This window comes from Capsicum annuum, chromosome 12 (assembly GCF_002878395.1).
Source record: "Capsicum annuum cultivar UCD-10X-F1 chromosome 12, UCD10Xv1.1, whole genome shotgun sequence".
In the NCBI taxonomy this organism is placed as follows: Eukaryota; Viridiplantae; Streptophyta; class Magnoliopsida; order Solanales; family Solanaceae; genus Capsicum; species Capsicum annuum.
In genome coordinates, this window is record NC_061122.1 from 26,229,182 (window position 1) to 26,301,270 (window position 72,089).

At 35.8% G+C, this 72,089-nt stretch overlaps 2 protein-coding genes and 1 pseudogene across 3 annotated transcripts; 2 read left to right on the forward strand and 1 right to left on the reverse strand.

Moving 5' to 3' along the window:
* The first annotated feature begins 12,453 nt into the window (after window positions 1-12,453).
* On the forward strand, window positions 12,454-14,458 carry LOC107849814 (UDP-glycosyltransferase 86A1). Its single transcript, XM_016694371.2, has 2 exons — window positions 12,454-13,254; window positions 13,344-14,458. The coding sequence occupies exons 1-2, from the start codon at window positions 12,726-12,728 to the stop codon at window positions 14,237-14,239; spliced, it is 1,425 nt and encodes a 474-aa protein (XP_016549857.1). The 5' UTR covers window positions 12,454-12,725; the 3' UTR covers window positions 14,240-14,458.
* A 2,721-nt stretch (window positions 14,459-17,179) lies between these two features.
* Window positions 17,180-21,530, forward strand: LOC107849350 (annotated as a pseudogene).
* Window positions 21,531-21,812: 282 nt separating this feature from the next.
* LOC107850839 (tRNA N(3)-methylcytidine methyltransferase METTL6) lies at window positions 21,813-26,601 on the reverse strand. 2 transcript variants are annotated; one of them, XM_016695623.2, is made up of 7 exons: window positions 26,231-26,601; window positions 23,835-23,944; window positions 22,837-23,048; window positions 22,673-22,752; window positions 22,457-22,559; window positions 22,227-22,369; window positions 21,813-22,139 (listed from the first exon to the last, which is right to left on the reverse strand). In XM_016695623.2, exons 1-7 carry the CDS (start codon window positions 26,474-26,476, stop codon window positions 22,026-22,028), a joined length of 1,008 nt encoding a protein of 335 aa, XP_016551109.1. In that variant the 5' UTR covers window positions 26,477-26,601; the 3' UTR covers window positions 21,813-22,025. The 2 variants fall into 2 exon arrangements, with proteins under 2 accessions (XP_016551109.1, XP_016551110.1); XM_016695624.2 differs by having other exon boundaries at window positions 22,837-23,187; window positions 26,231-26,369.
* Window positions 26,602-72,089: the final 45,488 nt, after the last annotated feature.

Consider the following 72,089-nt stretch of genomic DNA (forward strand, 5'->3'; position numbering starts at 1 on the left):
CAATATTTTTGTCCTCCTATTCATCCACTCTTTCTTTATTAATTGTCTTCTCATTTTTCTATTCTTCTTCTATTTTCTCCTCATTTTCTGCTTCTTCTTCAACTGTCCTCTTCTCATCTTTTCTTCTTCTTTTTCTTTTGCATCTTCTTCATCTGTTGCCTTCTCCTCTTTTGTTTCTTCTCTTTTTTATCCTTTTTATCTACTGCAGCAATGTCAGTCACTACGACTGCAAGTTCTTCAAGGTTTACTTGATGCCGGCTTCGAGAGGGACTGTTGAGGCGCACTGCATTATTTTGAAAGGAATATGCAAGAAAATTAAATTGGAAGAACAAAAAATAAATTAGTTTACCTTCATCTTGATGGTTCTTATTATACTTCTCGATTCTTCTCAACCTCTCATCTCTAACAAAAGAAGCAATATCCAGAGCACTTTTCTCTAGCACAGCAACACGCTCACGTAGGTCATCATCATTAGAAGCATTAGGTGTAGTTTTGAGTCCACTTGAACCAGCATGATCAAAAGTACGTGCTGGACTTGGAACATAATTGTGACTACCCAAATCTTCGTCTTCATCCACGACCTTCACTGATGAAGTTAGGACTGTAACGCTTTTTAGATACACTTTCAAGGCATCGATGGTCGTATTCTTAACTTCGTCCGTGTATGTCTTAAATATTTTTATATATCTCTGCTCCATCTCACGGACAGTAGGGGTAAGGTACGGGTGCACAATCTATAAAAAATAAATATAAATACACGATATTCATTAATATAATAATATTATTATCATATTATAATAAGTATAATTTTACCTTTGTGTTATTTCCTTTGTACTTAAACGAGCCATCTTCCATTATTTTGTCACACTTCGATTTGTTCCATCTAAGAAGACGAGGAATGGGCAAAGGAGAATCCAATGACTTACCGGCATACCTTCCCAGTTGAGGAAAAGCCACATATATCCAAACTTGCAATCAATAGAAGCATAAGTAAATCTATAGGGTCTATCTATTATTACATAAATAGGTAAGAATCTGTAGTAAATTAATAAGATAGTATATTATAAGTACCAGAAACATCCAGGAAAAGCTATATAATGCGTATGATGCGTTATTCCTCTTCATAAATGCTTCTTTCTGCTTGGTCAACTTCTTAAAACTCAGGCATCCTTCAAAGATTTTGGAGGTGAAAAAAGCTACAGAGAAAATGGATAATGGTGAGGCGTGGCTATTGTGGAGGTCGTGGAAGAGGAAGGGTTTATATCAATAAATTCAATAATGAAGATAAAAACAACCAAACATTCAAAGTTCATGGTTATGGACAACGAGGTGAAAGAGGACGTGTAACTTATCAAGGTACCAATAAAATGAGATATGACAAATCTAAAATTGAGTGCTACAACTATCATAAATTTGGACATTACTCTTGAAAATGTCGTAATAATATTGAAGAAAAAGCTAACCTTGTTGACAACAACAAAGAAGAAGATGAGTCAACATTGTTAACGGGACTCAGAAAAGATGATACAGATGATTACAGTTCATGATATCTTGATAATGGAGAAAGAAATCATATGTGTGGACACGAGACAAGTTTGTGGAGATCAAGAAGACAACGAGAGGTAATGTGTCTTTTGTAGATACCTCAAAGATTCAAATTGAAGGAATAGGTACGATTTTAATATCCTATAATGATGGTGGTCACAAATTGATCAATAAAGTTTACTATATGCCAAAACTAAAAAGTACTCCCTCCGTTTCAGAATAAGTGAATTGTTGGGGTATTTATTGGTGTTTCAAAATAAGTGAATCATTGAATTTTTTTCTAAATTTACCCTTAAGATTTAACAACCAATTAACTTTTGAAAAGGTATTACAAGGTCAGTTTATTTTTTAGGGGGTAAAAAATGGAAAGTTGTGTTAAATTTATGTCTTTAATGCTTTTTTCATAATTTGTGTGCCAAAATTCAACAATTAATTTATTATGAAATGGAGGGATTAATATTTTGAGTTTGGTCCAACTTCTTGAAAAAGAATATGATATTCATATAAAGAATATGCTTCTTTGGCTTAGAGATTCAAGTAACAATTTAATCGCCAAAGTGCATATGGAAAAGAATAGATTGTTTCTTTTGAATCTTAAAATCATTATGCAAAGTGATTGAAGGCTAATGTGCAAGATGACTCATGGTGTTGACACATGCGATTTAGGCATTTAAATTTTGAAGCTCTCAAATCAATGAGAGATAAGAACATGGTTGATGGGATTTGGTCAATCAAACATCCCAATCAGTTTTGTAACGCTTGTCTTCTTGAAAACATTCAAGGAAGAGTTTTCTGAAGGAAATCCCGTCAAGAGAAACTAATCCACTTCATCTTGTTCACACCGATGTGTGTGGTCCATTCGATACACCTTCTTTTGATAAAAGTAAATACTTCTTTCTCTTTATTGATGATTTCAGTAGAAAGATTTGGGTATATTTCTCGAAGCAAAAATTAGAAGCTTTTGTTGCTTTTAAAATTTTTAAAGCACTTGTAGAAAAAGAAAACGACTATGAAATAAAATCCTTAAGGTCTGATAGAGGAGGTGAATTTACTTTAAAAGAATTTAATGACTTTTGTCAGTGTCATGAAATTCGTCACCCTCTAACGGTACCTTACTCGCCCCAACAAAATGGAGTTGCAGAAAGAAAGAATAGAACAATTCTTAATATAGCAAGATGTATGTTGAGAGCTAAAAATATGCCTAAAGAATTTTGGGCCGAGGCTGTATCTTGTGTAGTTTATTTAAGCAACAGGTCTCCAATAAAAAATGCGAGAGATCAAACACCTCAAGAAGCATGGAGCAGAAGAAAGTCAAGTGTCAAGCACTTGATAATATTTGGGAGCATAGCCTATGCTCATGTTCTATATAAAGGGAGACCTAAACTTGATGATCGAAGTGTCAAGTATGTGTTTATTGACTCTGATACTAGTTCAAAATGCTATATATTATACAATTCAAGAATAACAAAGTGATGATCAGTTGTGATGTTGAATTTGATGAAGAAGCGTCATAGAATTGGGAGGGCCAGGAGGCTCAGAAAGAAAAAACTTATGATTTTCTCCCATACTTAGGAGGTGAAGAAGAGAAGGATACCATGGCACCTATACAAGATGCAACCCTATCTCCTTTACCAGCAAATGTTGCATCTCCTTCTCAAGATCAGAGTTCAAGTGAAAGACACAGAGGATGAGGAGCATTCAAGAACTTTATGATAACACAGAAGAAGTTACTAATTTTTATTTTTTGTGTTGTCTCTTTGTTGATATTGAATCAATGAATTTTGATGAAACTATTATGGAAAAAAGATGGAGACAAGCCATGGAGGAAGAAATTCAGTCGATAAAGAAGAAAAACACTTGAGAGTTAGCAACTCTTTCGAAAGATCATCAAGAAATTGGATTTAAATAGGTATACAAGGCAAAAAAAAATGCCCATATGGAAGATTGAGAGATATAAGGCAAGACTTATGGCTAAAGGCTACAAGCAATGGCATAACATTCACTATGAGAAAGCTTATGCACCTATTTTCCACATGGAGATGATACGTGTGCTAATCTATTTGGCATCACAAATGAAGTGAAAAATTCATCAAATAGATGTAAAGTCGGCATTTTTTTGGATATCTTGAAAAAGAAGTCTATGTTGAACAACCATTGGGTTTTGTGGTCAAGAATCACGAAGATGAAGTGTTGAGATTGAAAAAAAATTTATATGGACTGAAGCATGCTTACGAGCGTGAAATAGTCGTATTGACATGTATTTTCAAGACAATGGATTTACTCGTTGTCTCTATGAATTTGCTCTTTACATTAAAGTTCATACTAATAGAGATGTTTTGATTGTTTGTCTTTACATTAAAGTTTATGTTAATTATCTTATTCTGACAGGTAATAACCCATGTTTATTTGAAGCTTTCAAGAAAGTTGTGTCCCTTGAATTTAAGATGACGGGTGTAGGTCTCATGTCATATTACTTGGGCCTAGAAGTTAAGCAAATGGAGAAAGGCATCTTCATATCTCAAGAAAGTAATACAAAGGAGATTTTGAAGAAATTCAATCTGTTTGATTGCAATCCTGTGAATACCCCAATAGAAAGTGGAATAAAATTACCAAAGTTTGGTGATAGTGAAAAGTGGACTCCGCTCTTTTTAAAAGTGTCGTGGAAAGTCTAAGGTACTTGACCTGTATGAGATCAGATATACTTTTTGCAGTTGGAGTAGTAAGTCGATTCATGAAAGCTCCTATCTCCACTCACTTGAAGGTGGCTAGAAGAATTCGTCGTTACCTAAAAGGTAGGATAGACCTTGGACTATTTTATTCTTCTAATGTTTTTAATCTTGTGGGATATTGTGATTGTAATTATGCGGGAGATGTGGATGATAGAAAAAGTACATCAGGTTTTGTGTTTTTTCTTGAGCGATTGTGTTGTTTCTTGGATCTCAAAGAAAGAATACATTGTTACTCTCTCAACGTATGAAGCTGAATATATGGCAGAAACGTCATGCTCGTGTTATGCCATTTAGTTGAGAAGATTATTGAAGGAGCTTAATTTACCACAGATTGAAGCCACGATGTTTGTGTTGATAACAAATCAGCATAGGCTCTTGCCAAGAATCCAGTATATCATGATCGAAGTAAGCACATAGATACAAGATACCACTTCATCAGAGAATGCATTGTCAAAAAAAAGGTAGAACTCAAGTACGTGAAATTTCATGATCAAGTTGCAGATATTTTCACAAAGCCTCTAAAGTTTGAAGACTTTTAGAGATTGAGATAAGTTTTGAAATGAAGAAGAAAAATTAGAATTAAGGGAGAGATTTATAGAATCCAAAATAATTAAATAAAAAAAAATAGTGTTGCAACATGCTTAATGTGGTGACATGGATCTGAAAATTGGTGTTGCAACATAATTTGCAAATTGGTGTTGCGACATGGTATTGTAACATATAATTTGATTGTTTAAAGTTTGACAAGTCATCTATAAATAGATGAGTTCTAATTTATTTTGAAACACACCAAATAGAGAGAGCAATAAAGAGTGAAAATAATAATCCACACATATTCTATAGTCTGTGAGAAAATAGTATGAGAGTAATATTGTAGTGAGTTGTGTGAAATAAAAGAGTGTTGTTTCGTTTATAAGAGTAATAGTCTTTTGACACTATAAAGTTGTAATCGGTGTTATTGTATTACTCCATTTGGGTATTATATTACCTCATTATTATAATATTTGGTGTCGTTGTTACTCTTGTTATTGCTATTTTGTAAGAATATTATCCTGAGTGGGATTATTTGTTTTTCCAACTATGCCATTTACACTAATTGGAATTTGAAACTAATATTAAAGGGGCGTTTGGTCATAAAAAATTCACGGGGCATCCCATTTTAATTTGATTGCCTCATTTAAGTAATATCCACCTTTGTAGTACTAGTTCTTAAGTATTTAAGGGAATCTCATGCCTATATGCCTGACTTAAATCTATATTTAGGTGAACCCCTTTACGTCTTTGTCGTTTTTTTTTTTTTTTTTTTTTTTTTGAATTCTTTATTGTTCCTTTGAAATTTTTTGATATAAAAAAGTTAATTCTTTAAGCTTCGTACTCTCGTTGATTGTGTGTTGACTTACCAAGTGACTTGGAACCAACAACCTGACTGCAATAGCAACTGTTTTCTTTGTGGGCGTTCGGCCATGAAAATTAAAAAAATTTGAAGTTCAAGTTAGAGTTGAAGTTGAAATTAAAGTTGTGTTTGTCCATAAATATAATTGGAGTTGTTTTTAAAGTTTTGTGAGAGAAGTAAGATGAAAAAAAATGAAAACAACTTTTTGTTGTTTTTTATTTTTCCAAATAAACGTCAAGTTGTATTTGAAATTCTCATGACCAAACATCAATTTGGAGTTGTATTTAGCATAAAGTGAAAAAAAAATTAGAAAAATAAAAAAATTCCCATTCTTTGGAAAAAAAAAATTCAATTTCTTTTTCAAGATTTTTCGCAACCAAACACCATTTGTTCACATGAGGATCTATACAAGTCGACACTCGCATATTTAGTTTCTAGCTACATATGAGCTAATTAATAATGTATTGAATGTGGTTCTAGATGTATACAACTTTAAAATGATATTATGTTGATTTTTATGAATTTTGAAGACTAGAGTCGATCAAAATTGAAACTATATAGAAATACTCTAAAAAATAGTTATGCATAACATATCAAAATAAAAGTAAATAGTAAAATGAAGCTATAATTATATTTTTATATATAAGAGTGGGTTTCGACATGGTTGTTATTAGACATTTAATTTTTTTTTTAGGGTATTTAGGTAATTAAAGAAAGTTTATAAGAAGGGAAAAAACATTGTTTCCACCCCAAACTATACAAGAAAAATCGAAGTCACACCTAAACTATACTAGTGATTTATTACACACCTAAACTATAAAAAAGTGAAACTATTTACACCTTAGATCTGACGTGGAAATAAAATTAAATTAAAAAGAAAAAAAGGCAAGTCTAAAGTCAAAATTATTCCTTAAAACTCCCACCCCAGCACTCAGCCCCACACAAATTCTCTCTCTTTCAACCCCATTTTAATTTTTTTTCTATTTCTCTCTCAATCTTCTTTCTTCTTCATTTTTTTTTCAATTCACAACAACTGCTCCTTGTGGTTGACGAAAATGATTTTTCCATTGCAGTTTTTGTAGAGAAAAATAGAAGTTGAATTAGCGTGTTGAAGTGAGAAGAAGGTTCACCGGACGCAATTGAAATATTGCTTTCTAAATTCAATTCATCTTGTTGATGTACTTTCAAATTAATTTGTTCACGGGAGAAGGAGTTCAATTCAATTTGGTGATACTTGTACTTTCAAAATTCTTTACTCATCTTGCTGAAAATCATTGAAATTGAAAAAAAAAAGTCTATCAAAATTTTTTTTTATGAGACTTGTAAAATTAATCAACATTGTCCATTGTTGTTGTTGTTTGAGGATTGAGGTTGTTGTTGGTGTTTTGACGGTTTTTGCTTTGGGGGAAATTATAGTACTATTGAGGTAGTGAGGTTTTGTATTGTGTAGGCACTGAAGGTAGTGAAATTATAATTGGACATTGAAGAAAAAGAAATTTGAGCTCATAACAATGAAGATTTTGGATATTGAAGAAAAAAAAATTAAACTCATAACAATGAAGGTTTTGAATAACAATGGAGGTTTTGGATATTAAAGAAGAAAGAAAAAGAATTTAAAGTAAAAAGAAAAAAATTATGAGCTCAATTGAAATTGTATAATTTCACTACCTTTAGTGAGGGAAATTATAATTGGGCATTGAAGAAAAAGAAATTTGAGCTCATAACAATGGAGGTTTTGGATGACAATGGAGGTTTTGGATATTGAAGAAAAAGAAAAAAAATTAAACTCTTAACAATGGAGGTTTTGGATATTGAAGAAGAAAGAAAAAGAATTTAAATTAAAAAGAAAAAAGAAAAATTTATGAAAATAATAAATTTATTATTTTTTTCGTATCATGTTGATGTGGCGCTGACGTGGCAGGCGCGTGTGCAACACCACACCAGTGCAAATGGTATAATGTTTTCCAGGGTGTAAAAAGTTTTACTTTTTTATAGTTTAGGTGTGTAATAGGTCACTAGTATAGTTTAGGTATGACTTCGACTTTTCTTGTATAGTATGGGGTGGAAACGATGATTTTCCCCCTATAAGAATTAAGTTGCTTTAAGAGTTGTCTCATGTGCACTATTGTTTGTACTATTTATACAAAGCATTAAAAAAAATACACCCTATTTCACTTAATTACAAATCAGATCCTTACAAAGTAGCCACTTCTTTCACTTAAATTACAAATTATGTCCCTAAAGACATACATTGTGGATAGGAGTGTTCATGGGTCGGTTTGGATCGGTTAGTGGTTAAAATCATAACCAAAATCAATTTAGCCGGTTTTTGAATTTCTAAAATCAAACCACAAAAAAAATAACAGTCGGTTTGGTTCTTGTCAATTTGGTTCGATTTGGTTTGGTTTTTTGATTTTTTCGGTTATTGACTATCCTTACTCCAATCATCTCTAGAATAAACTCCTTTTTTTAACCCATAGAAAAGAGAATCACATTGAATAATTTCTCATGAAATATTTGTACAGTGATAGACAAATGACACTATAAACTCTTAAAAATCAGAACAAACACATTAAACAAAACCAACATTGAGATGAAAAGCACCAGCTTTATATAATAGGCACTAAGATTATCCAACAACATACAAACACATACATGTACATTGTAAAACAGGGCTTTGCATTCTGTTGCAGTGTACTACAAGAAGAGACAGAGTTGGGCAAATTTGAGTTATCTGTTTACTTTAAAGACTAGTTAGGTGAGCTAATCATATAGGAAAATGATTGAATAAACAAGGAGACATAAAACTACCATTTGAACCAGAGACCATGGTAACTCGTATTGTGAAAGCTGAAGTAAAAAAAGTGAGGTAGGGACCGTAGGGCTAACTTATTAGTAATAGTAGGTAGAGTTGGGCTTGTGTTTGGGGCTTTGGACAATTGGGCTAAAGCATTGGTTGGGCTAGACATAGATTAAAATTTAGTTTTAGATTAAATTTAATAAAATATTTATATTTTATTAATAAATTATATATAAATAATTATAATATATATATATATATATATATATATATATATAAAGTTTATCAATTCGGTTTGGTTATTTTTACATTTTTTTAAAAAAATAAAATCACAACCAAATCAAATAGCATCGTTTTTTTAAAATTTAAAACCAAACCTAACTAAACCAAACCAAACGTCGATTTTTTAATCGATTTGGTTCGGTTGACGGTTCGGTTTGGCTTTTAACCAAACTCATGAACACCCCTAACTGTGGACCTTAGGATTTTCACATGTTTCTCATTTGTAGGTTTAAATTATATTATTTAATATGTTTAAGCACTTAAATTTATTTTCCATGTGATTTAAAATAAAATTTGAGTAATAAAAATTTAATAATATTTGATAAAAATAACTAAGATAGATATTTTTGAAATGTCTATTTCAGTGATTCAATCGTAATTTTATTATATCACCCATAATTATTTATTACAAGTCATTTAAGTATTAAAAAATTATTAATATCTAATATAAAGGATAAAATAGACGTAAAATGATAAATTAATTGTTGATGTTCTTAATTAATTTGGTGTCTTATATGAGGCTCACTTATTTTTTTTTTTAAAATGGTGATTTTTCTATATTACTTCTAATTAGTTAATACAAGCTATTTAAAACATGTCTACTTCACTACTTGAATTGTGATTTTACTATATCACCCCTAATTAATTATTATAAATTATTTATATATTAAAAAATTAATAATATTTAATTAAAAAATTAAAATAGACATTTGTGACATGTCTGCTTCATCTGCTTCAATAGTGATTTTACTGTATCACCCCTAATTAATTATTATAAGTCATTGTATGTTGAAAAATAAATAATATTGAATACTATATTACCTTAATTAATTATTATAACTCATTTATGTATTAAAAAATAAATAATATTTAATTAAAAATAAAATAAATATTTATGATATATCTGCTTCAACTACTTCAAGCGTAATTTTACTATATCACTCCTCATTAATTATTATAAGTCTTGTTTAAAAAATTCAACTTGGCATATTTAATATGGATAGTAATACTGTTACTATCCATGATCAGCAAGCTAAAAGTCAAAATAAGCTTAAACTCTCTCAAAGCAATAACTCATTAATATAGATATCTATTTCCTGTCAAGTTAACAAATATTACAAGGTGTATAGGAAAGGTTGATAAAAGTTGAAAACAGATTAGTGACCATGCAGAACTCTGCATTTCTTGCTTTTCTTGCTCACAGTGACTACTGACATGGAAGTCGTTGTGGGCTAGGCCACTTGTAAGTCACTGGGCATCCAGCATTTTGTCCCCTTTGGTTTTTTTCGGAATCAAGTGTCCTCTTTAAAATTTTTGATAAAAAAAAGAGTCCTTTTGGCTTCAAACTAGTGTTTTGGAGATGTCTATAATTTTGATTGGATAGTTTATAGTATTACTTTGTGGATATCTTGTTTCTTTTATTATCTAGCGGTATCCCATTTTGTTGTGTGCTTCTATATTTTTTGTTTGTTATACTGTTATATGTTCTGAGCCGAGTGTCTATCAAAAACAACCTCTTTACTTCATCTGAAATAGTGGTGTAGACTCCGTATAATTTATCCTCCTCAGACTCTACTTTATGAATTTCATATCCATGTTGTTGTTGTAGGTTTTAAAATGTTTACACGTACACACTGATGATTGAAATTTGAAGGTACACAGTGAATGACATGGATTTAAAATTATATGAAGAAAAATTGTTTCAGAGAAACCTATAACCTCTTCACTATAATGTTGATTAGGTAAGAAGAAGACAATTAAAAAAATCAGTTGTCAATGTGGTTGCACTTACCTTAGGTGTGTTGTTCATAAGGAATATTTTAGTTTGGCTAAATATTATATGTCAATGTGGGAAACAATAAGTACGTTGAAAGAATTTCCAATATTCGGGGAATGGTAAAAGGCAGTTCAATGGGCTAAAGTTTTCGCTATGTGTAGAATTTGAAGAAAGATTGGACCATAAAGGTTAATTTATTATACGCAGTTTTACTTTGCATTTCTGTCAAAGACTATTTCCACACTTGAATTCGGTGACCTTTTAATCGCATGAAGGCAACTTTATCAGTTACTCCAAATTGAACAACTGTAATAGCATTAAAATATGAATTATTTAATTGAAACTCAAAAACAGTCCAACAAAGCTTGATTCTTATTGATTAGTCTTCCAAGAACCTCAAAAACAGTCCAAAAACAGTTAATTATCATAAGAATTTTATAATTGTTCACATCATGTGTTTTTTGTCTTCTTTTTCTTAAATACCTTAGTCCATTTTGCAGGCGCACCACTTGTTACTTGTTAGTATTGCACTTTGTCATCTTTCACATTTTTTTTTTCTGTTCCAGAAACAAATCAGACAATATCTCTCCTTCCTCTCTATCATTTTTCAAAAGTTAGGAAAAAATTTAGCTCTCGTAGTTTTAAACTAATTAAGACAAGTAAAATGTAATCAAGGTATTTTTAATTTTGTTGTCTTCAACATGTCGGTGTAGAAAGATAAAATTAAAGAGTTGCCAAAAAAGAATAGAAACATTCTTTTTGAAACATGTTTATTTACACTAAACAAATGAATGCAGAACATAACTCAGTTTTAACAACAAAAACAAAAACAAATAGTGTACAAGATACAAGCATGGTGATGACACAGACGAAAACGAATGCAGGACACAAGCTGGTATTCACATCAGCAAACGAATGTAAGACGTGTGTTCTGCATATATACATATTTGAGTACATTTTAGTTGTGGCATAATGGCCCATCTCAGATGTTTAAATTCATAAGAGGTAGACTATTAGATGCTCCAAAAGTCACTTAAATGCAGCTACACAAGTCCAGCACGACAACAACTTAGACAATTAAAAGAGACAATACATCAAAATCTCCCAAACTTGTCCCGAAAATTTACTTCATCACTTAAACTAACTTTCTATTTATTTACCCTCTTAACATCTTTAAAGTGAATTAATTTCACCCCTTAATATATAATAATTATGAGAGTGCATCACACTCGCTGACACGTCAACGCCACGTCGGAGCCACGTAAATAAAGTATTTTTTAAATAAACTTTTTATTATATATATATATATTTTTTTTTTTATTTTTTTTTAAATATATATAAAATATTTTAAATTAAAAAAATACCCCTACCCCCCATATTTCATCTTCGTAACCCCCCACTCCTTCCCCTCCCCTCCCCCTCCCCCCTCGTCCATCCCCACACCTGCACACACCCCATCCACACCCACCTGCACACACCCCATCCACCCCAACACAGCCACACCTGCCAGATTTTCCTCAACCCACTTAAAAAATTTAATTAACACCATCGAAAAATACCATAAAGTAGTGATAAAAAACTAAACCCACTTGAAAAATTCGACCAAATCAACATCAAATTCTCTAAACTCAATAACTAAACATCCAAACCAGGTCAATTTTTTAATTTTTAAATTCAATTTCATTCTTTTCTTATTGATCTAAGGGATTGAAGGAGGAGAAATTAAAGGAGGGGGTGACAGTTTTCGTAATTGGAGAAGTGGGGTGGGAGTGTTGGCGGGTTTGGTGGTGGATTTGGCGAAGGAGGAGTGAGAGGGAGGGGGGGGCTGTTGACGGGTTTGGGGGTGGGATAGGTAATATTAGCAGTTTTTTTTTAAAAAAACATATTCACGCATTTTTTTTTCCTTTTTTAAAAAAAATGTCACGTCAGCATTTGGGTTGAAATTAATTCACTTTAAAGATGTTAAGAGGGGTAAATAAATAGAAGGTTAGTTTAAGTGCTAAACTAAGTTGTCGGGACAAGTTCGGAGGGTTTTGATGTATTATCTCAAACAACACTTCTGCATCAAGGAAGATATATAAAACAACCATCTCCTTGCAAGCTCTGATATAAACACACAAGCAACAATCTCCTATATACTTTTTGGCTACACTTACCTTTCTTGAAAAGGGCAACCATCTCCTATATTTTAGGGCTAAAATGGAGCTTAAGAAACACCTACAGCCACATGCAGTACTGATACCACTTCCTCTTCAAGGCCATATAAATCCATTCACACATCTTGCCATGAAGCTTGCCTCAAAAGGTTTCACCATTACCTTTGTCGGCACAGAATCAACTCACCAGCAGATGGCTAAGTCTCAGTCACTTAAAGATGATGGCAACCCTTTCTCCCATGCACAGAAATCTGGTCTTGACATTCGTTATGCCAAAATTAGTGATGGTTTTCCACTGAGCTTTGACAGGAGGGCCAACGTGAGACAGTTCGTGGAAGGTCTCAGTCATGTGTTCCAAGCTCATGTGGATGACTTCCTTGAAAATCTAGTCCTCTCAAAACAAAATCCACCAATTTCTTGTATAATAGCTGACAGTTTCCACGTCTGGGGATCAATGATTGCCAAGAAATATAACCTTGTCAATGTTTCATTTTGGACTGAACCAGCAACTGTGCTTACAGTCCTCTATCACATGGACCTGCTCAAGAGTAATGGCCACTTTGGGTGTCATGGTATGGAACCCGATATATTGAAGTTATTACTGTATAATTTCTGTATACAGGACATAATCAATTAGCTAACGAGTTATAATTTTATCCAGGTAAGCACGAAGACACCATTCGATATATACCAGGAATCCAAGCCATTCAACCAGAAGATTTACCTTCATATTGTCAAGATGCTGATCCAAGTAGCAGTAAATATGTGTTCAAGTGTATTGAAGATGCACAGAAGGCGGATTTTGTCATCGGTAATACAGTGCAAGAGCTAGAGTCTTCAACCATCTCGATCTTACAAGAGCAACAGCCATTCTATGCCATTGGGCCAATCCTTCCCACAAATTTCACCAAGAGCACTATTTCAACGAACCTGTTACCGGCATCAGATTACACCGACTGGCTCAATACCAAACAGGATGGTACGGTGTTATACATCTCATTTGGTAGTCTTGCTAATTTGAGTAAACAGGATATTCTGGAAATAGCACAAGGCATTCTGATAAGTAAGGTGAGTTTCATTTGGGTGCTACGTCACAATATCTTAGTTTCTGGGGAACGAGACATTTTGCCTCTTGGATTTGAGGAAGAAACTGCAGATAGAGGACTGGTTGTGCCATGGTGCTCTCAACTAGCAGTACTATCACACCCATCAGTTGGAGGGTTTTTGACTCATTGTGGATGGAATTCAGTCTTGGAGAGCATATGGTGTGAAGTTCCAATGATATGTTTTCCTGTTACGTCGGATCAACTTACTAACAGGAAATTAGTAGTTGATGATTGGAGGATCGGTGTGAATCTTCGCACTGGAAGATTAATCAGGAGGGAGGGAGTTGCGGAAAATATTGGAAAGATAATGAGTAGATCAAATGAAATGAAGAAAAATGTAGAAAAAACAAGGATGATCGTTCAGAACGAACTTTCTGATGAGGGATCTTCAGAGAAGAATCTCAACCAATTCATAGAAGACATGAAGAACAAAATTCTTCAGAAAAATTGAAATGGTCAACCAGAGCTTCATATCACATTCGCGCTTATCAATTGCAGTTCAGCAAAGCCGGAACATAGCAAGTGATGTATTTTAATTTCTTTCATGAAGTAACTTAGCAAGTGAGGTATTGGTTCTCCAAGTGTACCGGAATGAATAATGGCATAACATACAATAAATATTGTGCCTTAAACTAGTCCGGGCATCTATATGAATCTCGCTATTTATCCAGCTCCATTTGAACTAGTTGAAATAGGGCATGGCATAGTTGCAGAAAATCTGCTCAGCAGACACATTCACACCATAAATATATAGCATGTCAATATCCTCCAAAAAAAAAAAAAAAAAAAAAACCTTAAGAGCAACATAATTTTCCCCTTAGTCACCATCCAGTATAGAAGAAAGGATTCCACAAAATATCTACCAAGTACAGTTCTTTGTTAAATATCTAATATATCAACACTAGTAATACTCAAAATAGCAGGAAACTCGAAATTTGATAGCTTGGATTTGGCACCTAATTTGGAATCAAGATTGAATGATCAAACAGGTCAACTATATACACTTCCCAGTATGAAGGGAAGCATACTACAAGGAGAGAATATTCATACGCAAAAGAGACTTAAAGACAAACTGATTCCATTCTATTTCACTCTTGCATACTAGGGCTCATTTGTTTGCACTCAATGGAGGTCTGAATCTGAATGGTTCAGACTTCAGACCATTAAGTGCATTTGTTTTTTATTAAGATTTCATCTCTTAATAAGTCTGAATAGGTTTTAATCATTCAGATCTAGAATCAAGTCTTAATAGGTCTGAAGAGGAATTTTGGTGTTTGATGATATTCACCATCACTCTATTCATAATCATCAATCACCATCACTAACCACCTCTAACACCGCCACCATTGTCAACCACCACTAACCACCTCCACCATCACAACCACTATCGATAACAGATATCGCTACCAACCACTATTGTCAACCGCTACCACACCTACTACCTCTATTACTCTAATTATATTCACCGCCACCACCGCCGTCAACAGCATCACCATCATCAACCACTACCAGTCAATCTCTACTATCAACCAACTCATCTATCGCAATTAGCACCACCGCTAACTACCACTAATACATCACAATTTCCACACATTCTTTGGCCGCTATCACCATTGTCACTAGTAATGCCACCTCTACTGTCACTTCAACCACTACCATTGCTACAATTTATCTCTACTAACAATCATCTCCACCATCACAACTAACAACATCTCCAACTAGCACCAACACATTGTCAAACCATCATGCATTCCTTTTTCAGCCATCACAATTAACACCTTCAACTACTAACATCAAGCAACGTCACATCACAACCACCACCATCACTATCAACCGCCACCATCATAACAGTCACTACAATACCAACCATCACAATTATCACCACCAACATTACTAGCCACTAACATCAATCATTGTCACTACAACCATCATTATAAACCATCTCCACTATCACTAACAAACATAAAAAAATTTTCAATCAAATAATAATTTTGTTGTATTAAATTACCATACTTTTCTGATATATAATTAGTTTTTTATTTGAATTGTATTTTTTATTTTATTATATACACAAATAAATTTTTTTGTACATTCAAATGTTGAAAAACAAACAGTCTTAATCATTCAGTTTTCAGATCCAGAGACAATATCTTAATCATTCAGATGTGCATTCAGATTTAGACCTCTGAATCTTAAAAAGAAAACAAATGCAGCCTAACACTTTGTATGCAGAGTTTTACAGAGCATAATCAGGTTCAAACTGTTGGATGTTGCTTTGTGTAAAATTATTTATGTTTAGATACAGGAGTAGTCTAATACTAGATTTACTATAACATTCAACTTCTTAGTTTTAGTAAAATTTGAAGTCTAATATTTTAGCCTATGTTGCTCGGACTCTTCAAAAATATCATTGGGTGCGTGTCGGATCCTGCAAAAGTAGTGCATCTTTGAAGGACCCAACATTGGTGCGGCCACATTTATGGAGAGTCCGACCATCTTAGATTTTAGCTATAAGAGGAATCTACGACTTTGTTTTAAGTGTTAATAAAATTTATATTAGAAAGTTTTCATTCATGTCTTTTATTTTGTTGGTTGCATCTCCCCAAAAGATAATAACACAAACCCTGATACAGAAACATGGATTCAAAGCTGCCAAAATTTCACAAACAGTTATAGTTTAGAGCGACGTAACTACAGTTTGTGTATATACAAAGCGTACTACAGTTGTTGTATGGTACTCAGGTGGCGGGTTCAGATGTTGTACACGATATTATTCAACTATACCTACAATTGTATACCTAAAGGGTATGCAATTATGAAAATAATATACTTCGAAACCATACAACGTCTGTGTAATGTAATTTTTTAAGGGCAAATTTGTAATGGGTATATAGCCGGATAATTTTTCTTAGTACTCTGCTTAGGTAATCATAGATGTAAGGATCCAAAACTAAAAGAAATTACAAGCAAAACCATATTGTTCACATAACTTATTGTTCCCAGCCCAACATAAAGAAAAGTTTGATTTTGTAAAAAAAGGACCACACAAATACAATCAATCAATTATTCAAGGCAATTATTGGAAAGGAACACTGCTCCATGATGACCAAGCAGACATAAACTAGTCCAATTTCTCTAGATTCTTGCACAGGTGTATGCTGGCCATACATCATTTTAGTAACTTCCAAAAACAACTGCTTAATGGAAAGCTCACAACCAATATTTACTCCCTTCTTTCAGTTAACACTTGGACTTAGCACACCAATTAAGAAAACAATGATTGGGATGACTATTTTACCACACTACCTCTATTAATTAACGTTCAGTATTATCTATTGAAAAATGATTTGAAGAATAAGTAATTAGTACTAAAGGTAAAACATGAAAAAAAAATATGTTTTTTCTCGATATGTGAATAGGGAAAAAAGAAAAAATGAACAGAGGAGTACATAAAAAAAAATGAATACAGGACACAAACCAGTTTTACAGCAAACAACTGCAGACCACAAAATACATGTCTTATCTCATATCTCTAAATTCCCAAGGGATGACCCAGGAGAGGCTCCAAATTCACATAAATGCAGCTACAAGAACAGTCAGACACCAACTTAGACAATTAGTAATCAACACTTTGCATCAAAGAACATAAAGCCACCATCTCCTTCCAAGCTCTTCCAATAACACACAAGGCAACCATCTCCTATATACTTATTTCCTGCGCCTCCTTGGAGTATATTGGCGTATATACTTACCTTTCTCAAATAAGGCAACCATCTCCTATATTTTAGGACTAAATGAACAGCTACAGCCACATGCAGTACTCATACCACTTTCTCTTCAAGGCCATATAACTCCATTCATGCATCTTGCCATGAAGCTTGCATCAAAAGGTCTTACCATCACCCTTGTCATCACAGAATCAATTCACCAGCAGATAGCTACAGCGCAGTCACTTAAAGATGACGACAACCCTTTCTCCAATGGATAGAAATGTGGTCCTGACAGTCTGTAACACCCCACGTTTTCGGGCAAGAACTTGAATCATCCTTCCTGCGTAAATAGACCCGAACTCAATGATTTTTATTTACATATAAGATTGGATAACAATTCTTTGTTGTGGGAACATCTTTGGAGATGAGTATAAGTCATAAAAATTTCCTAGCTCAAAGTTAAGTTGAGCATTTTCCTACCGATTGAATTTTAGTTGATGTTTTTACTTGGGTCAACTTCCAACAACCATTACTCCTAGAATATAATGAGTTATGTGACCTATATATCAAATTAAAGCCCTTTGAGTCCTCTTTCCAATACAACCGACCGTTCGTCAATTCGAGTTCGGAGTCAAAAGTTATAGGCATTTTAGTGAGGCATTGTCTAGGGTGCGTGATTAGGGTCGCGGGGCACAGCTGGAGCTATGCTTTTGGGTCCACAGCGCGACTCTCCCTTCCCAGGGGTTAAAATACGCTTTTCCCTCTTTAAATCAAAGGCATGGTCCTTTCATCCCCATAACTCCTCCAATATGTTTTATAACCCTTATGTCGTACAAGACTAGTGGAAAAGCCTCAAATCCCTCATTCTCTTCCTCCCAAGAACATCAAGGGGAATTTCTCAATTTCCAAGGCTTGCGGTTCCAATCTCAAGGTTATTCTTCGATTTTCCTCCGTCAAAAGGCATGTAGAACTATCCTACTGTTCATGGGCGCAAGTATGATGTTTAATTAAGGTTTAAAATGGTATATGTATGTATATATTATGGGTTTTGAAATTGTTTGAAGAGCATGCATTATGAAGCCCGTTTTATGATGAAATTTAGTACTTACTATGGGGTTTTTCCATAAACTTGAGTTATAGTAATGTGTATATATGTTATGAGTTTCAAAAAGTAATTTAAGAGTATGATTTATGAAATTCTCTCTCTCATGTTTGAAATCTATTGTCTTAACATGTTATGGGTTGTTCAAACGGATGATTAAAAGCTTGAGTTTCAAAGCTTTACTATCATTTATGGATTGACATTGTTTTATGATCTAATGAGAGGGTATTTTCTTGTTTTATAAATGCTCTTTGTGTTAAATGGAAGAATGGCATGTGATTGATGAAAGAGATGGCCACCCTATGTTAAAGTCTTGAAAGGAGAGTGTTTTGCATAAGTTTTCATGTGCTTTTGAAATAAAAACTCTCATGTGATATGTAGATCTTTTGGTGGTCATTAACATGCTTTGAATGAAAAGGGCTATGGATATGATATGATATGATATGGCTTACAAGTCTTAGGTATGACGATACCTATTATGGAATCCCCCTACCAAGAAACAAGTAAATATTTGATCATGGAACATGATTTTAAAGGACTAAAATTGGGCTTAAAGAGAGCTAAATGCTTACCCGAAGAAAGCATGAGCGCAAGGGCTTATGGCTGAAAACCGTGTTTTGCCGACGCGGGATATATGATATGTTATCCTACATCGGAGGATAATTAGGACATATCACATGGGGATGCCTACAGTATGCTCACATGGGGGCATACCAGCTTATGAAAACTTCAATCCTTGCGGCAAACTTGGATTTGGGGCTTGGACGCGGAGTAAATAGTGGACCCATATAGCCCGTGGATAATCAGAATTGTAGGGTGTACCATCTAGCTTAGAACTGAATCTAAGAGTTGAGTCTACGTTTTTACAAGAATGTTTTAAAGCTCTTTAATTATGCCCATGTGTTTTAATCTCTATTATGTTAATTTTTTTCCCCAATGCTCTCGATTATTTTATATAAATTACATGATGTTTTTGGATTGTTCTGCATACCAATACATTCCAAGTATTAACCGTCCTCGGATGGCTACATTATCTCATAATGTAGGTTAGGTTCTGAGGCTCGGTCCCGTGGTCCATATCAGTAGAAATTTGGATATGTCAGAGTTGGTGAGCCATCCATCTTTTGGAAGGCATTATATTCATATGTTTATTTATTTTAGTTATGGTCCAGTCAGGAGCCTTATCCCGACCTAGACAGTTACTTTTCAATAGAGGCTTCGTAGACGAGATTTGATTATTGTTTTGCCATGACTTTATTGACATAATCTGATTATAAATTTTTCCTTAAATTTCATTACATCCTCCACACTTAAGTTTCGTATGAATTATGCTCATGGTAGTATGCTAAGGGATCTCTCGGGCCTTCGTGGTTCGGGATGCCCGTCGCGGCTAGGGCCTCGACTCGGGTCGTGATACATTCGTTATGCCAAAAACTGAGTTTCGACGGGGGGACACAAGCATGTTCGTGGAAGGTCTCATTCATGTTTTCCAGGCACTTCATTGAAAATTTAGTCCTCTCAAAACCAAACCCACTAATTTCTTGTATAATAGCTGACAGTTTCCATGTATGGGCCTCAACAATTGCCAAGAAATATAATCTTGTCAATGTTTCATTTTGGACTGAGCCAGCAACAGTGCTTACAGTCTACTATCACATGGACCTGCTCAAGTGTAATGGCCACTTTGGATGTCATGGTATGAACTATGAACCCAATATCCTGAAGCTATTACTTCCTAATCACACCCTACATAATCAATTAGCTGATGAGTAATAATATTGTCCAGATAAGCACGAAAACACCATTAGATACATACCTGGAGTCCAAGCCATTGAATCAGCAGATTTACCTTCATACTGTCAAGATGCTGATCCAAGCACCGTGATGCCCGTTTGGTGTTCAAGTGTCTTGAAGATGCACAGAAAGCGAACTTCGTCATCCGCAATACAGTGAAAGAGCTAGAGCCTTCAACCATGTCGGCCTTACAAGAGCAGCAACCCTTCTATGCGATTGGACCAGTCTTCTCCCACAAGCTTCACCAAGAGGACAATCTCAACGAGCCTGCTACCGGCATCAGATTACACCGATTGGCTCAATAGCAAACGAGATGGTACAGTTTTATACATCTCATTTGGTAGTCTTGTTAATTTGAGTAAACAGGATATTCTGGAAATAGCACAAGGCATTCTGATAAGTAAGGTGACTTTCATTTGGGTGCTACGTCACGATATCTTAGTTTCTGGAGAAAGAAACATTTTGCCTCTTGGATTTGAGGAAGAAACTACAGGTAGAGGATTGATTGTGCCATGGTGCTCTCAACTGGCAGTACTATCACATCCAGCAGTTGCAGGATTTTTAACTCATAGTAGGTGGAATTCAATCTTGGAGATTGTGTAAAGTTCCAATGGCGTGCTTTCCTATTATGACGGATCAATTTACTAACAGGAAATTAGTAGCTGACGATTGGCAGATTGGTGTGAATCTTTGCACTGGAAGATTAATCAGGACGGACGTAGTAGCAGAGAATATTGGAAGGATAATGAGTAAATCAGATGAATTGAGGAAAAATATTAAGAAAACAAAGATGATCCTTGAGAATGCACTTTCTGATGAGGGATCATCAGAGAATAATCTCAATCAATTCATAGAAGACATGAAGAACAAGATTCTTCGGAAAAAATGAGCAGCCCAATACAGCTTTGCCGTCACATTACTTGCCATCTTTGGCTCAGCCAGAAGTTAGCAAGCGATGTATTAGTTCTATGAATCCTCAATTTTCTTCGCCAGTTGTATGATGACATGCATAATTGCGGGAAAAAAATTGCTCAGCAATTCATTCATATTATAAATGTAGCATGGCAATGTCTTCTACATTCAAATATTGAATGTCTGATAATGACAAGGTCAATAAGCGTTTAATTGACAACGCACATCTTGTACTTCCAGCCTTAAAGTCGACTTACTTTTCACAATTACATTCTCTTCCAGAGGAACAACAATAATTCACCCTCGAGAAGCATCGCAAACTGCACCATCATAGTGTATATTGACGTTAAAACAGCCACAAGCTTAAGATAACAAACTGCCAGAGTTAACAAAAAGAATATGAACATCTTGTCAAACTTTTGCTCATTCTTTTCAGCATCACATCATACAATCACAGCATTACTTAATATGTTTCATGAGACCAAGTGCCACTCTGCATGCATAGCTAGAAAATGATTGAATCTTTCATTCAAAGGAATCTCAGGTGCTGACATTATAATCTAGTATTCTACTTCTACACATAATTGATTTAGCTCTGTTGGAGGAAGATTAAGAGTAAAAAATAACATATTTGTTTATCTTCTTTTTTCAGTTTCTTATGCTCAAGGAACATTAGGTAGCTGCTGGCCAGCTCACTTTCTCCCATCAACACCACAGGGTTAAGAACCTACATGAACATGTGGCCTCTGGAACTTCCCGTGAATCCATACTCTTTGCATGATCTTCCCATTCTGTCGATTCACCGACTGGACACAACAATATTCAAGCTCGAGCTGCAAAAAGGTTCATAAATATGTCAATATAGAACCAAAATTCCTGTCGGTAGTTTTACAAAATAGCTCATTGGAAATAATACATACCTCGGTGAATCCTGTGGCGCAGAAGAGATCTCGTACCCTATCCAAGCAAAAGAAGTAAGACCTTGTTCCATCAGAACGCATGTACTCCCTGTATCCTACTCTTTGCTCTGGCTCGAACCGAAGCATGGTCATATCATAAAGACCTGAGTTTCACATTCCCCAAATTCAGATACTAAGAGAAAATCTAAACAGATCCCATCAAAAGATGCAGATTTAGGCCAGGTTAATACCATAATCCCTGAATAACAACAGCCCTCCGGGCTTTAGAACAGAGAAGCATTCTGTGATTGCTCTCGACATCCTGTGAAGTGGCACTGCTGATAGTGTAAATATCTGACACATTACGAATAAAATATCCATATACTTAGACATTTGATTTTGTGAAACCAATACAGTTATCAATAAACAAGAGCCCTGTTTATAGACACAATTACGAATGAACATACTAAGGTAACAAAATCTACTCCGCCAATGCAGCTATTGTTCTTGGCAGATGGGAAATCTTGCTTACTGCAGCTTCTTGCATCTGCGTGAGCAAAACATTTTGATTTTAAAAGAACAACTCCTTGTATATACAATGAAATACATAAGAATTGATACATTTACTGACCTGAGATGCACATACTCTGCTTCTGGAAGAAATTTTCACGGCAAGCAGTGCAGGCTAACCAGTTTGGAAATCTGCTTGCGGAGAAATCACATTGGAATGGGTAAAAACGTTCTTTAGCCAAGTTTATATTAGCCGCTTCAATATTCTCTTTAGCCCTCTCAAGAGCTTCTTTGCTGCAGTCACAGGCATACAGAGAGATGCTCTTGTTTCCACTAAAGAGATAAGCAAAAGTTTCAGCAATGAGATCCGAATAACACGGTTGTGACTCTTCACATAGAACATTGAAATTATCAATCAGCAAGTGAACAACTATGTCTGCTTGTCGTAGCAAAGAGATGAATCCAGATAAACCTAAACATAGTTTAGAGAAAGAATGACAATTCTTCAGCATTGCTCTTAAATGATGTAAAGTAGCTACACCACCACGAAACCAATAAAGCTCTGATTTCATGTTACTTCTTATTTCTAGTCCATTAGCACTGTTGTTTCTATGTGAGATTAATTAGAAAGTAGAGATTCTACTCTTCTCATCAATTTGAGCACAGAAGCCTCATATATTTTGTTTGGACATGAAATATGTGGCTACTTCCAAGTTTAACAAAAGAATAAGATGACTACAACAACAAGAATATACCAGTGTAATCCCACAAGTGGGGACTGAGAGGTTGGTGTGTACACAGCCTTACCTCTACCCTGTGAAGGTAGAAAGGCTGTTACAAGTAGACTCTCGGCTCAAGTAAAGCATATCAAAATCAAGTATGGAATGGAATTACAGTAATGAAGAAACCATGCTAAAATAAAGGAGAAAGACAGCAGTAGAAACATCAGATAACATGGTCACCGAAGCAAAGGACCGGAGCGAAACAGCAAGTAATTATAACATGACTAGTGGCTTATAATTATGCACCTTAAAGAAAGAGAATTTTGGTAGTAAACTTATCAGCCTAAAAGTGTTTAAATAATTAAGTCACTCAAAGCAACAGAAGTTTCTTCCTCACCGTAGTATTGCCAGAGCTGTACTACCATTTCCACATCCAATCTCCAAAATTGTTGAGCATTCCCCACAAGAGGCTAGCTCGGGGAATTCCTTAAGCAAGTACCGACGCTCCTACATGGAAGAACTTATGTTAAAGAAAGAATGTAAAGTGGAATATCGATTTTTCTAGCAGTTCAATGAAAGGCTTGCTCTTCTGGCTGCAACTGCCTATCAGATCGACAACATCACCAAAATATGCAACCAAAAATAAATACCCAAACAAGTAGATGATGACTATTAGCCTTGAAACCAATTTCAAATTTAGAAACATCTCTACGTATAAAAATGGGAGCATCAGAAGCGGAGTTTATAGCTAAGTATGTTTGATTTACTTATGGGCTCAAAATTGCTAACCAACTCACATAACTTTGGGCTGATTAGACTTTAGATCACAAAGCATACGATGAGCATCATTCTAGAATAGGGAGTTATCTATCCCTAGAAAAACATTCCTAGTATAACTCAATATCTCTGTGGTAGCTCTGAAGCAAGCTCTCTGACGAGATGGTATTGTAATATACACCTTCTCATATGAAACTATCTCCATAGGTTCATCCTCTCACTTACTCCTACCTCAGTCCTTATCTCAGTTACGCATCAAAGTCTATCTCCCATGGCAACCCCAAGAGTCTTTTACAGTCATAGGTTCAGAGTACGAGAAACAGGGTCTCTAGGATTAGAAGCAAGTCCTACTGACTAAGCCAGATGTCTATGGATCCAATCTCAGGCGCCTGTAGGAGTAAGGTTCGAATCATCAAGTCTCGAGGCAAAAGATTCTGGTAGTAAACATACTAAAGCTTTCCACTCATATTATGAGCACAAAATTAGGGATGGTGCATATCTTGGCCATACCTAAATGATGAAGAAGAAGAGTGCCAGGATAAACTTAAGAGCACTTACTCGCATATCCTCCAACTTCTTATTCTGGGGGTCATAAACGATACAGACTGCAGCATGGAGTTCATGGTACACTAACTTAACCTTCAAGGTCAGATAGTCTCACAGTGAACATCAATCCACTATCTAGCTCAAAATTAGCTTCACGAACTACTAACATTATCATCTGCGCAGCCCTTATAAGCTATGTTTCGATAATTGTTTTCATATTTCAGAGATTCAATTGAGTAAATCTCTCCATAGTGAATTTCCTGAATATGCAGTATTTGCTCTTTAATGTACACAATGTGCACAAGTTTCTTATGAGAACCTCTACACTTTATCTATGCACAAGTTCTCTTATGAGAACCTCTACACTTCATCTATTTCCTGCCTAGGTCCTCATCTGCCACCCAGGAATTATACTAGTGTATATTCGATGTATGAAGTATAAAGGATTGGAAGCAAGAATAGCAGTTGAGTCAGCTACAAAGGATCTAATTTGAAACCATACTATTGTTATTGACAATACTAAAAATAGCATACCATGAGCTCCAAGATCATGAAAGTTACATATCAAAAGAAGAAGAAAAAGAGAAGGATCATGGACCAACTACCTCAGCAATAAAGAACTTTAAGTGTTGCTACAGAACTGAGTACATGCACAAACATAGGCTCTGGTACAGCGAATCTGGCCAACAAATGTGCACAGAATAGTATCTCGAGAAGAACATTGCTAAAACAACCGTATATGTATCTAAACATCTATAAATGTTTGATTCCGAACTCAATTATTATTGTATATTAACTTAAGGTTGACGCAGAACCCATAAACTTCAAATTCTTGATCTACCTATGAGTGATAAATGATCATTTCCCAAAATCTTTCAGTAAAAACTCAGTCTTCTGCCACTTCTCTAATGCAAACCCACTAATAAAGTTTACACACTTAACCTAGGGAAGAAACAAAATACTCCCCCAATTTCAATTTATTAGTCACACTTTCCATTTCAAAAATAAATGTCTTTTCCCACTTCCACATCACATATCACAAAATTAAAAGACATTTTGATACATTCTATATACCCTCTTAGTTCCAAAATTTTTGTCACAATTTCCAATTTTGAGAGTTAAACGGCATGAATTTTGACCAAGATGTATTTTTTCATATGAAAAGTTGTAATTTGTAGTATTTTCCATATAGTTTTTGATTATCTATATTTTGAATTTAAAATGTATTTTTGAATTAATCTAACCTGATTTTAGCTCTAAAATGTAGTCAAATTGACTTTTGGGAACTGAACCCTGACAAGAACAGAGGGAGTATTGTTTTATTTTCTGGCAACCCCTAATTTTTATTTCCAAGTTATATGTTTAATATTCAGACCACAAGATTAAAATATTTTTAATTTTAATTTTTATTAAAAATCGTGTCAAATCAAAAGCAGACAAATAAACTGAAAGTGAGAAAGTATTAGTTACTTTGAAGAACTTGCCAGTTGAATGGCGAGTGTGGAATTTGCTCCATGCTTCAGAATCATCATCTTCTTGCGGGGAACACAAAAGCGTATGTTGTTGATCATCTTGTTTAGGAAAAGGAAGCAGGTGGTGAGCGTGACAAGGATTGTTTTCAATCTCTTGGCGAAGGTGGTCCCATTCAAAGTCTTTGGAATAGTAGTTTGCTGCTGTTGCTGCCATAATTTCTTCTTCCTCTCTTCCTTCCATCATCTCAAAAATGACTGCGCTACGCACACTTTTGGTTACAACTCTTTCTCCTCTTTTTTTTTTTTTTTTTTTTTTTTCTAGCACCCAACAAGTGATGTTTGGAAGGGCTTTTTTTTCTTTTCTTTTCTTTTTTTTTTTTTGATCAAAATGACTTTTAAGTCTTTTGTTTTTATAATTTTAGTATTTTTATTCAGACACGTAATTGTTTATTTTAAAAATAATTTTCAATACTTTCAAAGGTATTTTAAAAAACTTTTTAAAAATTATTTTAAGCACTGGACTAAAAAATATTCAAGCACAGAAACAACAAATCAAATCATAATACTCAAAATATAAAAATAGCATACTTGGGATGAATGAAACTTAGTGTTACATTAATTTCGAAAGAACACAACAAATTCATGACATTAAGACATCCAACTCAAAATTCTGAATAAATCAAAGAAACTACACATTCGACTTTCATCAGACAAAGTTGAGGCTAGATGATGACCTCATATCTCAGAACGAAAGTTATTAAATCAAGATAGTGCAGTGGATAGGGAAAGTTAGAAATTTGATGATATACGATGCTTCAACCAATTAACGCATCAGCATGAAAAGTGTGTTCAAAGAAACTAAAACGTGTAATAATCAATGATTCAGTAAAACAACATAACAAGCAATACATTCAAATCCTACGGCCACCGAGGCTTCTACAACAAACAGCTCCAAGCACATCATGACTACGACTAAGTGACTATTTCTATGAAGAAAGATATGAAGGAGAAAATAATATTAAAAGGTAAAAGAGTATGTTTACCTCTTTCGAGACAACAAAATAGAACTTTGAGCTATCGTTGATATCTCGACTATCGAAAAATTCAACCACCACTTCTATCGACAACCCTCTACACAAATTTTGTAAAAATTTAAATCTTGTTCAATAAAGGTTTTTTCTCCCTTTTTGGGGCTTTTCCAAGAGTTTATATAGAAGATGAAATTGGGGATCAATTGAGGCTCTCATCGATGTGGGATTTTGGGTAAAAAAACACCAAATCCCATGGCCATTAATCAATCTCCATAAATGGATGGTGAGAGATGGGTTCTCATCCTTGATCGTACCATCATCGAATGGGAAACACCCAAATAAAAATTCTCAAAATATTCCACAGATCCCATGGATTTTTTTTTGGGGGGGGGGGGGTGGAATTGATTTGGATTTTGAATTTCAAATAGAAATATTTAGGATTGAAGTGATTGAAGCCATGCATTGTACTAATTTGGTACAAATTCGGATAAGAAAGGACAAAGGATGAGGTGTCGTCTTTGGGTGAACTAAATTCAACTATTACTGATATCACTGGAGTTGAAGTTGGGTCAAAATTAGGTTGGTGATATTGTTGTTGGTTGTTGGTTTTGAAGTCGCAAGTTATTGCTGGTGGGTACGGGTTGGGAACAACTGTTGTTTTTTACATTATTTATTAGTGTTGTTTGTTCGATGCCATTAATTTGTTAGTTGTTGTTGTTTGTCATCGTTGTTATTTGTTTGGTATTGATGGAGATAAAAAAAATTAGGTTGAGTCAGGGTATTTTGGAGTGGGATGTTGTAGGTTTAGCTTAAGAAAGAATGGGCTGGGTGAAGTTGTTGTTGGGCTGATTATGGGTTGATATTGGAGGGGTATTTTGGGTTGTTGAAGTTATTTAAAAAATAATCCCAATTAAATTAGGAGTTAGCTAAATCCATTTAAGTTTCGGCCAAATTGAGAATCAATTGGCCAATGGAACGAGAGAAGCTACAAAAGATAAAATTTACCCAAGAAAGAAAACGAAAACAATGCAAGAATAGAAGAAAGGTAAATTGACACGAAACTATAAAGAATTAAGAACTAATGAGTGTACACTCAAAAGCCCTTAAAACTAATAGAATCAAACAACAATTTCTTACGTGGACCAAGAGGGATTTAATATTCTCAAAAATCCTATTTCTAAGCAAACATTCAATAGAAGTTTCACCAACACTCTTTCAAGAGCAATATTCATTCAATAAAAAAAACAATCTAAGAAGGAAATAAACCCAACAAGTAGCTATTTATAGTCTACTACGTAATGGGTCCAAAAGTGACCCATGACCGATATTACTAAATACCCTTAAGTGAAACTTATTGCTCAAATGCTTCTCCCTTCTCCTTAGGTTCATACTTAAAGAGGTGAAACACTTTAGAGGAACTCAAAATATACTCGCATACGTCCATCTTCATAAACAAGTCTTGAAGGATTTGCAATTCTCGAGCTTGGCTCTTTGTAAACCATTTTGAACTCTTTATGCCAGTGTCATTCTCACCATCTTGAAAGGAATTTAACCTCAAATTCGTAGCTTCATGAAACATCCTGTATTTTGACCCTTAGAAAATTTCCTATAAATCTATTTTTCGAACTCAATACATATCATGGGTATGAGCCGTACGGTGGGGTACGAGTAGTATGGTCCTATCGTATGTTGACAAGTATTAGTTGGTAGGATGGCTTTGATCATTGGAATGAGTATGACTTAGTTGTATGAGTCGTAAGGGCTTGGTATGAGTCATATCATGGACTCGTATAGTGGACAGTGTTTGATCCTCCTAGTATTTCATTTTTCCAAGGATACGGGTTATAGGTACAGATCGTATACTGTGCTTATAACTTGGTTTGATGAGTCATATATTGGACAGTGTTTGATCCAAGGGTTGAGACTTAGATATGATTGGTGTATACCGATCATAAAGGGAGGTATGACTCGTATGGTCAGTTGTATCCCCGTGATGGGTTTTTAAGGGATTTAAGTGAGGGTATTCTAAATATTTCCCTACTTACCCTAATTAGAACCCATGACTTCTAATACACTTAGGAGGTTATTTACCCTATTATTCTATTTATTAACACTTAGAAACTATTCCTAAATATCCAATAATTCTCTCACGAACTTTTGGGGCAACAAGGCTAGGTTTTCTTCTTGAGGATTGCTTTGGTGATTTCTTTCCATCAATTCTTCGGTATAAGGCATGATTCTCTTCCCTCATTGTAATTTCAACTAAAGGCATGATTTATATGATTGATTTCATGATTATGGTTTTCAACTATTATTGGGGTTTCTGATATTGAATGCTTGGTTATGGTTTCCTATGGTTTTAATTATGCTTTTATTTGCATTAATGGTGATTTTGAAAAATTGGATTGCATAGTAATGGTTTAATGGTCTTTAGAATTGGTTTTGGTTATGTTATGCCCCCAAGGTGTTTAATAAAATGCTTATAAAGATATGTTTATTGCATTGATTTCTTTTAATGGAACTCTTGCATGTGTTAAACCGAACAAAGGATTTATGCATGGTTTAAATGGTTTGAAGAGTCTAAAGGCTAAATAGTTATGCTTATGGAGAACATAAAAGTCTCGCAAGTGGATTTAATGTGGTAATTAGAAGGACACCTAAGGCCCCCTTAACCTAAATAGTTTGGCTATGGATATTATTTGCAAGTAAGGGGTGGTATGACAATACCACCAATATTGGCATTGGTTAATAAATTATAAATGGATTGCTTAGACTTGGTTTTAATTGGGCATTAATGGCGGGAAGTGTAGCTAAGCCGTAGGGGGTTTTGGTCCCAGAGGAACCAAAACCCAAAACTCATATTTGCCGATATAAGGGGTCTTTGATGACCATGAGTGAGTGTCAGGTTTTATATTGGAGGGATGTACTAGTAATCCCATAGGATAGTCCCTGGTCGTATGGCTACACGCACTGGGCCCTTTCAGCAAGAATAGCTAAACCCATATGTCCCGTGGGTGGTTAGGACGGTAAAGCTACATAATCCAGGTAAAGGTTTTAAGTGTTTGCTAAACCCAATCTCTTTTACCAAAACTTATATATGTATGCTTGTATGCATTATGGATGATTTTACTTGGTTTTATGACTGGCATAATTTTATCCTTATCTTGAGTTTTATGTTAGCGGTCATTCGCTAACCCCGTCTATTAGCGTCTGTATACCCACGCTATGCAGGAACCAGCTATTATACTCCTTATGTTTAGCAAGCGGATTCACTATCAGAATTTGGACTAAAGTGGTAAGCTTTCATCCTTTTGAAAGGCATTATTTCATGTTATGAATATTGTTAGACGTTTTGACTTTATTTTGGATATTGGTTTTGGCCATGGTTTGAGGCATGTCCCAACCAAATATCTTTACTCTTTTGGATAGAGAATTTATAGTACTTCTAGGGGTTGTATGGGCGGGATCGATATTAGTGTTAGCCTTGGCATTGGAATAAGCTGGGAGGCTAGCATCATCGAACATAATTTTTTATTGTTCCATCCTATAATTTTTGGGATTGATTTTCATATTATGTTTTATTATCATCTTTAGTTTATTATAGCTGGATGGTTGGTTTGGTGTAAGTGGACTCAGTTGGGTCGCTCACGGTTGTGACCCTATTCCAGAGTCTTAATAAGAACAATAATGCTATCTTATTATATGTTCAAAATTTAGCCCATCTAAGGTTGGATATAGGTGGTTGGATTGAGTAGTAAAGGGTGGTCTCCGGTCCTGGTTGGACCTGGGATGCCCATTACGATAAGGCCCGGAGTCGATTTGTGTCTAGTTGGTATCAGAGCTTTAGGTTCATAGTCAACTGAGAAGTCCATAAAGCCGTGTCGAGTAGAGTCTCTTTTAGGGGTGTGAAGCACGCCACACTCATAACAAAGAGGCTTCAAGACATTTAGGAATGTCTCACTTTCTTGGTATTCTATCTTCAAGGTTGAGTTCTCAATCCTTAAATCTCCTCTAATTCTTGTTTGTTCGACTTTTAGATCATGCCTCCTAGATCTGGAACACAAGGAAATTTTTTTGTTCCATATAGGGATAATGCTAAAGGGATACGTCCTACGTTTTGGAGTACATCTTCAATATCTTGGTCCTATTCCTTATGGTGCTGGAGTTTCTTATATTCCAGTTAGTTCTCCTCAGGTCCCTCAGGGAAATATGACGAACACAGAATTTTGCCAGTTTGTTTAGTCATTGCCCAATTGGTTGCTGCTCAAGTTGAGCAGGGTAAGACTGGTGCTTTATCTGCTGAGGCCATAAGGGTTGATTAATTTATGAAGATGGGTCCTCCAAATTTTACTGGGGTAAAGGTAGAGAAGGATCCATAAGCTTCTTGGATGATATGGAAAAAATCTTTTGGGTGATGCAGGTTACTAATGTAGAGGGGGTTAACTTTGTATCTTATCAGCTCATGGATATTTCTTTTCAGTGGTATGGGGGGTGGGATAGGGATAAAGGTGATATGGAAGAGGAAGGGTTATGGGAGGCTTTTTCTAATACCTTCATAGATCATTTCTTTCCTCAAGAGTTGAAAAAAGCAAAGATTGAAAAAAGCAAAGATGGAGTAGTCTGTGAACCTCAGGTAGGGGATGATGTCTATAAAGAAATATGCTTTGAAGTTCCATCAGCTATCAAGGTATGCTTATGATTTAGTGGCTAATATGAGGCCGAGAATGAGGAAGTTCGCTTCTGGGTTGAATAGAGATTTGATTCTGGATAGCAAGACTGCCTTGCTTATTAAAGATATGGACATATCGAGGTTGACTATTCATATGTAGCAGTTTAAGGATGAGAAAAGAAAGCAGATGGAGTTTGGGGATAGGCAAGAAAAATAAAGCAGGTTTTTTTATTAGGGAGCTGCTCAGTCTCAGGGTAGTAGAGATGTTGGCAAGTGGCAGAAAAAAAAGTTGGGGAGTTTGGGCTCATTTTTGGCTAGTGCTTCTTATTAGTCGGGAGACAGGCGTCATCTAGGTGGTAATAATTCTCAGGCACAGGTTGTCCAATCTCAGGCGAGATGAGGTCAGTTAGTTTCTTCGTGTCCTCCTTGTCAGTTTTGTGGTTGTCCTCATCGAGGTTATTGTTAGGAAGGAAAGAATAAGTGCTTCAAGTGTGGACAGGTAGGCCATCGGTTCAGGGATTGTCCAGTCAATAAGATTACTACGGAGGAGAATAAGATTCCTGTGGCTTCATCTTTTTCTCTTGCACCTGGTGGTATGGAATCTATTTCTGTTACTACTCCTGGTTTTAGTATTGATCGAAATAGGTTGTATGCTTTGGCATCTCGATAGAAATCTAAGGCATCACCTGATATCATTACTGGATGACATATATTATTTGCTTGATCTGGGGTCCACTCTTTCTTATGTGACTTTATATGTGGCTATGTCTTTTGGTTTTAATGCAAAAGTTATCTCGGGTTCTTTTTTTATTTCTACCCTAGTAAGTGACTCAGTTGTTGCTAAGAGAGTCTATAAGGGGTGTGGTAGCTGTTGATGGCAAGCAGACCTTGGTGGTTCTGTTTGAGTTGGATATGGTAGATTTTGTTGTAATCTTAGGTATGGATAGGTTGCATTCTTATTATGCGTCTGTGGATTGTTAGACCCATAGGGTTAATTTTAAGTTCCCTAGTGAACTAATTATAGAATGGGAAGGCAGTTCCTTAGATCCTAGGGGGAGGTTTATTTCTTATCTTAGAGCTCGGAAGTTAATATCTAAGGGTTGTCTTTACTAATTGGCCTCGAAAGGTCCTTCTTTCTCTTTGGCCCCTGTGGTTAATGAGTTTTTAGAGGTCTTTCTGAATGATTTTCCTGGTGTTCCTCTGGATAGAGAAATAGATTTTGGTATTAATTTGCTTTCAGACATTTGCCCAATTTTTATTCCTCCGTATAGAATGGCTCCGGCTGAGTTGAGGGAACTCAAGGAGAAACTTAAGGATCTTCTAGATAAAGGATTTATTCATCCTAGTATTTCTCCATGGGGTGTGCCAGTGTTGTTTGTGCGCAAGAAAGATGGTTTCCTTCGGATATGCATTGACTACAGGTAGTTAAATAAGGTGGCAGTCAAGAACAAGTATCCTCTTCCTCAAATAAATAATCTATTCAACCAGTTACAGGGTGCCAAGTTCTTTTCTAAGATAGATCTTCAGTCGGGGTACCATCAGCTAAGATTAGAGAGGTGGATCTCCCTAAGATGGCCTTTCATACTCGATATGGGCATTTTGAGTTCTTGGTGATGTCATTTGAGTTGACTAATGATCCGGCAACATTTATGGACTTGATGAACAGGGTGTTCAAGCAGTATTTGGATCTCTTCATAATTGTGTTTATTGATGACATTCTGGTTTATTCAAAGAGAAAGGTGGAAATGTTGATTACCTTCGTGTGGTGTTGCAGAGCTTAAAGAAATAACGGTTATTTACCAAGTTCTCTAAGTGTGAGTTTTGGTTGAACAAGATAACTTTATTGGGTCATATAATTTTTAGTGAATGGGTCATGGTGGATCCGCAGAAGGTTGATATGGTGAAAAGGTGGCCTAGGCCTATGACTCAATCGGATATCTGAAGTTTCTTGGGTTTAACCAGGTATTATAGGTGGCTTGTGGAAAGTTTTTCTTTGATAGCTACTCCTTTGACTAAGTTGACTCAAAAGAAGGTTAAGTTTTCTTGGTCGGATGCTTGTGAAGGGAGTTTTGAGAAGTTAAAGGATAAGTTAACTTCGACTCTAATCCTGACCTTGCCGAGAGGCAATGATGCGTTTGTGGTTTATTACGATGCATCTCGGGTAGGTCTTGGTTATGTTTTGATGTAGCATGGGAAGGTGATTGCCTATGCTTCCAGGCAGTTAAAGGTGTATGAGAGAAATTATCCTACTCATGATTTGGAGTTATTGGCGGTTGTGTTTGCTTTAAAAATATAACGGCATTATTTGTATGGTGTTCACATAGATATCTTTTCTGAGCACAAGAGTCTTCAGTACGTATTCACTCAGAAAAAGCTTAATCTCAGGTAGAGGAGGTGGCTTGAGCTTCTCAAAGATTATGATATAAGTCTTCACTACCACCCAAGTAAGTCTAATTTGGTTGATGATGCTCTTAGTAGGTTATTCATAGGGAGTTTGGCTCACGTGGAGGAAGGCAAGCGGGAATTGGTGAAGGATATTCACCGCTTGGCTAATCTTGAAATTTGTCTCTTGGTTCGGAGATTAAGGAGAAGCAAATGTTGGATCCCATCTTGATGAAAATCAAGGGTGATATTGGTGAGCAAAAGGTAGTGGTGTTTGAGATCAGTGGTGATGGTACTTTACGATACCAAGGAAGGTTGTGCGTTTCTGATGTTGACGAGTTACAACAAAGGGTTTTGGCTGAGGCGCATGAGTTCGCGCTATGTTTTTCATCACGGCTCGACTAAGATGTATCATGATCTCAAGGAGATCTACTGGTTGAATGGCATAAGGAAGGATGTGGCTGATTTTGTGGACAAGTGTATGGTGTGTCAACAGGTTAAGGTTAAGAACATGAGACCAGGAGGGTTGTACAAGAAATTGATTTGCCAAAATTAAAGTGGGAAGTGATTAATATAGACTTTGTTACCGGTCTTCCTTGATCTCAAAATCAGTATGATTTGATTTGGGTCATCGTGGATAAGATGACCAAGTCTGTGCATTTTTTGCCAGTGTGGACTACCTTTTTGGCGGAGGATTATGCGCGATTGTATCTTTAGGAGGTTGTAAAGCTGCATAGGGTACATATCTTGATTATTTATGATCGTGGTACGTAGTTTACGTCTTATTTCTGGCAGTCTTTCCTGAAAGGTTTGGGGACTAATGTTAGTCTGAGTACTATTTTTCATCCACAGTCGGATGGGCAAGCGGAGAGAACTATTTAGACATTAAAAAATATGCTTCGGGCTTATGTGATTGACTATGGTGGCAATTGGGTTGAGCATCTACCTTTGGTGGAGTTTTCTTACAACAATAGCTATCATTTGAGTATTGGTATAGCTTTTTTCTAGGTGTTGTATGGTAGGAGGTTTAGATCTCCTATTGGGTGGTTTGAGCTTGGTGAGACAGACCTGTTTGGTCCTAATTTGGTTTATCAGGTGATGGAGAAAGTCAAGGTCATTCGGGATAGGCTTAAAATTGCCCAAAGTCACCAAAAGTTATATGCAGATGTTAGGCCTAGAGACTTGTAGTTTGAGGTTGGGTATATGGTGTTCCTCAAGGTGTCTCCCATGAAGGGAGTTGTTCAGTTTGGCAAAAAAGGAAAACTCAATCCTCGGTTTATTGGTCATTATATGATTTTACGGAGAGGTGGAAATGTTGCTTGTGAGTTGAAGTTGCCATCTAGCTTAAGTTTGGTTCATCCGGTCCTTCATACTTCTATGTTGAGGAAGTGTCTTGGTGATCCTTCTTCGGTTGTTCCTTTGGAAGGATTGGGTATTTTGGATTCTTCGTCTTATGAATAAGTCCCAGTTGAGATATTAGATAGGGAAAATCGTCGGTTGCGGACCAATGATGTGGCTTCGATTAAGGTTCTATGGCACAACTATAAGGTGGAAAAAGCTACTTAGGAAGCGAAAGAGGACATGAAGTCCAAGTATCTGCATTTATTTTTTGCTCCTGGGATTCGTGCAGAAGGTTTGTGTTCTTGAAAACACCTTTATTTTTTGAGTTTGTTAAAGAAAATATTAACATCTTTGCCTCTTTGTTTTCAAACTTTGTTAAAGGGATGTTTGATAATGCAAATGACTCTATGTGTGGTTGCCCCTACCTTGTCCGTCATTCGGGGACGAATTTTCCTAGTGGGGGAGACTGAAATATCCTGGATTTTGACCCTTAGAAAATTTCCTGGAAATCCATTCTTCGAACCCAATACGACTTATGGGTACGAGTCGTATGCTGGGGTATGAGTGGTATGGTCCTATCGTATACTGACCAGTATTCGTTGGTGGTATGGTTTTGATCACTAGAATAGTTACGACTTAGAGGTGTGAGTTGTAAGGTCTTGGTACGAGTCGTATCGTGGACTCATATGGTGGACAATGTTTGATCCTCCTAGTATTTCATTCTGCTAGGGATACGGGTTATGGGTACGGATCGTATACTAGGGTTACGACTTGGTTGGATGAATTATATATTGGACAATGTTTGATCCAAGGGTTGAGGCTTGGATACGAGTGGTGGATACTGGTCGTATAGGAGTGTACGACTCGTATGGGTCAGTCGTATCCCTGTGATGGGTTTTTAAGAGATTTAAGTGAGGGCATTCTAGATATTTCCCTACTTACCCTAATTAGGACACACTCAAAGGGGGTTATATCGGTAGTCGAATGGATAACACGATTATAAGCAAACTCGACTAAGGGTAGGTGATCCTCCAAAGAAGTCATCTTACCTTTAACAATTGAGTGTAGCATAGAACCCAAGGTCCTATTTACTACTTCCGTTTGGCCATCAGTTTGTGGGTGGAAAGAAGTTGAGAATAGCAATTTCATACCAAGCCTACCCCACATCGACTTCCAAAAGTGACTAAGGAACTTGGAGTCCCTATCACTAACAATGGTTAGAGGGATCCCATGTAATTTAACAATATACTCAACAAACAACGAGGCTAAACTAGATTCATCCTCACTCTTAGAACATGGGATGAAAAGTGGGCCATCTTTGAGAACCGGTTAACCACCACAAAAATACTATCCCCACCTCTCCTCGTCCTTGGAAATCCCAAAACAAAGTCCATAGAGATGTCAATCCATGGGCGTAGAGGAGTAGGTAGCGGGGTATACAATCCATGCATTGGCAACAAATCCTAGCAATATCATTGCGTATCTTGGGCCAATAGAATTGTTCCTCTAGGATCTCGAGGGTCTTTTCAATCCTAAAGTGTCCCATCAAACTACCATCATATGCCTCTCTCACAAATAATTCTCGCCAAGAACTAAAGGGCATACACAACCTTCTTTCTTTGAACAAATACCCATCAAACTTAGAATAGGGAGTGGACACCCCATCCTTGATCTATTTTCCCTACACTAATCCTCATAATCCTGAATGATAGAGGCCAATGTGGGATCCTCGGGTTACATCATTTTAAGACTCTCGAATCCTACCAATTTAGAAGACAATGTATAAATAAGCACATGTTTCCTAGATAATGCATCGGCAACCACCTTTTTCTTTCTCCTTTTGTATTGAATGACATAAGGGAAGGTTTTTAGGAACTCGATCCACTTTGCATACCATTTGTTTAGATTACCTTGGGCCCTAAGATATTTCAAGGAGCCATGGTCGTTCAGATAACAAATTCTTTGGGCCACAAGTAATGTTGCCAATTACCCAAGTCTCGAATCAAGGCGTATAACTCTAGGTCATAAGTGGTATACTTTAGAGTCGCGCCCTTGAGCTTCTCACTAAAATAGGCAACAGGTTTAAGATCTTACTTTAAGATGACACTTATTCCTACTTTACTTATATCAAATTCAATTTCAAGCATCTTATCAAAGTTAGGTAATTGCAACAAGGGGCAAAAATAAGCATAGCCTTCAAGGTTTCAAATGCCTTAGCTTTCTCTTCACCCCATTTGAAAAGTTTTTCCTTTCAGATGACCTCGCTCAAAGGAGCGGCAATGGTACTAAATCCTTTGACAAACTGCCAATTAAAACTAGCCAACCCATGGAAGCTTCGTACTTCACTATGGATTTTGGAGTTGAACAATTCTTTATAGCGTCTATCTTAGATTCATCCACCTCGACTCCTCTTGAGCTTACAAAAAATCCCAAAAACACAACTTCTTTCACACCAAAAGAGCATTTTTCAAGATTAGCATACCACTTTTTCTTTCTAAGGACTTCAAACACACTTTGCAAATGTAAAACATGCCCTTCAAGGGATTTGCTATAAACTAGGACATCATCAAAGTAAACCACAACAAACTTCCCAATGAACAGTATCATCACATAATTCATTAACCGCATGAAAGTACTAGAAGAGTTGGTGAGGCCGAATGGCATGACCATCCATTCATAGAGACCAAACTTGGTCTTGAATGCGGTCATCCATTCATCACCCCGTTGCATTCTGATTTGGTGTCATCCTCTCCTAAGATCAATCTTTAAAAAAATACATAAACCATTCAATTCATCAATTATATCATCCAATCGGGGAATGGGGTGGTGATAGTTTACCGTTATCTTATTGATGGCTCGATAGTCCACACACATACACCTATTCTATCTTTCTTTGGCAGCAACAACACTAGCACCGCACATAGACTCATGTTTTTCTTGATGTATCCCTTGTTGAAGAGTTTCACAATTTACCTTTGAAGTTCTTTGGTATCCATAGGGTTACTTCAATATGTTGGTTTGTTAGGCAATTGAGAGACCGACACAGAGTCTATTTAATGTTCGATTCACCGAAGTGGGGGTAACCTTTGTGGAAGTTCCTTTAAGAACACATCTTCAAATTCCTACAAAACAAAGGAGGTAGAATGGGGGCTAGAAGAAGTAGAGGGGTTAGTATTAAAAACATGTGCTAGGAGAAGAATGGGTGTTTTGTCATCATGCTCCTTGAAGAGATCCTTCTTTCTATCCAACATCACTATAGGCTCTTTTTTCTTTGATTGTATTGCTTCCTCTCCTTCTTCACCTTTCTCTTTCTTCTCTTTCTTTCCTTTCTCTTTTAACTCCCTCAATTATTGATGGACTTCATTCACTTGTGATGGTGAGAGATAATGGAGTGTAAGCTTTTGTCCATTTAGTTCAAGAGAATACCGATTGGTTCTTCCATCATGCTTAGTTGACTGATCATATTCCCATGGCCTTCCCAACAATAAGTGACAAGCTTGCATGGGGATCATATCACAAAGCACCTCATCTTGGTAATTCAATCATTGGAGTTTGTAAGGACTTGTATGTGTGGTAGTGGGTATCTTCAAGAAGTCAACCATGGTGGCACTAGAAACATTAGTACAACTACCACTATCAATGATCATTGAGCACACACCTCCTTTAATAGGACATTTGGAAAGGAAAAGATTCCCCCTTTGACTCGGGTCATCCAAAGTATTACTAACCATAACTCACCTTACCACAAAGTTAGGTACTTCAAGCTCACCACCTTATGGCCAAGTATCTTCTTTATCTTCCTCCTCTTGTATCTCATCTTCTACTTGCTCTCCATTTTGAGACTTGTCATAATTTTCATTCGCTTCTAAACCCACTTTTTCTCTAAGATAATACAATTTTCCTTCTCTAAGGATCACATTTCTTTGGTTGGGACATCCATTTGCCTTATGTCCCCACCCTTGATATTTAAAGTATTGGAATCCTTTAGAATTGAAAGTAGGATACTTGTTACCTTTATTTCTTGGAGGGTACTATGGAATGGTCTTCTCCACGGGCTTCTTAATATTAAATTTGTAATATTTGTTCCTATTTCAACCCACATATGATTGAGCTAACTCTTTGTTCTTCCCCCAAGTAATAGTTAACAGATGACCCTTTGACTTGTAAGTCGCTTTATTTTTTATCTCCCTTTCAATTTCTAAGGCCACTTGGAAAATACCATCTATGGTATCAAACTTGTGAAGAGTCATGCGTGAGGAGATGTCTTTGTTCAACCTAACCTTGAAGCATATGATGGCTTGGTTTACTTGTTCTCCTCGGTGATCAAGCTTCAAAATCAATTGTTGGAACTCATCATAATAAGCCATGACACTCTTGCAACCTTGTCTCAAGTTTTATAACTTGGCAAGGATCTCATGTTTATAACTCTCTGGAAATAACGTTTCCTCATAAGTCCCTTCAACATATACCATGGAGGGGATTGTCCCCCATTCAATACATTTACGAACCTCTTGGCATAATCCCACCACGTATTGGCATAACCTTCAAATGGGCTATAGAATAACTACTCTTCTTCACTTTGATAAGATCATAGACTTCAAAGAAACTTTCACAAAAGGACTCTCATGTGAGATAAGCTTCAGGATTACTCTCTCCTTTGAAGGTTGAAAGATTAACTTTAATGGGATTGATTCCCATATCTTGATCTTGGGAATGGTTTCCCACATTTTCTCTACCATAATGCATTAGACCAACTCTTTATCCTTGCCCTCGAAATTCCTTTTGATCCATATGTCTAGTTCTCATCTCACCTTCTATTGTGTAGGCATCGTTATATGCTCTATACTTCTCTTGTTGTTCCACTCTACCATCTTCCTCTACATGGACGGGTTAGTTTTGTTTAAGTGGAGCTTGGAATGGGGGAATTGGATTCGGTAGAGGTTGAAGCATTTGGTTAAGTGGAGCTTAGAACGAAGGAATTGGATTTGGTGTAGATTGGGGCATTTGGCTTCCAAGTTTTTCTTGTCAGATTTGATTGAGTTCAGGATGCAGGGGTCTCATGGGATTTCGGCTTTGAGGATAAGTGGTGGTTTGGGTGGTGAAATTTGTGAAGTCCTTGGTGGATTAAACATTTGGTGGAAGGTTTCCGGGGTAATGGTAGTAGAATTATTTTGAGCATGTCCACTTGGGGAAGCATGGTAGTTTTGAGGAGTGGAGGGATGGGAGTTCCTTTGACTTTTAATGTGATCCAACCTACCACTCATAGTAGACATATCCTTTTATATCGTTGACATATCCCCTTTTCTCGATATCACCTCCATTTGTAGTCTTTCATTGATGCGGTTGAGATCTTCAAGAGAGGCAAAGATAGTATTAGTAGCATAATTGTCTAGGGGTGTACAAACTGAACCGTTAAGTCAAACCGAACCGATGAATCAAACCAAACAGAGGAAAAAAACCGACTTATGATTTGGTTTGATTGGTTTGGTGTTGGCAAAAAAAATCGATCATTCTTGGTTTGGTTTGGTATTAGCAAAAATAAAATCAAACCGAACCCAAACTGAACCAAAATAATACATATATGATTTTAATTTTTTATACGTAAAAAAATATTACTTATAATCTACTTTCTAATTACTTTTATTATTTTTTTATATTGAGAAAATAGATATATATTCTTGGTCCTTTAATTATAATATTTTTCCATTAATAACAAATTAATATAAAGCCCAATATTAATATAAAAACCTAAAACTCTTTAATTGCTTCACTTTTTACATTTTACTTTCCAAGTTTTCAGAGAGTTCTCATTACTTTCTCATCTTACTTTCATCTTACTTTTCTCATTCGTAAAGTTGTGATTTAGGTTTGTTTCTCTTCTTTCTCTTCTTTTTTTTTATGGAATTATGTTATAATTAATTACTTTATGGAGTTAAGTTTTTTAATAAGTTGTCTCTAATTCTTCATTCTTTTGTATGCTCACATTTTATGTGAAAGGAACTTTCAAACAAGCTACTGTGACTAGTGACTTAGAAATTGAACTACTTGGGTATCCACATAATATTACTTTGAGGGATAGTAGTTTAGATGTCTTAGTAATTTGCCAACTTAATTTTTATTGGAACTACTCTATGACCATTGTTTTTTTTTATCTTTTTAGTGAAAACATTTAATTTTTTACTTTAATCGCATTATAATTGTAAAAAAACAGAGAAAACCAAAAAACCCCGACTAAAACCAAAATAAAAAAACCGATTGTATATTGATTTGATTTGGTTTATAGATTTAGAAAAATGACATTATTGGTTTGGTTATATTTTAATAAAAAATCGAATCAACCCGACCTATGTACACTCCTATTATTGTCCATGGTTTGCAATGTTTCTCCTTCTATTGTCATGGTACCTAAGAAAAGACACCAACAGAAACAACAAACATGTTAGCTCAAAGAAGTATCCTCACAACTTTACACACCTTGCTTGCCTCACACTTGGATTCACAAGTGTTGAATATTGTCTTATACTCCGATGAGAAGTTGAGGGATGATATTTACTCTTGTTCGGAATGGATTTTTGTTTGAGTGACTCAAAGAAATTTCGTACGGACTTGAGCCAAGAAGCTACAACGAATTAAAAATGAAAAAAACACACATAGAAAGAAGACAACGTAAGAAAATGGATTCAAAAACTAATTCACAACTAAAAAGGTGATTACTAGTTGTTAATTAGCATTAGAATCAAGAAAAGAAACTTAAGAATCTAAATTTGAGCTTAAGCCAATTAAACGGGTTGAGTGACACGGCTGCCTCAAAATGACGATTAATGTTGGTTGATGTTTTTGGAGATTACTTGTTCCAATTTGTATTCAATCAATCTTCATCTTAGAGGTGTTATAGGAGGCAATGGATGCAAGAAATACAAAGAATTAGACCCTTCAATTGTTCTTTCAAGCTCAAGAGAGTTTGAATTTTCTTGTGGTCACCTCCTTGTACTCTCTTTTGTCTCTTCCTTGAGAATATTCCCTCTTGATGCCTTTTGATTCTTTTCTTTCTTTTGAAGACTTGGAATATTCTTTGGAATAAACAAGTACTACACCTTCTTTTTGGATCAAGCACTCACTTTTTGGATGCTCTTCTTCAATAATATATGAAGATTATGAAGAACACCAATAATATTCAAAATTGACCCTTAAGCAAATGACCTCGTAATTGGATGGAATTTTGAGATCCAAGATCACCTTGATCTCCCAAACAGAACCAACACACATTTATGCCTAAATTCTCAACAACAACCTTCCAAATTTGAGAACCCACCTTCAAGTTTCTTCAACTCAAGCTCAACAATGGTGGATGACTTAAATTAACCCGGAATAAGCTCAAATTCGAGATCTAGACTTTAATAGTGTTAGGGAACAAGGATCTAACACTAGAAACACAAAAAGACATAAAAATCTAAGACTCAAAGTTTCAACCTAGGGGTAAAACGGGAATATAGTAGTTTTTTGGGGATTTTTTATTTTGATACTTCTTTTTTATGGATTTTCAAGATAAAAACCCCAATATTGACTTTGTAGGGATGAAATTAAGCTCGGCTCTGATATCAAATGATACGAGGGAAGCTACGAAAGATGAAATCTACGTAAGGAAGCAAACAAAAATAATGCAAGAATAGAAGATAGATAAATTAACATAAGAAACTATAAGAAATTAAGAACAAATGAGTGTATCAAACTCAAAAACCCTTAAAACTAATAGAATCAAACACCAATTTCTTATGTGGACCAAGAGTGATTCAATATCCCCAAAACCTCCATTTCTAAGCAAACATTCAATACAAGTTTCACCAATACTCTTTCAAGAGCAATATTCATTCAATATCAAAAACAAGCTAAGAAGGAAATAAACCTAACAAGTAGCTATTTATAGTCTACTACATAATGGGCCCAAAAGTGACCCATTTACTAAAATACCCTTAAGTGGAACTTATTGCTCAAATGTTTTTCCCTTCTCCTCGGGTTCATACTTCAAAAGGTGAAACCCTTTAGAGGAACTCAAAACATATTCACACGTCCATCTTCATAAATAAGCCTTGAAGGATTTGCAATTCCCAAGATTGGCTCTTTGTAAACGGTTTTGAACTCTTTATGCCCATATCACCAATTGCATTGCAATTTTGGCAAAATTAAATCCAGATTTGCTACGAATTAATACTTTATTTAATTACAAGCTTCTGGGTTTAATAAATATCAAAAAAAAATATTTTTTTCAAATAAATTATTTTCAAGAACAAATTATGTTTAAATCATTATTTTCAAAATAAGCTCTTTGATTAAAATCCGATATTTCGTACTATAAATATTTAAGTACAAGATTATATAATTTCATATAATTGAATACGATAGTATATAATCTTTACTTAAAGTGGAAAAATTACTCAAATAAATACTTTGAAAATCCTTTTATTTGATAAAATAAATATTGTAATTTTATTTAAAATCAAAGAAACTCAGAATTAAACTTAGTTGTGGAGGGCAAGAATTAGGCGTCAAACTCTGCCCCCTCCCTTTGGGTAGGGTGGATGCTAGTAACCCTGGGCAAAGGGAGTTTGACGTTCCTAATTTTTATCCGACCACAAATTCATTTTTGAAAGAGGTTAGTTTTCGCACGAGTTTCATAGAGTTATGGTCGGACCTTGGTATTAGGCTTCCTACATATCTCAGGTTACATGAGAATTCAGGCCACTTGTAGTTCATAAAGCTTGATTTTAAGCATGATCTTCAAGAAACTCGTAAGCTATTTTAGTTTTTGAGTTTTAATGAAACCAAAAAAGCCAAAGAATAAGGGGATTTGGGGGGAGGTTGGAATACAGTTGAGTTTTCAACATAGATCCCAACCTACATATCCCCAAATTTAGGAAATCAGACAGCTTGTAGTTTGACTCAATCGATAGAAAAGATAGTCTTTTATTTTAGACGATCTTTAGTTTGGGATGAGTGACAAGTTGATTGAGTTGCAAAAAAATAGGCTTGTAACCTCTTAATCATGAATGTGGTATCCATCATATCCATAGTCAAGAACTTTCCTAGACTTAATTTCCAAAACTCTAAGTATGTTGTTACCCGAATTCAAAAGAAAGAGAAGGTTACCCTTGGTATGAGTTTAAAAACATCTCAAAGGTCAAGCTGAAACCAGAATATACCATAATACACATATGTCTTCTAATAGGTGTATGGTTTGATAGTGGTAGCGAACATCTTTTAGCTCGCATCCAAAAAGTTTGGCGTCTCTCTCTAGACTATATCCCGTTTTACTGCTAGGAAAGAGTTCCATTTTGTGTTGCGTCTTATCTAGAGTCGCCCGCACCTGTAGTTTTGATTTGATATTTTTATCCTCTTGGATTCTCTCAAAAATGTCTCAAAAATTGTTAGTGCTAAACATAATTCTCGAAAGGGATATACAGTCTTTTACTATATGTCCACGTGAATTGTTGACTAATAAAGCAAAGTCATCCTCTTATGTACCTGTTTGGAAGGAAATAACTTGCAATAATAGACACAACAACCCTCTCAATTGTTTCATAATTATCTTATTTGTCGATTGAATATGTCTTCAAAGAGGGGTGGCCCTTTTGGATACTAACAACACTTTATATAGAACGATCCCTACAACGGTGTAATCTTATGGTAATGCGACAACCCTTTTGGTCACCTATAATGTTTGTTATATGTAAAATGATAACCTCTTCGACTATTAACAATGAATTTTTTGCATATGACCTCAGAGAATTATTGTGCATCTTTTGTATCGATACGACTTATAGATTTTCCCTCGAATTGTCAATCTTTGAATAATCTTGCGCATTATTTGATATTGGATACGAGGAGACTTACACATATCCTTTGAATTTCTAGTTCTTAGATAATCCTGCACATTATCCGACCTTGGATAAGAGATGACTTACAGATATCCCTCCAATCGCTAGCTCTCAAGTATTTCTGCACATCATTCGACCTTGGATACAATACGACTTATAAATCTCTCTCAAATTGCTAGCCTTTAGGTAACCCTGCACATAATCGATCTTGGATATGACTTATAGAGAACCCTTGTACATATCAATTTCATAATCTTGTACATTCTCCGAAAAAGATTTAGTTAAGACTTATGGATAACCTTTAAACTATCGATCTTTGGAAAATCTTTCATACTATCTAGTTAGAATGTTGTTGTGACTTACGGATGACCTATGTATTATCAAATCGTAGGTAATCTTTTCTATTTCAAATAATATGACTCGTTGATGATCCACATATTGTTGATTTTAGGAAATCTCATATGTCGTCCGCTTTTAAATAGCGACTTAAAGATGTCCCTTTAAATCACGTGTTTTGATGCATTCAAATGTTAATCCATATAATAATGAGATATCCTCTACTTTGGGTTATATAACCTTTACATGGTCAATAGATATAAAATGTTGAGATATCCTTGACGCCAGATTATGCTATCTTCACCTGGTCAACGGATATTATTGCTCGAAAGCATTTTTCAAGGCCAGACCTAATCGTCATGCATGATGAGAAATTATGGAGACATAGTTAAATGGCATGATGTCCTTCTTGGTGATGAAATGATATAAAATGGCCCTCTTGGCATGGAGAATGAAATAAAATAGACTCTCAAAAATGACATAAAATAAAATAGCCCTCTCGGCAATGGCATGAAATGGCCCTCTCGGCGAAGATATAAAATGGCCTTCTCGGTGATGACATGCAATGGCCCTCTTGAAAATGGCATGAAATGAAATGGCCCTCTCATCAATGGCATAAAATGGCCCTATCAGCGATGCTATGAAATGGCCCTCTCAGCGATGACATGCAATGGCTCCTCGGCAAAGGCATGAAATAAATTGCCCTCTAGGATATGGCATGAAATATCCCTCTTGGCGATGATATGAAATGGACCTCTTGACGATGATATGCAATGGACCTCTTGGCAATGACATAAAATGGCCCTCTCGGTAATGAACAGTTTCACATGAGTCTGCTTGTTTATATTTTTGCTCTCTACACATACCTGTGTTTAAGGAAGATATTTAATAGACACAATATCACTCTTACTAGCAACCACGAAAAAATTTTATGCAAGTTTAAATAAAAAATTGTAATACCCCAAAAAATCCAAACCAATATTAGCGTCATGTTTAAAGCTTATGAATAGTACATAATGGTTCTTTTATAGCTTTGTGAGCAGGTTAGATGCATATTAAGTCTTCAAATAACTCCCAGCTATCAGACGAATCAAAACATTCCTTACCGATTGAATTCTTGAGAAGGATATTGCCATAGTCAACTTCAAATGAGTATATCTCTCTTTATACTACGAATTATTGAGATCATGACCTACCAACATATATATAATTGAATTATCTTTCCAATGATACCAACTTTTCCTAAATTCGATAACGGAGCAAGGAGTTATGCCCGTTTTACTCTAGCATGTCGGGCTGGCAACTGTGTGACGACAATTTTGATGGCCTGTCACATTTGTGACGCCTTGTCAAAATAGTCGTCAGCCTTAGACTGAAACCAGCTTCTGTGTGATAAAATTTTTGATGGCCTGTCACATTTTTTATGCCTTGTCACGAATGTCGTCAATTTTTCTTTCCAGAACTTGAGGGACGTTTTAGTAAAGGTATTTTGGTATTTTTCCTTCACTTCCCATGACTTATAACCCTCAAGGAGCATATTATATTCCATTCTCTTTAGTTAAACATCTCAAAAAGCTCTCTTATATGCTCTCAAACACAAGATTAGGGTTTTCTCTCAAGATCATCTTCTCAAGAACATGAACACTCTCTCCCAAAGGGGATAAACCTTAGTCAAGAAAAAAATCAAGAGCAAGCCTAAGGATTTCTTCAAGAACCTTCAAAAAACATTAGATCTCTTTCAAGATCAATCTTTAAGGTATGCGTAGTGTTCATCCATAGGTCCCTTTAATCCATGGAGCTCAAGAATCATGTTTTAATTTATAAATGGTGATTTCCTTGTTGTGTTATGACTATATTCATGTTGATGATTGTTGTTTGGATTCAAGGTTGTATCTTGATGTGTTTTTCATGAAGCATGTGAGTAGGTTAGTTGAAGCCCATGAATTTTGGATGGATTAAGATTGACAAATTGATAAGTACACCTATGCCTTAAAGAATGCATGCAAAGTGTTTGATAAAATGCCTAGGAAACTAGCAATCATGCAATATGGCTAAATGGTGACTAAGTGAAGGGTTCATGATATGCCCCCATGTTCCAATGATTTTCATGTTGATATTGTTTCTTGTAAATGTTGTTGGTATGTTCATGAACTAATCTTATGAGATTATGCCATGCTTACTTGCAAATCCTACTTATGTACAAAATGTATGATATCCATGCACTTCATGGAATTCCTCAAGTTATGATATTATGGATTGTTGATGTTGGTCACCTACTCAAGTCAGTCATGTGCGTCAATTTCCTTCCATCGAGTCCTGGGGGTATTCGTACCCAAAAAATATAGTTGTGTGCCTAGAGCCATGTCATGTTTTCACGATACTCTCAGTCAAGCCATGTTCCATAGAACTCAGTCAGTCATGTGACTTAGAAAAGTTCAGTAACTCAGTCAATCTCAGTTAAATTTAGTTAATCTCAACTAATCTCAGTAATCTCAGTACTCAGTGATATCAAAAACTTTGAAAATTCTAGTGCTCTCAGTAACTTCAGTAATATTTGTAATTCAGTACTCTCAGAAATCTCATAAACTCAGTACTCAGTAAGATCAGTAATCTCATGAACTCAGTTAGCTACGAGATATCAGTAGTACTTTGTCAGCCATCGGAATTCAGTGAACTCAGTTTAGTTCTGCTAAATAATCCCACTAACATCCATTCAGGCAATCAGTTTAGTTTAGTTAATCAGTTCAATGTCTTTCAGTTGTGAGAAGGATTCAGCACCGAGTGAACCCAAGGATAGGGAATCACCTGCCATAGTCAGAGGGTGAGATTCCTAGAAGCAATCCTTGCATTCCAGAAATACGTAGCCAGAGTAGGTTGTGATGTCCCTACCCATAGGGATAAATCATCTCTTTGAGTTTACCTAATAGTAGGGCAGATGGAATGAGCTCCCAAACACGAATAGGGTTACTCATATGTTATCTCTACCTATGGCACGGTATTGACGCCCTTCCAATCAGGGGAAAGATTGGACCCTAACTAGTTTAGTTTTTAGGGTATGTCGGTTAGATGATTACCTCCCACAGTCTCAGTTTCAGTAAAATAACTCAGATAGTTTTTCAGATTCAGGACTGTCAGCTACCGTCACCCAGTAATACAAAACTCAGCTAGTTCCACCATATTCAGGACTGTCAGATATAGTAACTTATGTTATCAGAATTTTTAGTTATCAAGAGCTCATATTACCAGTATTCTCATTCATATCTGTCAGATACGGTCAAGTATATCTGTTTTCTTATATTTATGGTTGCCAGATACAGTCAATCAGATTAATATGTTAGAATTAGACCGTCAGATACAGTCGCCCAGACCAGTCCTTCATAATCAGGACAATCATACACAATTATTCATGTATCAGTAACATAGTACAGTCCCTCAGTATTTAGTAATACAGTATCAGTTCCTCACTCATTAGTATTTACATACTTGGTATTCAGTTTCAGGACTGTTAGACACAGTCAATCAGAATAGTTCTTCATAATTCAAACTGTCAGAAATTGTTATTCATGTAGTCAGTATCTCAATCTCAAAAAAACTCATGTTGTCAGTATTCAGACTCTGTAGTCAGTATCACCACGAGTTCAGTTATAGTTTCTTATGCATGTATGTATTCCCACATTTATGTTAGTCAGCATTGTTCATGCATATAACCCTTTGCATTTAGCCTACCTCACTCGTATACTCAGTACATTTAGTCATACTGACGCATTTGTGCTATGGTGCTTTCTCTTATGTTACACCTTAGGTTCAGATTCACGAGCTCCATATCAACAGTAGATTCCATTATCAGTAGTCAGAGTTAGATGTGAGTCCTCATCCTTCGAGGACATGATGATTTCATTACTATTTTAGTTTTTCAATTTATTTCAATAGTTGGAGTTAGTTGGGGACATGTCCCATCAACAACTTATTCAGACAGTTAGAGGCTTTCCAGACTATAGCATGATAGATAGTTATTTCAAACTTGTTTTGGTATTGTTATACCATTTTCAGATATTTTGTTATTAGACATTTATTCAGTTTGAACCTTATGGCCATTCAGTACATGTTTCAGCATTTTCATGTTATATTATCTAGTGTACAGGTACAGATATCAGTCATGGATTAGCTTGTGGTCCTTCGGGGTCATGAGCATCATGTAGCATTCCAGTTCAGAAAATCAAGGTGTTACAAACTTGGTATCAGATCCTAAGGTTCAATAGAGTCCTAGGAAGTCTGAAAGCTACATCTAGTAAAGTCTTGTACATGCATGTGTACTTATCAATTTGACAATCTTAATCCATCCAAAATTCTTGGGTTTCAACTAACCTACTCACATTCTTTATGAAAAACACATCAAGATACAACCTTGAATCCAAACAACAATCATCAACATAAATATAGTCATAACACAACAAGGAAATCACTATTTATAAATTAAAACATGATTCTTGAGCTCCATGGACGAACATTACGCATACCTTATGGATTGATCTTGAAAGAGATCTAATGTTTCTTGAAGGTTCTTGAAGAAATCCTTAGGTTTGCTCTTGATTTTTTTCTTGACTAAGGTTTAACCCCTTTGGGAGAGAATATTCTTGTTCTTGAGGAGATGATCTTGAGATAAATCCCTAATCTTGTGGTTGAGAGTGTATAAGAGGGCTTTCTGAGATGTTTAACAAAAGAGAATGGAAGATAATATGCTCCTTGAGGGTTACAAGTCGTGGAAAGTGAAGGAAAAAGACCAAAATACCCTTACTAAAACATCCCTCAAGTTCTGGAAAGAAAAACTGACGACATTCGTGACAAGGCGTCAAAAATATGACAGGCCGTCAAAAATGTCATCACACAGAAGTTGGTTTCTACCTAAGGCTGACGACCATTTTGACAAGGCGTCACAAATGTGACAGGCCGTTAAAATTGTCGTCACACAATTGCCAGCCCAACATGCTGGAGTAAAATGGGTATAACTCCTTGCTCCGATATTGGATTTAGGAAAAATTGATATCATTAATTTAATTATTTATATGTTGGTAGGTCATGAGCTCAATAATTCTTAGTATAACGAGAGATATGATCATTTGAATTTGACTATGGCAATATCCTTCTCAAGAATTTAATCGGTAAGGAATGTTTTGATTCGTCTGATAGCTGGAAGTTATTTGAAGACTTAATATACATCTAACTTAATCATAAAGCTATAAAATAACTATTATGTACTATGCATGAGCTTGAAACATGGCGCTAATATTGGTTTGGATTTTTTGAGGTATTACAATATCTCCCCCTTGGGAGCATTCGTCCTCGAATGACTGAGATGGAAGAAAAGATCAACTAAAGTACATACAAGACATACACTACTAAAACATAGTTTCGGGACAAACATGACTGATAAGCTAAATACATCACACTGAACATGCATATCTGATGCATGAGTAACTTATTTATGAATGTAGGACTGAGTGTTCTGATGAACTAAGTTTCTCAACTGAGAATGCATATCTATTACATCATTATATGATTTACATGATACATGAATGCATGACTGAAAATACTAATAAGCTGACTGCGTATATCTGATACGTGAATACATAACTGAACTGACTCACGAACATGCGACTGAACATGCAATGATAAAGGCACTAAGATTGAACTGAAACATGAGTACATAACTGAGTCTTCTACGTGACATATGGATTGAACATCATAAAATGAACTGAACCTATGAATACTTGACTTACAGCTGAGGTCTAACTTGAGGGTCAACTTATGAGTACCCTCTATTCTAGACTGGATTCATTATGCAAGGAGAAACTAAAAGATCTAAGATATGAGAGCGTTAAAAGAAGGTGGGGTATCTCCCCCTTGGAATGCTATGTCCCTCTAAGAACGCTTACCTTATAGAGATACTGGGTGATGTATAGGGCATCTACGAACTAGATTATAACTAAACTTCAGGAGTCTGAAACTAATGCATGATGCATGAGATGAACTGATGATATAAATGACATAGTCTTGATTTATCTGATCAGTGGAGGCGTAGCATAAGTCATGGAAGCTGAGTATACTAGGGAGCATGATATTTGTACATAAGTCATGAGCTGCATGACCTGATTCTGGAATGTCTGAGTTTGTGGAACATGATTTATAACACTGAGTGATCTAGGACTAAATTCCCTATACTGGGAATTGAAAATGCACATGATTCTATGGAATGCAGGTGAATATAAGCAGTATTTATGGAATCTGAGACATAAAGCATGCATAGGCATTATGCTGAATGAAGTACAAAGCTTTACGCTGAGATAAGGATGGGTCGGGAATCATCTTCCCTAAATGTTTTTCTATACATACTGGCACTACTACTGGAATCTGAGAGCCTGACTTGGGTACTTGATCTACCATCCCTCCTTGGATTTAAGCCATCATCATAAGTCTGTGAGCACTAAACTAAACTCTGAACTTAACTATAATCATCGTCACATACTTACACTCTGATTAACACATGTTTGCCTCACTAAACACATCATCTGCCCCTATTTCCCTCACATACTACTAGTATCACATTTACACTTTCATGCTTAATTTCGAGTCAATAAACTTAAATTTCTAAATCACACTGTTTAAGCCTACTGATTTATTCTTGCACAACTATCCCTATGAATACATAGTCTGTTCAATCTGGATATCATTATCCCAACTTTACTACTGCTAAACTTCTGGGTTCATACTTCTAACTCTAGTCATATGCTATGATAGGATTTTGAGAAAGGATCTGCTGGCATATCTAAATCTGGGTTCGAGAATGAGTTCTCATGACCATGAATGAGATCCGTACAACTTTGGGAAATAACTGAACTGATGGGATACTGTTGAGCATGAGGGAAATCCCATAGCTATCTGTAGAGACTATTTAAGAAATCCCAATCTGTAGGACTTGAGCTTCACTACTTCTGTTACCTTTAAAGTAAGGTAAATTTGACAAGACTAAAGCATGATGAGAATCTACATGAGTTTTCTTAAAGAACCTTTCTATAGCACGATCTAAGACATGAAAGAAGGTAAACTCATGAAAGGTTCTTTAATAAAACTCATGTAGATTCTCATCATGTTTAGTCTTGTCAAGTTTACCTTACTTTAAAGGTAATAGAAGTAGTGAAGCTCAAGTCCTACAGATTGGGCTTTCTCAAATATTCCCTATACTATGGGATTTCCCTCATGCTCAACAGTATCCCATTAGTTCAGTTATGTCCCAAAGTTGTACGGATCTCATTCATGATCATGAGAACTCGTTCTCAAACCCAAATTTAGATATGCCAGTAGATCCCTTCTCAAAATCCTATCATAGCATATGACTAGAGTTAAAAGCATGAACCCAGGAGTTTAGCAGTAGTAGAGTTGGGATAATAATATCTAGATTGAATAGACTATGTATTCATAGGGATAGTTATACAAGAATGAATCAGTAAGCTTGAACAGTGTGAGTTAGAAATTTAAGTTTATTGACTCGAAATTAAGCATGAAGGTGTGAATGTGATACTAGTAGTATGTAAGGGAAACGGGGGCAGATGATGTGTTTAGTAAGGCAAGCATGTGTTAATCAAAGTGTAAGTATGTGATGATGATTGTAGTTCAATTCATAGTTTATTTTAGTGCTCACAGACTTATGATGATGGATTAAATCCAAGGGGGGATGGTAGATCAAGTACCCAAGTCAGGCTCTCAGATTCCAGTAGTAGTGCTAGTATGCACAGAAAAGCAATTAGGGAAGACGATTCCCGACCTATCCTTATCTCAGCGTAAAGATTTTTACTTCATTCAGCATAATGCCTATGCATGCTTTATGTCTCAAATTCCATAAATACTGCTTATATTCACCTGCATTCCATAGAATCGTGTGCACTTTCAGTTCCCAGTATAACTAATTTAGTCCTAGATCACTCAGTGTTACAAATCATGTTTCACGAACTCAGACATTCCAAAATCAAGTCATGCAGCTCATGATTCATGTACACATATCATGCTCCCCAGTATACTCAGTTTCCATGACTCATTATACGCCTTCACTGATCAGATAAATCAAGACTATGTCATGTATATACTCAGTTCATTTCATGTATCATGCATTAGTATCAGACTCCTGAAGTTTAGTCATAATCTAGTTCGTAGATGCCCCGTGCATCACCCAATATCTCCATAAGTTAAGTGTTATTAGAGGGACATAGCATCCCAAGGGGGAGATACCCCACCTTCTCTTAACACTCTCATGTCTTAGATCTTTTAGTTTCTTCTTGCATAATTAATTCAGTCTAGAATAGAGGGTACTCATAAGTTGACCCTCAAGTTAAACCTCAGTTGTAAGTCAAGTATTCATAGGTTCAGTTCATTTCATGATGTTCAGTCCATATGTCACGTAACAGACTCAGTCATGTTCTCATGTTTCAGTTCAATTAGTGCCTTTATCATTGTATGTTCAGTCGAATGTTCGTGAGTCAGTTCAGTTATGTATTCACGTATCAGATATACGCAGTCAGCTTATTAGTACTTTCAGTTATGCATTCATGTATCATGTAAGTCATATAATGATGCAATAGATATGCATTCTTAGTTGAGAAACTCAGTTCATCAGAACACTCAGTCCTATATTCATAAATTAGTTACTCATGCATCAGATATGCATGTTCAGTGTGACGTATTCAGATTATCAGTCATGTTAGTCCCAAAACCATGTTTTAGTAGTGTATGTCTTATACGTACTTTAGTTGATCTTTTCTTCCATCTCAGTTATTCGAGGACGAATGTTCCCAAGGGGAAGACATTATAATACCCCAAAAAATCTAAACCAATATTAGTGACATGTTTCAAGGTCATGCACAGTACATAATGGTTCTTTTATAACTTTATGATCAAGTTAGATGCATATTAAGTCTTCAAATAACTCCCAGCTATCAGACGAATCAAAACATTCCTTACCGATTGAATTCTTGAAAAGGATATTGCCATAGTCAACTTCAAATGATCATATCTCTCGTTATACTAAGAATTATTGAGCTCATGACCTACCAACATATATATAATTGAATTATCTTTCCAATGATACCAATTTTTCCTAAATCCAATATCGAAGCAAGAAGTTATACCCATTTTACTCCAGCATATTGGGCTGGCAACTGTGTGACAACAATTTTGACGGCCTGTCACATTTGTGATGCCTTGTCAAAATGGTCGTCAGCCTTAGACTGAAACCAGCTTCTGTGTGACGAAATTTTTAACGGCCTGTCACATTTTTGACTCCTTGTCAAGAATGTCATCAGTTTTCCTTTCCAGAACTTGAGGGACGTTTTAGTAAGGGTATTTTGGTATTTTTCCTTCACTTCCCACGACTTATAACCCCCAAGGAGCGTATTATATTCCATTCTCTTTAGTTAAACATCTCAGAAATCCCTCTTATACGCTCTCAACCACAAGATTAGGGTTTTCTCTCAAGATCATCTTCTCAAGAACATGAACACTCTCTCCCAAAGGGGATAAACCTTAGTCAAGAAAAAAATCAAGAGCAAGCCTAAGGATTTCTTTAAGAACCTTCAAGAAACATTAGATCTCTTTCAAGATCAATCTTTAAGGTATGCGTAGTGTTCATCCATGGGTCCCTTTCATCCATGGAGCTCAAGAATCATGTTTTAATTTATAAATGGTGATTTCCTTGTTGTGTTATGACTATATTCATGTTGATGATTGTTGTTTGGATTCAAGGTTGTATCGTGATGTGTTTTTCATGGAGCATGTGAGTAGGTTAGTTGAAACCCATGAATTTTGGATGGATTAAGATTGTCAAATTGATAAGTACACCTATGCCTTAAAGAATGCATGCAAGTGTTTGATAAAATGCCTAGGAAACTAGCAATCATGCAATATGGCTAAATGGTGACTAAGTGAAGGATTCATGATATGTGTCTTGTAAATGTTGTTGGGATGTTCATGAACTAGTCTTATGAGATTATGCCATGCTTACTTGCAAATCCTGCTACGTACAAAATGTATGATAGCCATGCACTTTATGGAATTCCCCAAGTTATGATATTATGGATTGTTGATGTTGGTCACCTACTCAAGTCAGTCATGTGCGTCAGTTTCCTTTCATTGAGTTCTGGGGGTATTCATACCCAAAAAATATAGTTGTGTGCCTAGAGCCATGTCATGTTTTCACGATACTCTCAGTCAATCCATGTTCTATAGAACTCAGCCAGTCATGTGACTTAGGAAAGTTTAGTAACTCAGTCAATCTCAGTTAAATTCAGTTAATCTCAGCTAATCTTAGTACTCAGTGATATCAAAAACTTCATAAATTCTAGTGCTCTCAGTAACTTCAGTAATCTCTGTAATTCAGTACTCTCAGAAATCTCACGAACTCAGTACTCAGAAAGATTAGTAATCTCATGAACTCAGTTAGCTACCAGATATCAGTAATACTCCATCAGTCATCAAAATTTAGTGAACGCAGTTTAGTTCCACTAAACAATCCCACTAACATCCATTCAGGTAATCAGTTTAGTTCAGTTAATCAGTTCAGTGTCTTTTAGTTAGGAGTAGGATTCAGCACCGAGTGAACACAAGGATGGGGACTCACCTGCCACAGTCAGAGGGTGAGATTCCTAGAAGCAATCCTTGCATTCCATAACTACGTAGCCAGCATAGGTTGAGATCTCCCTACCCATAGGGCTAAAGCATCTCTTTGAGTTTACCTCAAAGTAGGTCAAATGGAATGAGCTCCCAAACACGAATAGTGTTACTCACGTGTTGTCTCTACCCGTGGCACGGTATTAACGCCCTTCTAATTAGGGCAAAGATTGGACCCCAACCAGTTCAGTTTCTAGGGTATGTCTGAAGATGATTACCTCCCACAGTCTCAGTTTCAATCTCATTCTCAGTTTCAATAAAAGAACTCAGATAGTTCTTCAGATTCAGGACTGTCAGCTACCGTCACCCAGTAATACGGAACTTAGCTAGTTCCACCATATTTAGGACTGTCAAATACAGTAACTCATGTTATCAGAATTTCCAGTTATCAAGAGCTCATATTACCAGTATTCTATTTCATGACTGTCAGATATGGTCAAGTATATTCGTTTCCTCATATTCATGGCTGCCAGATACAGTCAATCAGATTAATATGTTAGAATTAGACTGTCAGATACAGTCGCCCAGACCAATCCTTCATAATCAGGACTATCATACACAATTATTCATGTATCAGTAACATAGTACTAGTCCCTCAGTATTTAGTCATTTAGTATCAGTTCCTCACTCATTAGTATTTGAACTGTCAGAAATAGTCATTCATCTAGTCAGTATCTCAGTCTCAGTAAACTCAAGTTGGCAGTATTTAGACTCAGTAGTTAGTATCACCATGAGTTCAGTTATAGTTTTTTATGCATGTATGTATTCCCACGTTCATATTAGTCAGCATTGTTCATGCATATAACCCTTTGCATTTATCCTACCTCACTCGTATACTCAGTATATTTAGCCGTACTGACATATTTACTATATGGTTCTTTCTCTTATGTTACACCATAGGTTCAGAGGCACGAACTCTAGATCAGCAGTAGATTCTAGTATCAACAGTCAGAGTTAGACGTGAGTCCTTATCTTTCAAGGACATGATGATTTCATTACTATTTTAGTTTTTCAGTTTATTTTAGTAGTGGGTGTTAGTTGGGGACATGTCCCATCAACTCCTTATTCATACAGTTAGAGGTTTTCCAGACTATAGCATAATAGATAGTTATTTCAGACTTGTTTTGGTATTGTTATACCATTTTCAGATATTTTGTTATCAGACGTTTATTCAGTTTGAACCTTATGGACATTCAGTACATGTTTCTATATTTTCATGTTATATTATGCAGTGTACAGGTACAGATATCAGTCATTGGTTAGCTTATGGTCCTTCGGGGTCATGAGCACCGTGTAGCGTTCCGATTCAGAAAATCAAGGTGTTACAAAAATACTCGGCATCATAGTCTAAAACACTTAGTTTTCTATTAATCTTCTCTTTTGAAGAAATAATTGAATAGCAGATCCACCAGATGAAATGGGGTAAAATCCTTTTACAAGGATTACTCAAATAACATTTGCTTTGCTTCAAGGTAAACTTTGTGGATAACTTTCTTGCTCTTCCTTCTCTTGGTAAATCATTTGATTGTGGCCTTATAGGGTCATCTCCTTTGATCATACCTACGCTCAAGGCAAATATTTAGTAGACACAAAGTCATTTTTCTAACGACTATTTTTAGAAAAATTCTAAATATAATTTCATAAGGAAGATAAGGTGTCTTTGTTTTTCCTTCATGATTTCAAAAAATGAGATTGATAACTCAAAAGGTCCTCGATAAATGGGTATTAAACCCGTCTTTAGGGCTACGCGAAAATACCGTCCTTGATCATTATATACTTTAGTGTGGCTCCCAATTCGCTTGGAGATTTTTGAAAAATATTCCTATTTTTGTGTATTGATCCTTACATCCACAGAAAAATTATTATTTTTGAGTGAAACTACTCCGTATTGACCTCCTTCGATCCCTGGTTTGCTCCACGCCATCTTTCGGGTACTCTGTCATATTGGAACTTCCACCCTGACTGCCCGTCCCAATAGATTCCTAGGCAACCACTAAGTAAAAGATTTGTATAGGTGAAAGTAGCCTTAATTTTAAAAAAAACTTTTGCAAAAGCTTTTAGAAATTTCTTCCAATCATGTCATGTAGTATCTCAAAGAACGTCTTCTTCTTGGTTCTGACTATATCTGACATTTGACAGAGGATTGCTAGGGATTCATCATCGTTGAGGCTTTCTATCAGAAGTTCTGTCATAACAAGAGATTTAGTCTGCCTAGACTTTGTCCCAAATTGTGATATCGAGAACATGCCTTTGACTTTTGGTGATGGGGGATTTGAAATATATTCCAATATATTAGTGGAAATTTTAAGGACCTCCTCAAAACTTCTGTCCCAATTTAATACTATTTGAGATGATCTGGGCTTGAGCGTATCTGCAGTCTTCACGAGTCTTCATCTTCTTTATTGGATGATGATCTTCCTCTTGTTAATTTTTTAGATTCTATCTCAAAAATTCCAGCCCAGTTTCCATTTCTTGGTGTTATATTACCGAGCCGTTTGGGCACCTACGTATCCCGTTGAAGCAGGAATCGGGCCAAACTTTGTTCGCGCTACGCTAGGGATAGAAAAATCTAATGATTTGACTGAAGCCAACATAGGCCACCCACGTATCCCTTTCTTAGGAATTTAGGTCATCATGTAGTTCATACATAAAAGAAAGCATAAATTTTCCTAAGGGGTTTACCAAAGCCAACATAGGCCGCCTACTTATCCCTTTATTGGGAATTCAGGTCAACTATAGTTCGTACATAAAAGGAAAGGATAAATTATCCTAAGGGGTTGACCGAAACCGACATAGACCGCCTAAGTATCCCTTTCTTGGGAATTTAGATCAAACGTAGTTCGTACATAAAAAGAAAGGATAAATTCCCCTAAGGGTTTGATCAAAGACGACATAGGCCGCCTACGTATCCCTTTCTTGGGAATTCAGGTCAAACATAGTTCGTACATAAAAGGAAAGGGATTCTAGGCAATTACTCATCATAAAAACAAATACTATCATAAAGGAGATTACAAATAAACCAAGGAAACAAAAACTAAAAACAACCTTCAAACATAGTATCTCTTTACCGCATCGAAATTGATTGGTTTGGTCTACTCTTGACCATCCATCTCAAATAGGATCAGGGCTCCTTCAGATAGTACCTTGAAAACTATGTATAGTCCTTGCCAATTTGGAGCAAACTCTACCTTTGTACTCTTTTTGGTGAGGTAATATGCATTTGAGGACCAATTGCCCCACTTCAAATGTTCGAGCTCTTACTTTCTTGTTGAAGGCACGGATCATCCTAAGTTTGTACAACTTACCTTGACGCACGAAAACCATTCTCTTTTCATCAATCGACATGAGTTGTTCATAGGGAGCGTGAACCCATACCTCATTACTTTATTTGGCTTCTTGAATAATTCTTAAGGTAGGTATTTCAACCTCGGTAGGTATCATAACTTCATTCCCATAAATAAGTAGATAAGGGGTTACCCTAGTTGAGGTTCGAACTATTGTACGATACCCTAGTAGAGCATAAGGTAACATCTCATGCCATGATCTATTATTTTTTACCATCTTCCTTAAGATCTTCTTGATGCTCTTATTGGCGGCTTCCACGGCTCTGTTCATCTGTGGAGATATGTGGTCGAGTTGCGATGAACAATCTTGAATCGATTAGAAATCTCATTCATCAAGTAACTATTCAAGTTAGCCCCATTATTAGTAATGATCGATTTTGGCACTCCAAATCGGCAAATCAAGTTATTCCTGACAAAATCTACAACCACCTTCTTGGTAACGGCTCTATATGAAGCAGTTTTGATCCACTTAGTGAAGTAATCAATAGCAACCAAAATGAATCTATGCCCATTTAATATCGGTGTCTCTATTGGTCCAATAACATCCATACCCCAAGCTATGAAAGGCCAAGGTGAACTCATCGCATAATGTTCATGTGGAGGCATTCAAATCAAATCTCCTTGTATCTGGTATTTTGTTCACTTTTGTACATACTTGCTACAATCATTTTCCACAATCATCTAGAAGTAACCAGTTCTCAGAATCATTCTAGTAAGGGCAAACCCGTTCATATGGGGCAGCCCACAAACTCCTGTGTGTACTTATTTTATTAATTTTGTGGCTTTAGTGGCATCGACACATCATAAGAATCCTAAGTCTGGCGTGCTCCAAAAAAGGATTTCCCCACTTAGAAAATAATTCTTTGCCAAACGTTGGATTGTCTTCTTCTGATTATTGTTGGCCTCTTCAGGATATATTCTAGATTCTAAATGCCTTTTGATATCATAGTACCATGGCTTTTCGTCAGGCTCTTCTTCGACTTGCGCACAATATGCGGGTTGTTTCTTCAAGCATATTTCTAAAGGATTAATGTAACTCTGATCTGGGTGTTGAATCATGGAGGATGTAGTAGCCAAAGAATCAACAAACTCATTTTGTAACCTCGGGATATGTCTAAAATTAAATTTCTTGAATATTCTACATAAATCTTGCTCCAGCTCTACATAAAGGGGTAATCTTGGAGTTCTTTATAGCTCATTCCCCCCGTACCTGGTGAATTAGCAAATTTGAGTCTTTGATAAATAGAAATTCACGGACACCTATATCAAGTGTTAAATTGAGGCCTAGGATGCAAGCCTCATATTAGGTCATGTTAATGGTACACGGGAAGCGTAATTTAGCAAATTCTGGATAGTGTTGGCCTATTTCTGACACTAAAACTGTTGCAATTCCTAAGCTTTTGAAGTTGATCACTCCATCAAAGAACAATCTCCATCTGCTTATCTGATAAGTAGGTTCGAAGTGGCTCGTACTCATTAACAACTAGATTCTCGGCTAAATAATCCGCTAAGGCTGGCTCCTTAATTGCCTTTTGAGTCACATACACGATGTCGAACTCACTCAACAACATTTGCCATTTGGCTAACTTTTCCATAGGCATAGTTTTCTGGAATATATAATTCAAAGGATCCATTCTAGAAATTAGATATGTTGTGTACAACGATATATAATGCCTCAACTTTTGTGCGGCCTAGGTCAAAGAATAACACGTCTTTATACAAGAGTGTAGCAATCTTCATATAGCGTAAACTTTTTACTCAAGTAGTAGATAGCTCTCTCTTTCTTATCGGTCTCATCATGTTTCCCGAGGAAACACCCAAAATATTTTTTAATACAAACAGGTAAATCAACAATGGACTTTCCTCCCTTGGTGGAACCAAAACAAGTGGAGCAGACAGATATTCCTTGATTCTGTCAAAAGCTTTCTGAAATTCTTCTGCCCAGTCACTCAATGCATCTTTCTTCAACATCTTGAGAATTGGCTCACATATGATTGTTGATTGGGAAATGAACCCACTAATGTAATTCAAATAACCCAACAAACTCATAACCTTTTTCTTGGTCTTTGGAAACAGTAAATCAAAAATTGTCTTGATTTTGGATGAGTCTAGCTCGATGCCTCTTCTGTTGACTATAAACCCCAGTAATTTCCTAGCTGGCACATCGAAAGCACACTTAGCAGGATTCAACTTCAAGTTGTACTTTCTTAGTTTGTTGAAGAACTTTTCCAAATAGGTCAAAAGATCTGAAATCTTGCAGGATTTGATAATGACACATACACGTACACCTCAATCTCTTTATGAATCATATCATGAAAAATTAATGACATGGCCCTCATGTATGTTGCACCCGCATTCTTGAGACCAAATGGCATCACCCTAAAATGATAAACACCATATGGCATAATAAAAGTCGTCTTTTCTGCATCTTCTTCATCCATTAATATTTGATGATAGCCGGCAAAATAATCCATGAAAGACAACATTTCATTCTTCGCACAATTATCGATGAGAATGTGGATATTGCGTAGCGTAAAATTATTATTAGGACTAGCTATATTCAAATCTCTGTAGTCAACACAAATTCGGATCTTGTCGTCTTTTTTTGGCACTGGGACAATAGTGGCTAGCCATTTTGGATATTTTATGACCAGATTGAATTTGCTTTGTCACTTCTTCCTTGATTTTCAAACTTAGGTTCTGCTTGAATTTTCATATTTTTTGCTTAATTGGATCAAACTCGAAATTGATTGGTAACCTGTGCGACACAATGTTGGTGCTCAATCTCGGCATACCATCGTAAGACCAATCAAATATGTCAATGTACTCCCATATCAAGTGAATGAGTTCTCTCTTTTACCTTTCTACTAAGTGAACACTAACACTTGTCTCTTTGATTTCATCATGATCGCCCAAGTTGGTTGTTTCAGTTTCCTCAAGCTTAGGATTCTCTCGGTTTTCAAATTCATCTATATCTTCAACTAACCGCTCCTCATCACCTTCTTTCTATTCATTATCATTCTTCTCTTTTTGTTCGTCAAACCCTTGACATGATATAACATTGGCAGGTTTTAAATTATTGCTCTGAAATAAACAAACAAACCAAGTTAGATTATAACAAAATAATAAAATACAATAATATAATCATATTTCAAAATAACTTATTAAATAAAGGGATGCTAAATAATTACAATTTATGGCCCATGACCCACACAAATACGGGCCCATGCTTATTTGAAAGCAGTAAAACAAGAAAAGAAAATTTGAGAGATAATTGGGTGGATCACGAGGCCTCTTCATGATCATCACCAATTTGTAAAAACTACTAGTAATTGCCCTTTCATCTACCATGGCAGGCGACGAGTTATGAGTGGAGTAGAGATCCAATTTTATAAATCCTCTCCTGGCGCAATCTTTCTCACCCCAATAGAGTTTGGGAAATCTTCTGGTCTAGCATTGCATCCCTCGAATATATGTCCTACCCCATCCCTAAGACCATCATCTTTTGACATCTCACGCATAGTAAATGACTGGTATAGGAGTGGTAACGGTTTAGACAGACTCATCTTTGACTTATCCTCAACCTCATCTTCCTTTCTTGGTTAGTATCCTAACCCATACTTAGATTTTTTTTCTCGGACCATGTGGTCTCAATATTTCCTTCAAAATTCCTACCCAAGCCCCGATCGATCTCGAACTCACTTCGTAATATCACAGTCGCAGTCATTTTGTAGACAAAAAACATTGGCTCTTCTGGCATCAGATCTTTCTCCGCAACACTTACAATTTCCACTGTATAAAACTATTACCCCTCGAAATATCTTCAATCAGAGGAATATAACCATTGGGATGATTCAAATGGCTTCCTTCTCCTTGAATGACTATTTTATGGTCTTTCCAAATAAACTTCAATAATTGATGAAAGGTTGATGAAACTTTCTTTAAGCCATGAATCCATGGTCTCCCCAGGAGCATGTTGTAACTAGGATGTATATCCATAACATGAAATTTAACCTTGAATTTAGCAGGTACCATCAGGATGTACAAGTTAACTTCACCTATGGTATCCATTTACCCTCTATCAAAAGCTCGCACGTTAACATAGCTTTAGTGAACTTTTCCCAAGTCATAGCCCATTTAAACCAATATGGAAAAAGGATAAATATTCAGACCAGATCTGTCATCTATCAATACCCGATTTATCACATAGTCCCGACAACTAACAGTAACATGTAAGGCCAGTAACTTCTTTTCATGCTCGGTCCTCCACTCTTTTTCTTTTTTCTTGAATGGGCTACCTCAAGATTGGGAAAGAGATTGTTGATGTCAGGGGATATGATGACATGAGGAGTATTTGGAAGGATATCTTGATCTTAATAATGAGAGGAGGTTAGGTAGTAGGTGGGGAGGGAGTTTGGGAAATTAAGAATATTTTATAGAATTTGAGAGTAGTTTGGTAGAATCTGAGAGGGATTTTGTGAAGTTAGGAATGAATTTTATGGGTTTGGAAATGAATATTTTGGGTTTGTAAATGGATTTTGTGGGTTTGGAAATGGGTTTTGGGGATTTAGAGATGAATTTTGTGGATTTGGAAATAAGTTTTGTGGATTTGAAGATGGATTTTGTGGATTTAAAAATGGGTTTTGGGGATTTGGGAATGATTTTTGTGGATTTGGAGATGGATTTTATGGGGTTAGGGATGGATTTTGTGGATGGTAAACACCTGGGTTAATTTCTCGATTAGTGGTTTGGACAACATTAATTGAAGTATTATTGATAATGGGCTCTGTGGGTAATTGGGAGGCGGAGGCGGGCGATATGTTATTTGGATGGTTCACGAAAATAGGTGTACTAAGGGGAGGAATTTGGAGTGGAGGCCCGTGTCCTCTAGGATCGTTGACGGTGATGGATAGATTTGCCAAATCTCTAGTGAGATTTATTTCCTCTTGAAGCATTTCTAATTTTCTTACAAGTTCAGCAATCATTTCACTTTGTTCTTCTATTACAATGTCCCTAATGGTCAATGTATTAGCTTCGTCGCTTCCAATCATATTTGAATGATGGTTAGGGGATGGGATTTTTAAACTTTTGACCAGGTGAAGTAAGGATGTTCAGCCAATTTGTTTTAACAAGAAGTAGTTTTCTGCTATCTGTAAAGTAAAATAACTCAAAAGCAGATGTGTTAGTTCCTATATGTGATAAGTAATGCAAGATATTTGACAAAAAGTAACCATATAGAGTTATTTGCATCATAGGCAAACTAATTCATGGGAGCATAGTGGACAAATTTGTCTTTGATTCAAACAAACGCACATAAACACATAAGGCAGTTATTTCACATAATAACATTATAATAAATGCATATCCTAGTTGGAGTGACCTTTTTAAGCCAAGGGTTGGCCTAACAAATTTTGAAGAAAATATATACCTTTTTAAAAAGCCAATCCATTATCCCTCAAATTTACATAGGTATATAAAATGGCATAAACGCCTACAAAGTAGCATAAAAGGGATACAATTTTTAGAGAAAAGGAAGATAATATGAAATAAAGAACTGGTTCCTATGCAGGGGATAGAAAAACTAGCTACTAGATGCTCCTCCATTGGCCCTTGCCTTCTTAACCTTATTCACTTCTTGCCATATGTGATATCTATTGATGATCAGGTGACTCCAGTATAAATGTTATTTGTTATCATAGGTCATCTATCCTATGTTATCAATCTGAGAAACCATGCAATCATCCAAATCGATCCGAAACTGTCTAGCATCATCAACCTCTTGGCTGACTCACTTTAACTCTTCTCTCAACTGGTGTATGGTGGAGGCATCCTCCATATACATCTGTTGGTGCATGATCTCACTTCTTTAGAATTCATCTTGAAGCCTGTAGAGTCCGATCTGATATTCTGATTTTACATCAATAATTTGAGTGGGTACATTCGGCCCTGGGATCAATGTTCTGGAAAGATTATTCTTCAACCACTCCTTGTAAGTGTCATTGACCTCGGGTTCATACCCAATACAAAAAAAGACTTCCTCTATCTTTATTCTCCTCTACCCATCTTCCATATAGTCCTTGAGCGGAGTTTCGCCTTCTTCATACTCGGTGATGAATCTAAGTATACAGTTTGTGGTGTCTCCTTCTTGATTTTGAATAGCCTAAGGACTCTGCCAGGATTATAAGGACGAGTCCCCCTGATACCTGAAAGTACTATAAAAGGCCATTCTCCCCCTTGAGTAATGTACTTCCCCGAGCAAAGATATCTGATGGACCATTGGACGTTGTCATCTCTTAATTCCCCAAAAAATTTAAACCAAAATTCCAGAGAATCATTTCTCTTAGACCTGTATAGGAACAACCACATGCCATATGATGATAGAAGATCCACCCTTGTAAGAGGGTCTGGCTGCTCTGTTCTAGAATTATTCATTAAGCGTGTCATCATCCACCATTGCAAGATGAGGTTGCAACCTTGAAAGAAAGGATGCTCGGCTTGACACTTTCCCAAAGCCTGATATATTTCAGCTACAATCAAGAGATATAGGGTATGAAACACCTTTATGGAACCGTACTCCTTTCCATAGAAGAGCGTGTGTGTTACCATAATGAATTGGATGAATGGTGCCATTTTCTCCTTATGGGAACACCATAGTTCCGAGTAGACCTACCGCACATGCAAATGCTCTTTTCTTCTTCCATTTGATTAAAATTTATGTTCAAACTTCTCAAAGGCATTATACCTTCCAAAATAGCGATACAACTCACGAAAAGATATGTTCGCCCTATCACAGTCCTCCAACCAAGTATCATCATTGATTGAGAAGGCATCCTTGATCTCTTGACGGCTTCATACAATGGGTACCAGAATGCTTTTATCAGGCGTACTTTTTCTCTTGACTCTCATAACAAGTCAACACCTCTTCAATAGTGGGGTTCAATTCAACATCCCTGAAGTGAAACACCATATTGGAATCATCCCAAAATATCGTTAGCACATGTATCATTTTAGGCCAAGCGTCCATATCTATGAGCGAAGGCAGATGCCCGATATGAGTACTAAAAATCTTTTTATCTTCTTTGCTCATATGATCCCACCATACTTTCAAGAAGTTATCAGGTCCGGTAACCATCTTGAATCTTTCACAGGGGTATGGTAGGGCCATTCCTACATGAAAGCAAACAAGGATAAGCCTTCCCCTTTCCCCAAAGGCTAATGAATTGGATTAAACAAACACATATTTCTTCAACACATAACTATGGTTCGTCTGTAATTGACTCGGGGTCAATAGACGCTGGGCGAGTTTTTTAATGGGCCCAATACCCCCTTGGGTATTGGGTCATCCTAGGTTCATGCCTAAAAGAGGATTTTGTTTTTACTCTATCCTAGGTGTCTAGAGTGGGTTTAAACCAGAACCTAAGCAGACAACTTGGGTTTGAAAATACGAATAGTCATCAGTCGCCTCACATGCGGATAAACCGTCGTGTTTCCAACAACTTATTTGGAGTTAAGAAAATAAAGACCGGGGCATCCACAAAACCCTAAAAGAGTTTAATAATCATTATATGGAATTATTCCATGAAATGAAATAGTTAAATTTTTGCAGAATTTAAACATATAATCACATAAACAGTTTAAACACTATAACAGTTAGTCAAAAGACAAATTCAAATATTTGGTTAGAACCTAGTTAAAAATCTCCAGCAAAGTGGTCATTTCTGTTTTGCGGAGAAAAAACTTTTAGAGTCGCCACTTGATTATTGAGAAAATATCAAGAAAAACTAAAAAATATTACCTAAAAGATTCAAAACAGAAAAAATCTTTTAAGTTTAGAAATTCCGAGTAAGTGGTTCCTATTAATATTTTAGAAAGGTTTTTAAGGCACCTAAAATATCCACTAACTTGCGATTATCCGGACTATTTGAAAACTACCTTTGACTAACTTTGAAAAAGTAAGTTGTTTTTTTTAAAAGAAATTGATTAAGAAACTATTTTTTGAGGTTTATGCAAAATCAGTTTTTGGACGACTTAGTAGGGGATTTAACTAGGCCTTAGGAAACATCTAGCAAACAAACAAAAGGAAAATGAGATAAAGGGAAGAGAGAGATCTAAACCCCCTTTGGTCCCAAATCTATGAACCAATACTAAACTATTCGTTTGAGACTTTTTTGGCCCACCTACACCTGTCCTAAACTAGTTTTTGAACCTTGAAGGACCTATAATTCGCTCCACCTCTATTAATTTATAACTTTGGATTTGAGACTCAAATGAATGTAAAAATAAATAAACAAATAAATAAATTAATTAAAGAAAACAATAATAGAAACTTTCGAGTCTCTTAGCCACTTTAACGATGAGATTTTAACCCATCCTCCTTCTTCGTTTATCTTCTTGCACCCGCATGTCATATAATTGGCTTTCGGACCTTCTTTGGAAGTTGACTTGATAGAAAAGGTGAACCCTAATAGCCCATGAAGAAAATGCAAGGGGAAATTGAGTCCATTTTTGGACTCAGGGTGTACGGTGCATGCAAAGGAAATGAATAAAGATTAGAAATGGATGAGCACAACTATGCATAGAAATATGCACTTAAGCAAAATATAAAAGAAAATATTTTGACAAAGTTTAACAAAGAAATAACCACTACACCACATATAACCATTTTCCGTTAAGGCAGCTAAGGAAATTCAAATTTAAATAAGCAAACTTCATAATACAAGGTAACCAATTAAGGGCAGAACGATATGAAAACCTTCTCTAGATGTCAGTCTTTATTAAAACAAATTGGAATGACCTATCTTAAGACTGGATTCTTGAATCAACCAACAATTTTTTTTAACGTTTCATATTCAGAACTATATACGACACTCAGGCCAATATGTTTAAAAAGGTCAACATCAGAGGAACGCAAAAACTCTAACCAAATTCGGAGAAAGAAAATAGTAAAACAATTAAGCATTATTTAACGGTCCTTTTTCCATGGTCAAAACTAGAACAACCATATTTTCAGAAAATTTCTTACCAAACTCGAAGAACTTTAGGCAAATAAGCTGAAATTGGATCAAAAGCAAATAAAATTTGAATGAACAACCAACCAACCCAAGCAACCCAAAATAAACTTAGGAATTTTATTTTGAGAGTAGATAAGACAAGGGCATACCATGTATCTACCAATCAAAAATGGGGAGAGAAAATGAGGTAGAAATTTGAACATTTCCTAAGGTAGAATGTAATTAGGCAAGTTTGAAACATCTAAGCAAACAAATTTACAATGAAGGAACAAAGCAGCATTTTTGCGCAATTAACACACAAAAAGAAACACAACCTGCACTTCTCAAAAGTATATCTGCAAGGTTATCCTCACCCTCTTTTCGACCAACTCGAAATGAACTTTCAAAGATAGAAGAAAAGGTCATCGAAGGTTCATGGGATTGTCGACATTGATATAGACATACACCCCCTATCTTCGTTGGCCTCAAAGGCCAAAAAAGTTAGAAGATAGTCTGAATCCGACTAATAGAGTAAATTAAACCATCATCAGCGACCTTGGGTTAAGAAAAATTTTTTAGGAAAACTGAAACAAATCAAAATGAAACTACACTTAAGAAGACGTAACTAGACTAAAAAATATTCAAGCATAGAGATAGCAAATCAAATCAAAATACTCAAAATATAAAAGAGCATACTGGGGATGAATGGAACTTAGTGTTATAGCAGTTTCGAAAGAACACAACAAAATTATGAGATTAAGACATCCAACTCAAAATTTCGAATAAATCAAAGAAACTACACAATCGACTTTCATCGAACAAAGTTGAGGCTAGACGATGACCTAACATGTCACAACGAAAGTCGTTAAATCAAGATAGCACAATGGACAGGGAAAAGCAGCAATTCAATGATATACGATGCTTCAACCAATTAACACATCAGCATGAAAAGTGTGCTCAAAGAAACCAAAATGTGGAATAATCAATGATTCAGCAAAACAATATAACAACCAATACAATTAAATCCTTCAACAACCGAGGCTTCTACAACAAATAATTCCCAGCACATCACGACAGCGACTAAATGAGTATTGCTATGAAGAAAGAGATGAAGAAGAAAATGATAAAATTAAAAGGTAAAAGAGTATGTTTACCTCTTTCAAGGCAGCAAAATAGGACTTTGAGCTATTGTCAATATCTCGACCACCAAAAAATTCCACCACCACTGCTATCGACAGCCCTCTAGACAAATTTTTTTAAAATGTAACTCTTGTTCGATAATGGTTTTTTCTCTCTTTTTTGGGGATTTTCCAGGGACTTATATAGAAGATAAAATTAGGATCAATTGAGGCTCTCATCGATGTTTAATTTTGGGGAAAAAAACCCAAATCCCATGGCCATCAATCAATCTCCACAAATGGATGATGATAAATGGGTTCTCATCCTTGATCGTACCATCGACGAATGGAAAACACCCAAATGGAATTATCGGAATATTCCACAGATCCCATGAATTTTGGGGGGAATTGATTTGGATTTTGAATTTCAAATAGAATTTTTTTAGGATTGAAGTGATTGAAGCCACATAAATACTAATTCGGTACAAATTCGGATAAGAAAGGACAAAGGATGAGGTGTTGTCTTTGGGTGAGCTGGATTCGACCATTACTAATATAGATGGAGTTGAAGTCGGGTCAAAATTAGGTTGCCGATATTATTGTTGGTTGTTGGTTTCGAAGTCATGGGTTATTGTTGGTGGGTACGGGTCGGGAACAATTGTTGTTGTTGGCATTGTTTGTTGGTATTTTTTGTTCAATGCCATTAATTTATCGATTGTTATTATTTATTTGGTATTGAAGGATATAACAAAATTGGGTCGGGTCAGGGTATTTTAGAGTAGGCTGGTGTAGGTTTAGCTTAAGAAAGAACGGGCTGGGTGAAGTTGTTGTTGGGTTGATTATGGGTTGATATTGGAGGGGTGTTTTGGGTAGCTGGGTTATTTAAAAAATAACTCTGATTAAATTAAGAGTTAGCTAAATCCATTTAAATTTTGGTCAAATTAAGAATCAATTGGCCAATTGCATTGCAATTTTGGCCAATTTGATTTCAATTATGGCCAAATTGAATAGATTGACTAAATTAAATCCAGATTCGATACGAATTAATACTTCATTTAATTCGGAGCTTCACGGTTTAATAAATATCAAATAAATATTTTTTAAAATAAATTATTTTCAAGAACAAATTATGTTTAAATCATTATTTTCAAAATAATCTCCTTGATTAAAATCCATCATTTTGTACAATAAATATTTAAGTAAAAAAATTATATAATTTCGTATAATTGAATATGATAGTATATAATCTTTACTTAAAATGGTAAAATTACTCAAATAAATACTTTAAAAATCCTTTTATTTTATTTAAAATCAAAGAAACTCAGAATTAAACTTAGTTGTGGAGGGCAAAAATTAGGTGTCAACATGCTCTAATAAATATCCAGTAGCTTTAACTCGTTGGAAAAATTTGACCAACAGAACGAAGGGGTTATACTTATTTGTTTTTTTGTGTGGCTCAAGTCAGATCGCGCTCGTTAGATTAGAGTGTGTTTTATTTTTAAAAAACGAAGCAGTTAACGTTGATTTGAGGTTTTTTATTAAAGAAAGAATACATGTAAAAAGTTTCTTAACAACAAGGGCAAATTTGACCCCAAAGTATGACATTGAGGAAAATTTTGACCCCAAAGTATGACAAATAGTATATTTAGCTAATTTTTCAAATTAGAGGGGTAAATTTGTCCCCAAAGTATCGCAATAAGGATAAATTTAACCCCAAACTATGACAAACAATATATTTAGCCAATTTTTCAAAGTAAAGGGGTAAATTTGAACTTTTTACCTTCTTTTTAAAATGGCGGGAGTATATATTTTGATTTGGCATGGAGTTTAAAAAAATTATGACTTTTTAAATTTTTTGATCTTAAACTAAAATAATGTCTAATGTATCAAAATATTCTTTAATCTTGTAGTCTTAAATACAAGGGTGGGCATTTGGTATTTAGTTCGGTATTTTAAAAGTTTGAGTTCGGTAATTCGTTAATCGATATTTGAACATAGATACCACATATCATACTTATAAACATCGATTCGGTAATTCGGTAATCGGTAAATTAAACTTTG

Excerpts from the sequence above, each read along its gene's own strand:
- LOC107849814 (XM_016694371.2), top strand. The coding sequence starts at position 12,726 with ATGGAGCTTAAGAAACACCTACAGCCACATGCAGTACTGATACCACTT. Across the intron at positions 13,255-13,343 it reads TGGCCACTTTGGGTGTCATG|GTAAGCACGAAGACACCATT; the intron begins GTATGGAACCCG and ends AATTTTATCCAG.
- LOC107850839 (XM_016695623.2), bottom strand. The coding sequence starts at position 26,476 with ATGATGGAAGGAAGAGAGGAAGAAGAAATTATGGCAGCAACAGCAGCA. Across the intron at positions 23,049-23,834 it reads ACAGCTCTGGCAATACTACG|TGGAAACAAGAGCATCTCTC; the intron begins GTGAGGAAGAAA and ends TTATCTCTTTAG. Across the intron at positions 22,370-22,456 it reads GTTGTTATTCAGGGATTATG|GTCTTTATGATATGACCATG; the intron begins GTATTAACCTGG and ends TGTGAAACTCAG.